Source organism: Cyclopterus lumpus, chromosome 3 (genome assembly GCF_009769545.1).
Source record: "Cyclopterus lumpus isolate fCycLum1 chromosome 3, fCycLum1.pri, whole genome shotgun sequence".
Classification (NCBI taxonomy): Eukaryota; Metazoa; Chordata; class Actinopteri; order Perciformes; family Cyclopteridae; genus Cyclopterus; species Cyclopterus lumpus.
Genome location: NC_046968.1, coordinates 17,683,257 through 17,744,204, shown reverse-complemented (window position 1 = coordinate 17,744,204; position 60,948 = coordinate 17,683,257). Strand labels below are relative to the sequence as shown.

General features: G+C 38.1%; 4 protein-coding genes across 7 annotated transcripts; 1 reads left to right on the top strand and 3 right to left on the bottom strand.

Moving 5' to 3' along the window:
- Nucleotides 1–1,111: 1,111 nt before the first annotated feature.
- On the bottom strand, nt 1,112–8,182 carry kifbp (kinesin family binding protein). Its single transcript, XM_034560231.1, has 13 exons — nt 7,683–8,182; nt 7,197–7,295; nt 6,517–6,596; nt 6,241–6,299; nt 5,785–5,909; nt 5,496–5,589; nt 5,147–5,259; nt 4,709–4,858; nt 4,360–4,434; nt 4,052–4,214; nt 3,680–3,854; nt 3,410–3,595; nt 1,112–2,776 (listed from the first exon to the last, which is right to left on the bottom strand). Exons 1-13 carry the CDS (start codon nt 8,136–8,138, stop codon nt 2,638–2,640), a joined length of 1,914 nt encoding a protein of 637 aa, XP_034416122.1. The 5' UTR covers nt 8,139–8,182; the 3' UTR covers nt 1,112–2,637.
- Nucleotides 8,183–9,006: 824 nt separating this feature from the next.
- Nucleotides 9,007–12,408, bottom strand: mpc1 (mitochondrial pyruvate carrier 1). The gene is made up of 5 exons (XM_034560243.1): nt 12,230–12,408; nt 11,061–11,064; nt 10,626–10,722; nt 10,217–10,349; nt 9,007–9,749 (listed from the first exon to the last, which is right to left on the bottom strand). The coding sequence occupies exons 1-5, from the start codon at nt 12,298–12,300 to the stop codon at nt 9,725–9,727; spliced, it is 330 nt and encodes a 109-aa protein (XP_034416134.1). The 5' UTR covers nt 12,301–12,408; the 3' UTR covers nt 9,007–9,724.
- A 2,101-nt stretch (nt 12,409–14,509) lies between these two features.
- Nucleotides 14,510–24,459, top strand: ddx21 (DEAD (Asp-Glu-Ala-Asp) box helicase 21). Of its 4 annotated transcripts, XM_034525731.1 has the most exons (17): nt 14,526–14,677; nt 16,238–16,298; nt 16,591–16,803; nt 17,413–17,541; nt 17,900–17,975; nt 18,490–18,668; nt 18,781–18,898; nt 19,097–19,282; nt 19,904–20,049; nt 20,347–20,496; nt 20,643–20,804; nt 21,178–21,297; nt 21,684–21,757; nt 21,971–22,130; nt 22,424–22,558; nt 23,203–23,247; nt 23,393–24,459. In XM_034525731.1, exons 3-17 carry the CDS (start codon nt 16,771–16,773, stop codon nt 23,630–23,632), a joined length of 1,953 nt encoding a protein of 650 aa, XP_034381622.1. In that variant the 5' UTR covers nt 14,526–14,677; nt 16,238–16,298; nt 16,591–16,770; the 3' UTR covers nt 23,633–24,459. The 4 variants fall into 4 exon arrangements, with proteins under 4 accessions (XP_034381620.1, XP_034381621.1, XP_034381619.1 ...); XM_034525729.1 differs by lacking the exon at nt 16,238–16,298 and having other exon boundaries at nt 14,510–14,677; nt 16,594–16,803; XM_034525730.1 differs by lacking the exon at nt 16,238–16,298 and having other exon boundaries at nt 14,510–14,677; nt 17,903–17,975.
- An 886-nt stretch (nt 24,460–25,345) lies between these two features.
- chs1 (chitin synthase 1) lies at nt 25,346–48,282 on the bottom strand. The gene is made up of 34 exons (XM_034563578.1): nt 48,236–48,282; nt 45,156–45,291; nt 43,625–43,810; nt 42,766–42,967; nt 41,655–41,815; nt 41,217–41,292; nt 40,080–40,198; nt 39,377–39,554; nt 39,026–39,122; nt 38,754–38,850; nt 37,873–37,994; nt 37,358–37,453; nt 36,963–37,127; nt 36,714–36,861; nt 36,125–36,190; nt 35,864–36,039; nt 35,723–35,781; nt 34,849–35,049; nt 34,561–34,729; nt 34,193–34,308; nt 33,403–33,582; nt 33,189–33,293; nt 32,970–33,087; nt 32,459–32,540; nt 32,141–32,379; nt 31,775–31,887; nt 31,579–31,660; nt 30,986–31,139; nt 30,650–30,754; nt 30,188–30,298; nt 28,837–28,974; nt 28,657–28,736; nt 28,197–28,263; nt 25,346–25,423 (listed from the first exon to the last, which is right to left on the bottom strand). The coding sequence occupies exons 1-34, from the start codon at nt 48,280–48,282 to the stop codon at nt 25,346–25,348; spliced, it is 4,269 nt and encodes a 1,422-aa protein (XP_034419469.1).
- Between the last annotated feature and the right edge of the window lie 12,666 nt (nt 48,283–60,948).

Sequence of the window (60,948 nt, the reverse complement as noted above, 5' to 3'; positions counted from 1 at the left end):
GGAATATATTCATCTACTGCAGGATTATTTACAATATATCCTTATTATAAACTATTTAACAAGGTAATCTCACAGAGATCAAATGTTAAATTCCCCAATGGGATCAATACATTCATGTATTAAAATTAATTTTATGAATTAACCAGAGCCAAACGCATAACTACACACACTGCAAGTAGTTTGATTATTCTGAACATCTGCAGTATTCTTGGCTATTGATAAAAATGAATCTGACAAAAAACCTTTTGTATCGGTTCACATAGTCAGACGTAGATGCCGATATGGATGTATCATGCACTATGAATCTGTACATGTATTCTCTGTAAGGGTGGATCTTCCAGTAAGCCCTCTTTCTTTGCCAAGACAACTTAGACTACTGGAAAATTATTCACAGCACATTTGTTTCAAGTGTCTTGTGCTGAGCAGGTGTCACCACACGTTTTGACAAGCATCAAAAAGGTTATTGGGATCATAAATTAAATCTGGAATTGCAGGTTCTGATATGTTGGCATGGTTTCTTTTGTTGCCACGAAGTTTAATAACAAACATATAACAAATATACATTGTAGTTACAATCAGTATGTTGACGTGCTTTCCGTGTGTCTGTGTGTGTATGGTGGTGTGGGGGTCTGTTTGTATGAATGATTTGATGAAATTAATTAAAAACTGATGTCTGTTTTCTTGAACTTTGGTCACACATTTCTGCTTCAATGAAGAAACCACTGGAATAAAAGCTGAATGTGATAATGTGTGTTATGGTTGGGAGCATCTTCTTCATGTTTCCCCATCGTTTGTTACTTTTTCTCACTACAAGGTGACATATTTAACCATAGGTCGTTTGGACTTGAATGGCTATGACAGTGATGAATCCTGTCACAATGGTGTCACCACACTTGACCAAGTATCTAACAGATCAGACACTTGTACAGCTCCACCACGAAGCCCTCAGACAAGAAGCAGCAGGGCAACGTTGCATTGCCTCATGGTTAGTTGGGACTTGGTCATGCATTAGCGCACATATCTGAATATACAAAAACCTAGAACTATATATTGAAAGTTGCACACTCAATAATATAAAACTGATAAATCAGGGACTGCCCATGGAGCGCGATTAAGTTTATTTTCTTTGGATTTTTTATTATCAATATGAAATATCCCTTTATCTCTGAGATATGTGTAAACCATTTACTCAACCTAGATAAAATGTACAAACCACTATAACAATATGGGAAACATGGAGGACATGACTGTGGGAGACAAACAAAATAAAGACATGTGACAAAAAGGTGCAAGCTGTAATACACTAACTTTTACAGAAAATCACCACAATGTCTCAGTCAGTTTAATTTGGTGTTAATAAACATCCTTATAGACATTTATCTTGATCAATAAGTTAATAGAGTGGAAAAGGGTTCTTTAGCTCATTTGGGCGCCAAACAAAGATCATTTCAATTTCAGCCTTTTACTTTGGATCCTCCAGTCATTAAATGAACGTGTTACTTCCTTTATATACCCATTTTACACCCAGCTTCTGTTTAAGTACAAACCAAATATCGTCGTTGTGAAATAAGTGTGTATTACTTCATTGTTTTATTTCTATTACATACAGTATCTGCGTTACATAAAACGGGATGACATTGTGATCCCTAAGAGACAGGAAGACAATACAGAGGTTCAACTGGACGAGGCTGGCATCATGCAGATTAGTCATAAACCAACATTGTTAAGTCCACTTAATGACTGTCACTGGGACAGTTGTTTCTGAAGATTTTTAGAACAAAAATCTCAGTTTTAAGGCGCAACAACAAATTTCAATTAAATTCTATGTATTTTGTGTAGCCCAAAATGACAAATTAGCATCAGAGGGCTTTACAATCTGTACACATTCGACATCCTCTGTCAATCTGTAGCTTAGGCTGCCTATTGTTATCGCCCTGGTTACACCATAAGTCATAACATTTGTTTTAGCATCAGAGACATAAAGTAGCTGAATAAACTGAATTTGAATGTGCTAAAGTGCTTTACACAACAACAAAAAAGCCATATTAAATGAAAACCAATATGATTAACAATAGAAAACTAGTATGAATGAGACTAGGGTCACTGAAGATAGTGACAGAAAACAAAATGAAATCTGTTATGCACATATCCACCACATAAATGTTGAGGTGACTGTCTCATTCCAAGCAGCTACTTTTTTGTTGCAAAGGGAGCGTCTGACATTTTAGTGATAGACTAGATGTCTTCACACCATTCTAGTTGAGATGAAATCGATGTGACGACAAAAACAGGTCCATGTCAATTCACTCAATTTAATGTGTTGAACCATTTTCAATTATTTCTTAGTACTATGAGAAAGATATTTTTATATACATTTTGAAGAGAGTATATTTACTGAGCTTGAAAATTAATTGACCACACATTTTACTTCACGGAGGAAAGCACATACTTGTAATGTGTGTAATGGGTTCAAAGGTCTTGTGTAAGCAGCATACCCACTGCACAAAAAAATACATAAATAAGCCAGAAACTCTGCCATCCAGTTTTTCTAATTGTGAGTGTCCACGGATTATAAAGGTGGTACATTTAGATTGACCGGCTATTAGAGAGCCGTCGTTCAGTGAACAGTGACGTCCTTCAGTTGTTTACAACCATCTTTGCTTTGAGGCGGTTCATTTTGAGAGGAAGCAGGCCCACCATCTCTGTACTCAACTCCAGCTCCGTCTCCACAGCGGCTGCTGCCTCAGGGTGGGCCTCACAGTACTGCACCACGTATCTAGACAAGTGATGGTAAACACATTATACAGATGAACAACATGGCAACTAGGAGCATGTAAACTGTAAAGCACACCTCCAGGTTGACTCATTTCAATGTCTTTCAATTCCAAATACATGTGTCTTCATTTGTCCCTGTGCTTCTACATTGAAGCTGGAGTGCAGGACTTTTACATATAAATGGACGGCTTTTACAATCAAGCTTTTGCCAAACCAGTTGACAGAATGCCGATTACTCCTATTGCCAGCAAGGAAACTTCTCTGTATTTCTCACAGCGTGTTGGAGTTGAGGTGTCTGGAGTCTGTGGCGGCTTTGCCTCGCTTGTAAATGTCTTCCCGCAGAATTTTTTTTAACTTTAAATCCTTATCCTGTACACCAACAGGATTTTTATTATATGAAGCATCCACTCCATATGCAAGTTTCTGCCATACTCCTAGCTGCTGCTCTATCGCTATGGTCTCTCCCATATGGTAATTACTCCCACCGCCAGAGACAAACGTTCCCCCCTCCAACTTTAACGGCAACATATTACTTACTTAGTCATTGCATTGACTACTCCTTGTTGAGAGCACATTTCTTAATATGCAAAGTATTTGGATATATCCCCATAAGTTAACAAATATCTCTTCTTACTTGTAGTGTTCAAGAGATTTGTCAAGGTTTTCCAGCTGAGCAGAGGGTGAAGGGCTGATCAGTCGGCTGTAGAGTCGGGCCACTCTGAAGCGGGCCACCAGAGCCGGTCTGAGCACCTCCTCCTCCAGGTGCTCTGGAATCTTCCCCTCTGGAGAACACAGAGAGTCGAGGAACATCTGGAAGTATCTGGAGAGGAGAACAGAGGACTTCAAATAGTGATTGAATAAATGTAGATGCACAGAAACACATGGATTGTCCACACACACTCACTTGGCAGAGGCAGAGCAGAGATGGTTGAATTTATTAATGGTGTGGTTATCTAGAGACTCGGTATCAGATTGTCTGTTGGCCAGTGTCAGTTTCAGGTCCATCATTTCATTGTAAATCTCAGCCAACTCAAACATCATCTGTCTGCGGATCATTAAGTAGTACTGGGCGTTCAAGTCTGTAGGGAGAAACGGAGAAAGTCAGATTTAATCAATTATGTCACCGTGCATGGACATTTGGGTTGAACACGTTGACAAGCTGTTTCCTTTTATCTTTTTCTACTGAAATAAATATATATATATATATATATTTTATTTTTTTAAATATTCAAATAGAAAAAAAGAGAGAAACTTCAGAACAAAATTAGCACAGTACCACTGCAGATTGGCTCTAGCATGTCAACTCTGCGTTTGTGCATTTTGCAGCGTCGCTCCAGATCCTCTTCATAGAAAGCAAGGGCCCGGAACAGAGCACTGTGATCCTGCAAGATCTCTATGTGGTCCGTCACATAGCCGTCCATCTGGAAATACTCCTTGGCCTGCAAGAGTGAGTGAAAGGATGGAAATCATTTACCATGTTTAGCAGTTTAAAAACTAAACAGTGTGGGTTCAGCCCCTGGAGTATTTTCTTTTTTATGGAAGCCTGTCTTGATGAAGAAAAAAAATGGTGTGTGTGTTGCATACCTGTGTGACATAATTTTGTCCCACCAGAAAAACAGCTCTGGCCTCAGTGAAGTCCAGTGGTAGCAAACAGTGCACCTGGAAAATAAAAAGCCACGAGTTTAATCTCATCTGCTACAATAGGTTGAGTATTAAATTTACAATAAACTTAAATCTGGATTTGTAGTCTGGATTATAGCTGTGATACTATCGAATACAATCTTATATTGCTAATACATGGCAGTAAATAAAAAGCTAGTTGTAACATATTAATAAATGGAAGCATTAATACCGCTTCTGACACGCGACAGTATAAAATTATCCTAATAAACAAAACAAAAAACATTACGCGTAGCACTAGCAATGTATAGACCTTCTCTTCCAGACTAGCAATGGAGTCAAAGGTGTCCTCAGAGCCAAACAGCAGAGCGCTCTTCCTGCCCTTCTCTTCCTCTTCCTCCTCACGTCTCCTTGCCATCTTCAACTCTTCTTGACGATCAGTGTCGAGCTCCCCAATGCTGTCCTGGTCACAAACACATGTGGACGCATATTCTAAAGAGACTCAATATAATTGTGTGAATCTAAACTAAGAGAAAAAAGTTTAACTGCAAATCCTTAAAATTATTTCATCTTTGATGCAAACTTGTTTTTCTGTGGGGTTGACTACAGATAAAGTTGAGGTTCTTGTGGGTGGTGCTCTTTCCTTCAGCCATGGTGGCTGTCACTGTTCATATGAGAGGTGTGGACTTGAATACAAACATTTTATTAACAGCCACACAATAGTAACTACACTCATACAATCATGCCGTACCTCTAGCAGCTTCTTAGAGTCCTGCAGGACGTTGAGACAATATTTGATCCAACATCTTGCAATCTCTGCTCTCTTCTGTCTGAGCTGCTCCCTGCGCTCACTCTCTGTCTCACCTGAGTCATACAAAAGGGAGAAAAATGTTATATATCTGGATGAAGTGTGAGGGAGTGATGGAGAAGGAGTCCGAGAGAGGAAAGGAGGCAATGACTGTACGATTGGTTTTGCTCAACAGTTTTGTTCACGCCCGCATGACTCATAGTTCATTAAAACTATAGAATACAAAGGAAATAAGAAACTAATGTGCTTATATTGATATATGTATTAATTAAAGTTTTAGAAGGACACTCACTCTCCTGTGCTGCGGCCTCAGAAGGAACCTCTCCTGCTAAATCTGATATGACAGTAGCTGCTGAGAGGCAATGTCTGCCTTCCATGTATAGGCCCTAGAAATCACACGCAAACTCTTACACAACAGATCTTACAAATACGATTTATACAAACAAAGTTATTGCAGCGTAATCAAAATCAATTGACTCCATGTCAAGTCTCAAAAATGTACCACAAAACTGTGTAAAAGCAAGGCAAAATAGATTTTTCTTCAGATAACATTTTAAAATTTAAATCACTATGGTCCCTACCTTAGTGATGTAATACTGTGATAGTGTGGCAGCGTTCAGAGCCCACTCCATTGGACTGAACTGATTTAACTGTAACTGTCTCTGCAGGGTGCTGTGGCAGTAGGTGGCAGCACGCTCAGTTTCACCTGAAATACAAAACACCACCATTAATAATACCATCAAGAAAAAGCAAAACATTAATATAACAAGAATCAGCTCCACTATCTTGACATACATTAATATGACTCAAGTTCAGAGGGATCAGAAATGCATCAAATTAATGGATATGATCCGACTTCAAAATCTACTCATTAGATAAAATGGATGACAATGGATGTCAATGGATTATAAATATATTTGAAGTTCCCTATCTATAAATATTGAGTACATTTTACATTTGCTTTTATGTATTTAATTTACACAAGACAATAAATATGTACTGTTGTGCTAATTTGATTGAAACCATGTCAGACTCACCAAGGTTTTTATAGACTTGAGCAAGGTAATACATGGTGTGCGTGTAGGCCAACTCAAACCTGAGCAAGGAAAGTGTGAAAGAAAGAATAAAAGGGAGAAATTATACATGGGACAAGGCAGAGCATAACTGACAAAGATACAAAATGTTACCCAGGGTTTGCTGAATGAATGACTCCGATCATGCAAACTTTGGGACAATAGCATTAATATAAATAGGTGTGAATCTATAAATGTATGTGGGCCTTCTGTTTGGGGATGTTGGAGTTTACAAGTTACCTCTTGGTCCTTTCCTGATGTGTCAGCATGTTCTCCTCAGTAGTGAAGTACTCTGTCATATCAGTAGGTGGACTCCCATCCTAAAAAAATACAACCATGGCTCCATAATCACGTCCTGTTGCTTTTTCAAGAAACTAAAACTCATCAGTCATCGTCAGTTATGAATGCTGGTGTCAACAGTTGTAGGAAGTGACACACATGTACGGCCAATAATAAGGCCACATACTTCATTTCTCCCTTGTTCTATCTAGTGCACTGTATTCACAAGCCATCTTAATTTGAGGGAAGAAATAAATTTCAAGCATTTTTACCATCTGCAAAAAGTCCAGAGAGAGAAAAATGCAATGTCAACAGCACACAAACAGATTAATACTCTGCCGAGACCCATGAAAGGACATGTGACACTTGTTGATGGGGAGGCAAATTGATTATGATTGATAAGAGAGCACAAATGTCAATGTACGACTCACAGCAGTGCATGTTGTCAAATGTTTGTCATGATAGTGAGATGACAGACGAGTTGTGAGACTACGAAGAAGCGGAATACTCAGCCAGACGATAAGAGGCTAACAGTTGCGTAGCAGCGATGGGTTTCTTCCTCGAGTCTCTCACGCCCTGTCATGAATCAGCCAATGCATTAGCTGCTTCAAGTAAACAGCGGCACACAACACCAACCTTACCTCCTTCAGATAACGTTGGTAGATAGATTCTGCGGTTTCAAGGAATCCCTGAGCCGTCTCGGTCTCATCCCAGCCTGCCGACAGGATACCCAACTGGTTCTGATAACACAACCAGGCAAAACATTTGCAAGTGATCAGCATCATTTGAGCATCTACTGCAGTCGATTGACTATTGAATTGTAACAATTGTTAATGAACCTGATGGACTGTGATTATTGTTATGGGGAACACATATCAATAGTAGGATAATAAAACGGTAATAGATGTATAAAGGGCAAATGATGTAAACAGATTTTCCATAGGCCTACAACGCTCCTTAAATAGCGTTATTAATAATGACATTTAACGTGGTTTATTATGGTTCATCCCTAGCAACTCGTTTACATGCCATTACATTTGTCGCACGTTGTTGCTATTAAGAAATGTTGTTTGAGCTTTAAGACTTTTGCTGTAATGTCACGCCGACTGAAGACAAGTGAACGTTACCCTGACATGGATGAACAGCGACACATTCTCCGACGACACACTGCATCTCTCAAGCAGCTTCATGCAGTTCATCAGATGCTCCTGCCCGGCGGACAGCTCCTCTGTGTCAACATGGTTGACGCCCAGATAGTACTCAACCGCCCCGAGTTTAGCGGCCCGCAGTCCGGCCGGCGAGTCCCCGCTGAAGCCCTGACCGTACCCGTCCTCCCTCTGCCCGTCCACCGGAGGCTCCGTCGGCCGCTGTTCGCTGCTCTCGGCGCCGCTTTCCTCTTCGCCTTCGCCGGCTTCGAAGCTCTTGAGCGTGCAGTATATCTCCCGGAGGAGCTCCCTGGCCTTGTATTTGGAGCGGAACGGGTCGTTTTCAGGGTCATTTCGTGATTCGACAACAGTGAGATTCTGGGCGTTGGTGAATTTGTCGCAGACAGCTCTCCACTCGTCGCTGCTCGCAGACGCCATGTTGGTCTTCTTCTTTGTCGTTTAACCACAACTCTCCCAGTCGGGTTCTTTTTGTTACATTACCGCCATCTACCGGAAGTACTTTGGTTATCTCGTTATATCCATTTATTTCAAAAATGTTTTTTCAGTGTAATTTACTTTAATATGTGTGTGTCTCCTGTTATGACCAGTTATGACCAGTGGTATAATGTAATAGTAATGTTCTACTTACTAATATATCTACTTAAGTACAATTGTGGGCTACTTACTACATTTCAGAGGAAAATGCTTTCCTTTTTAGTAAACTAAAATGTTTCTTTTAGCTACAGTGTTGTCCACTTTATACAGTATACTCCACCCTAACTTTAATTACAAAAATAAAAATGCTGCTTATCCAAGATAATTTTGCATTTGCTGATAATACCTCTGTACTTTTAGTTGAGTAAAAATGCAAGAGTTTTTTAATTATCATTGTTGGTACTTTTCATAATCCCTTTCTTCAATGATCTGCTACTTCCACAACTGGTTAAGACAATGTTGATATGAAAATGGTTTAATATATTCATGCAGCTCAAAGCTATTTTTTCACATAAAAACATAAAAGCTGAGTTGTATACATAAAACACCATTAGTTTCCTGTTCATTTGATATGTACTTTTTAACTTTGTTGATAAGATGTCTTTGATATTAATTTACAAGGGCGTTACATTACGCTGAAGAGCAAAGTGTTGAGCCTAAGCATGGAGCAGTAGTCTCCTTGACATGACCATAGTTGAATATCTGACATCGTAAGGTCCCCTGATCCCTCACAATAACTATGGACTTTAAGACAAGAATCAAATGATAACTGCAAAAGCTTCATGCAAATAAATCACTTCGCTAAATTATGTTCAAGTTGCTTATAGACAGTTTATTTGAACAAACCCATAGAATCAAATCATTAAATCAGGGGGAAATAATATGAATTATACAATGGCAATAAATTAATGTGAACTACATATGATAACAACACACAGTACGTATTATGTTTGGTCAGCACTGATAGAAGCAGCTTGTCTTATTTATTATACTTTCATAAAACCATCCTCTAGGCACACCGTTCTTATTGTACATCATAACATTTTGCACAACAAACTAAAGCTTAGCTCTCTTTATGTCCTCCTTGTTTAGGTAAAGGTTCATAATTAAATTAAATAACATTATTATTTCAATTACTAAGCAGGTAAGAAAGTAATACAAATAATAATGCTGATGACCTAAAATGAGATGATTGATGACTAAAGATGTATTTGTTGAAAATGTCCAACAGCCAGTGAACTGTCAGGCTAGTTAGCCAAGTGTACATTCACCCACATCATATGTTTGTGTGTCAATAAGTGTTAAAATTTAATGTTGCATAATCTTTTTCTGTGTAGTAAAAGTGACTTAAAAATTCATGAAGATGATCAATCACGGTGACAATAGGTTAAGAAATGGTGCAAGTGGCACAGTTGAAAAGATTAGATAAGATGTTTGTATGGATTAGTTTTGATGTCCAGGTGTACGTGGCTGTTGAAGCAGCATGGTGCCACTCTGCAGTGAATGTCGGCATCTGCTTCACTCTGACACTAAGATTGCTTCTTCTTCTCCATGCTGTAGTAATATAGAAACAGTTGTTAACAAACCTACATTGTCATCATGTCACGGAATGTCACTCTGAGTTTCACTTCGATAACATTGCTCTTCATCCTAACTCTTTCATTAATTAATTGGTCAAATAGTGATCTAGGTCAAACGCCATGGTGGCAAAATGAAGACCAGGTTGAAAATAACTGGAATGACACTACTATTATCATTTCAAATAACAGGCAAAAAAATGACTTCATGATCCTTACCTAAACACACAAACTTGAAGCTTCATGACAAAGGAAATAATATCATAGACGCTGAATTGGAATCATGACCAACAGAGGGAATTTCTCTATGGACAGGTTATTGTAGACCATGACATAAAGCCAATACGCCTGAGAAGTTGTGAAAACTTTGTTGAGAAGTGTTTTTAATGACACCTGATCCGTTTAAAATGACAACAGAAAATCCCATCATAGAATATTGCTTACTTGTATTTGATGAGACGACTTCCCTGGATTAGCTGTGCTGACTCATTGGTCAAATGGCAAGCAAACAGTAGCCAGTTGCGTGGCTGTACCTTGTAGGCGAACCTCATGAAGAGCAGTGAATAGCAAGACAAAGCTAAGAGAAAGGATAAAACACACAGGCAATAGTTTATTACAGCACTGTCTTTTTATAAACCTCTTACTTATATTATATTAAGCATCTAAACCATTACAGATAAATAGATGAAGCTTAATAATATCAATGAATATAAAGTGACTAACGAGAATTGCTTTACAGAAAAGTGGAAATGACTAACCTAACTCTAGCAAAGTTACCAGAAATGAATGGGGGTATTGTGTGAACCCTTCATGTTTACACATGGGTTAATCCGCACATGTGTCCATGTCTTACCAAAGGTCATCCTGCCACTGATAATCTCAGGGCTCTTCTTCATATCTGCGATGGCGGCTATGGGAAGACCCCAGTTTGCTACAGGACCCCAGAAATGCTGTGCAGATACACACAAGGTGACACAATACAGTTTGAAACAGATTATTTATAGTTTGGGCAGTATCTTAATACGGTTGAACAGTAAAACAGAACTATACAATTACAATCACATGAATAAATACTTAATGGTATAATCTGTAAATCTTCTGAATCCCCAAAAAATATTAATTCAAAAAAGTACTGATGTCAAAAATAGAAAAGGAGAAAAACATGTCAGTCAGTAAAGATGTAAAAATTATACACCCATATTGGGTATGAGATACACATAAAGATAGACATTAACCAACAGGCAGTCATGGATGAGAAGAGACAGATAGAAACAAATGACAAACTTACCGTGCTGTTGAACAGTTTTTTTTCCAGGGCCACATAGAAGAGAAAATAACATATAGATAAGTAATACGGATATGACCTAGACTTGCGACCAACTAAAATCGGTCACGGGTCTGTTTCAGACAATTCACGAATGAAATGAGACCTAGTACATCTTAAAGACTTAAAGACAGAAAGCCAACGAAACCCCAGTGTTGCTGCTAAAGGGTACACATAATTCCTCACCATATCTATGGTGCATTTGGTTGACTCTACTTGATTTTCAGTATGTTACAAATGTTAATAAAGATTGCTCCTTGTATCACTGTGTCATAATATAAACTTTACTCTACACTTCAAGCATGCTGGTAATCTGTGGCGCACACACCACCGTGTACACAATGACCAACGTTTTGACAACAGTAAAAAAGCAGTTATCTCTGCTTGCCTTTTTCTCTAAAGTCAGATTTGAGCCTGGCCACAACTTTAAAAGCACAACTCTGTTCAATTTAGTTGTTAGAGGCAGAGTAGTTGTTTCCTTGCCACCATTTCAGAGACGCTCACAAATTACAAACCCACTGTCAAGGTTGGCAGATTGTTTTTGGTTGTTTCAACAACTGACAGCATATGTCTCCAGTGTACTTAAAACAGACATTTTCTTTAAAAGGAGTTAATAATCTACAGTCTTCACTCCATTACACTGGACAATGCTGTACAGAAATAAAAATAAGCAATACAACGGCACTTTACCCTCTGATGCCTGTGTTTTACCTTGTTTTATGTTTATTGAATGTCTTGTTCTAAATCAGTTATGTATTTTTACTTTGTTGCTGCTCAACTGAACTGACTGAGTCGCCAAGTAAATTTCGTTGTATCTTTTTATGATGACAATAAACATAATTATCAACAACCCATCTCATAAAGTGGAGACACAAGCTAACTGAGGGTTACTTTCTAACGTTATGTGACAGAAACCGTAATCGTCCTTGAAAACTAGCAGAGAACCGAGAGAAACAAATAGTAAAAAACACACTTCTTAAAATAGTCATTGTATTGTATTGAAAAAAATTGTATTGTATTGAAAAAAAATTAGCCAGCTGTTAGGTTAACTAGTATCTAGCTAACGCTAACTAGCAATCGTCACTTTAGCATAAGTGCTACTAGAAAATCTACCAGTTTTCCTTTTTACATACCTTGTCAAATAATCCCTGAAGTCTTTGCTTTTCAGATGGTCAATAGCTTTCCGTGCAATTGTCCCTGCCATGGTTTAACGTTGAGCTGGTGTCAGTTATGGACAAGAAAAGCACTCTTTCTCCGTTGAAGGGCGACTGAAAACTCAGCTCAGAGGACGACCCCGGTTCTAATTTCCGACCATAACATTGGCGCTTTACGACAGTGTCGCAATTATGCAGCGCAACCTCAGTCGGCCCAGTCTACTGCTTCAACTCTGTAATACTCAAGCTACTAGGATACTGTAGGACAGTACAAGTTATAAAGACAAGTTGCACAAAGTTTACCATCAAAGTCCATAGTATACCTTTAACCCCCCCCCCTGGTTGGTACAAAGTGAACGCTGCAACAGATGCTTAGGTGGTCTAACGCCTCACTGACAAGGCCAGGTGAGGTGAAGAACTCCACAGCACAAAGCACATTGTAATACCTGGAGTTCAATTTACCTGGGTCAAACTGATCTGCCAACCTTATATCTGTGATAATAGGCTTTTAATACAATTTGTAAATATGATTTTAATACAATTTGTAAATACAATTAATATATCTATGAGTTCTCTTTTATTGTACACCTTAGTTGTTTGGCTTTATCCTTGAATTACTTTACTTTTATTTCATGCAGTTACCTGATGGTGATGCCAGTCCAACACTGAGCGGATTCATTTGGAAATACATTGTGTTTTCTTGAAATGTTTTGTTTTGTCTTCCATCCATTTTGCTCACATTTTCAAGCAAGTTTCAGCAGTGCTGTGCCGTTCACACCACTCTTATTCATGCGAGAAGCCTTGTGACTCTTGTGTAGTGGAGACTTGGCCAAGTATGTGATCTTGTAAAATTATATTAGGACATTATTCAATGTTATTCATACATTATTGGCTTATCTGTCCTTTCTTTACTATTTTTGGTTAAGCTGTCCACAGTGATGTTGTGCTGATTGTCTATGTGCAGCAGCGTGAAATACAGACCTTTGTTGGAGTCAAATGTACATTTGACTTCAAACATGTATTTTTGTAAATGTACAATACACTGCTGCCAAATAGGCTGTTTATCTATTGCAGAAGAGGGCAATACTAATTTATAGTTATGCCCAGAAATTGCATTGGCTGTCTTTGTTTTTATTAGTGTAATATACCTTGTTAAACTACAACTTATGAAACATGAAACATGAACAATATGAACAGTATACTTGCCTGGATTTTGCACTTTAAGGTGGAATTGACACTCAGGTCTTAAGCTTTCTCCCAGACAAATAGATTATTCCAATATATCCCAATATGATTTATCTCAGTATATATTATGATAGTGTCTCTGCTGGCACTCTATTTCTGATATATTGGCACCAATATCACACATGTTCTGTTGTAATACTAAGAAATACTACCTTAGAGAAAACATTTGTACTTAATTGTATGTTGGGTCAATTAATCCATTCACAGGTTTATAGCACTTTGATATTCAAATGATAGCCTGTGTGTCTTTTTTGTATGTTTTCAGGCAATTGCATGGAGACATCTATACACACTTGCTTCATATTGGCCATTTGTAAAACTGTTACAACAATGCTTTAAGTAATTATGCAGAACAACTTGTATTGTGATGCTATTGTTACTGTTGGCAAAACAGAGTGAACTGAATTCTAACTTACCTTGGGATCTTTAAGTATGCCCCTTTGACAGAGCAACACAAAATAAATATGAAAAAATATAATTAGTAATTAGGAAAAACACTTTGGGTAAGCCCTTAAAATGTTCCAGTGAAAATTGTTGAAGGAATTAAAATGGGAAGTAATGGATATTGCTTTTAACCATAAGATTATGTAAGCGCAACAAACTCAATTTTTTTTAACCTTTTCAGCGCCATCTGCTGGGAAGTTATCGTTACCGTTTCAACGTTGACTGCCATACATGTGTTTGAAGTGTGGTTTCTGCTACAATAAGTTTATCAAATGATCAAATGGAACTTGTGTTTATCTTGTTTGGTTGAGCTTTCATCAACACCACTCACATTTGTGCAATAAGTACTGTCATGAGAACCATATAATAATTGATTATTTCTCAAATAGCATTTAATTTGTATTTGATTCAAATGTTACACCTTATATTTTAGTTTTTTTATTGAGTGTAACATTCGCAGTAATTCATTGTGGACAGTAGCGTCTTACGTAAGCCTATTTACGGCTCATGCTTGTTGTGCCGATCTATCGCCTCTATTTCTACGTCTGGCTCGCACCCTTCCTCGAGAGTCGCAGCCTTGCGCGTTCCTTTCCATCCGCGTGCCCGTGGGTTGTCCATCGTGTCTACATTGAGGGGTTCCAACAAGGAAGAGAAATGCCGACAAAAATCATCTTTGAAACTGAAGATCAAGCCATGGATGACGGCCTGGACACGGTCGCGGAGGCTAAACCCCAAAAGGTGAGCAGCGTGAGTGGTGTCGCCCTGGACAGACTGAAATAAGCGTTTAGCTCGTGCTCCGTCTCGTCACCGGCTTCTCCATGTTTAACAACATGTGGCTCAGCGCGCTAGCCCTCGGCTAACCGTGAGGAACCCGCCGTGAGATATGTTTACGGAGCAATACTAGTCGTGAAATCTTACAAAAAAGCATAGTGTAGTGTTACAGTGCATGAATTGGGGAACATGTACGCGACCCACTGTTAAGTTAATGTTCACGGTACATTGTACATTAACTTAGCCTAGCTAAAAGATCACCCACGAGTGAGCTACGTCACACGTACGTACGCGTGGGACATCGTGTTACCCTTTAACATGCCGCCCACATCTGGGTATAACTGCGGGCGCGATCTGATGACGTTTCATACAGCTGGGCTCGTCAGCTGTGAGTCGGCATACAGAGCAACCGGCTTAAAAGATTACATATTTAACTTCCTTTTTAATTATAGCTACTAATGATAACTCAAGCTCACGTACAATATGATACACTCTAGTTGTAATTGTTTTTATCAGACTACGACAATAATGATTCATTTTTACTTATTGATCAAATGTTAGATGCTCTAAGCTTTTCCTTTGTTGTGCAAATCAAATGCTGTGTACTTAAATGTCTGACCTAATTTAGATTAATAGATAAAAGATAGTTGATATTAAATGTTTGAAACGGTCAGAAATTTAAATAGAAAATAAGTCCCTCTCTCCTTATTGTATTACAATTCAATTTTGAAAAAATAAATTGTAATAACCATTGAGTTAAAAATAATGTTTACCTAATAACCACAATTCACATCAAAGTATACCCACCCAGTTTCTGTCAATGCTTCAATTATTTACTCTTCCGGTATCATTAATTTAAAATGATCATAATACAAGCAATTAAAATAATTTTATAAACAAAAATAATTTTGATTAATTTCACACAAATGCTCTGCAGTTCTGAAGATAATTGTTACAAATAAATGTGGTGTTCTTTGATCACTTATTATATTGTACCCATGAAGCTTCAGGGGTTTCTTTCTATTGGTGCTGAAAACGTTTTGAAGCTTTATGGCAGAAAGCACAGTGACATCTGGTGGTGTACAAAGCATATAACAGCCCTTCAAAACGGGCTCATATAAGTGCAATCCAATTTGAACAAGCTGTAATCTAATACATTTTGTCAGAAGTGCTGAAATATATATGTTAGAGTAAGATAATGAATAATGCATTTCCCCAAAAGCCTACATTTTAAATATTGTTGCCAATAATAAATATGAATGTGCTTTATTGGTGTAGTGTAGGCCCAGTGTCCACCGTGGGTTAATGTGTTTTAATTTCACAGTTGAGAAATTAAAACAGTCATGTCATGAATCACAATGTGATGTGATTGGAGAATAATATTGATTAAATTACCATATTACTTTTATTACATTGGTCTGTGGTATCAGCTGGAAATGTTGACTTATGATTATGTATTTCTAGTGTGCATGGCCATATTTCTCAATTCATTTGCTCTCTTATTCCATTAATGTGCTTATTACATAGTTTAGCTGAATGAAGCCCTCTCTGAAACAACAGTGACCTTTGAAACTTCAGACGTCACATTGTATCCTTTATTTGAGACTACTACAATGCAATTAACTGAAACTGTGCGTTTTTACAGGAGTGAAACAAGCTTTGATATTAACCGCCCATCTATAATTAGACCTCACATAGCCCCAATCAAATGTTGTGATTGAAATTAGAATATGATGAAATGACTACAAACTAGATTTTTCTCAAGCAGCCAACATTTTTCTTTCTTAAAACGTAGAGTAGCTCCAGTGTATTTTCACAGGTTTAACTGAATCCTATTTGACTTTATTGTTTTTCTTAAAAAAAAAAAAAAAAAAAAAAAGAAGACCAAAGAGGGGAAGAAGCTAAAAAGCAAGAAGTTGGAGGACCAGGAAGAGCAGGAGGACCCAGACTGTGAACCTCCAGCACCAAAGAAAAAAAAGAAAAAAGACAAGCTGGCTGTGGACCTAGTGAACGACCACATAGACTTGAACGGCAGCGGTAACGGTGTTGACACACCAAAGATGATTCAGAAGATGGCTGAAGGAGACACAGAGGTCAGTGATGTGTTTTTACTAGTTTGAATATGTGGTGACCAGGCCTAGTCTTGGTACTACATAGACAACAAGCTATATTTACTATCCATCCAAGTTGTTTCATGGAGCATTAGATGATCTTTCCTGGAAAAGGGTGAACAAGCTATAACATTACATTACATGTCATTTAGCTGACGCTTTTATCCAAAGCGACTTACAATAAGTGCATTAAACCATGAGTCCAAACTCAGAACAACAAGAATCAAGCAAGTACAATTTCTTCAATAAAGTTAAACTACAAAGTGCTATCAGTAAGAGCCATTTGAGTGCTACTAAAGTGTTAAACTACAAAGTGCTATCAGTAAGAGACATTTAAGTGCTACTAAAGTGCTACTACGGCGCTGCCTTCCCTATTCAAGGTATAGTCGAAAAAGATGTGTTTTAGTTTGCGACGGAAGATGTAGAGACTTTCTGCTGTCCTGATGTCAATGGGGAGCTTGTTCCACCATTGAGGAGCCAGCACAGCAAACAGTTGTGACTTTGTTGAGTGTTTAGCTCGTAGTGACGGGCTATAAAGGTCATACTCTGCCCCTTCTATAACATCGTCTCAACTTTTATCTTTGGTCTCAGAAAAAAAATAAGAAGCAAAAGAAAGCAATGGCAGCGGCTGAAACCAACGGACATTCCACCCCAAACACCCCCGTCGAGACACCGGTCCAGTCAAGCGAAGATTCTGCCAGCGACAGCGAAAAAGAAACGGTTCGACTGATGTTTTTTTTTTTTCCTCTTAGGAGGGGTTTGTGTTCCTGAATGTATGATGACTCAGCAATGTAGTAATTAGAATAAGTGGTGAAGTTTGAGGGACCACCATGAAAGCTGTTACTAAATCCTTCTTTCTAGGTGTTTTATTATTATATTGGAAAATGCCCATTTTGTAGTCTTTTATGTGCTCCTATGACATGTCGGATACTACGAGAGGTAAAGCACTTAGTATTTGTTCTCAACAGTGGGCTGGCCTGCAATATGGGAAGCTCCTCGAAGATGTTGGACATATTATAGGATTTAAATTGCCTGTTATGTTCAGATTACAAGATTCTGACTTTGTTTATTTGTTTAGAAGGAAACACCAGAACAGAAGGAAGGGGCCTTCTCCAACTTCAGGATCTCCCAATTCACCATTGATAAACTAAAAGGTAAACATCAAGTATTTACATTTTCATACCTTAGTCAACAACACTGTGGCTTCGAGACCAGAGGTGAACTGATACATGTTCAAAAATGGACATGTTTGCTGCTCTGCCCCCCCAAAAAAGAAGCTTTGCAGACTTTGTGCTTCAACATATTAATTAATTTCATGTTATAACTTATTAATTGTGTCTAAACTACTGCTTTTTATAGAATACACATGCTTTTTAATATTGATGGACGTGTTTCAGTTTTGGAGAGGTGATCTGACCCACACAATATGTTTATGAAAATTGTTAACATTTGAATTTAATGTGTTATGCACTAAAATAAGTGATTAATTAATGTTAGAAACAACTCTTTTTGTACTGCAAATGTACTTTGGAGTGTTAACTGAGCTTTGGTGCTGCGAGGCTTTGGGTTGTGATAAATAACAGATTACATGGATCTTCTTTTTTAAACCTGTCCTGTCATCCCACTTTCTTCTCCTCACTTTCTGTCACCACTCCATCATTTTCTCAGCTCGCGGAGCCACTTACTTGTTTGACATTCAGATTAAGACATTCAATTCTGTATATGATGGCGAGGACGTCATTGCCCAAGCCCGAACAGGAACAGGAAAGACTTTCTCATTTGCTATCCCTTTGGTGGAGAAGCTCCAGACGAACGCAGGGGCGTTTACCAGAGGCCGGGCTCCCAAGGTGCACACACGTTCACCTTCTCACCGATTTAAAAAAACAAGCACCAGTCACCAATTATTTGTTCTCTAAGTATGTTTGTGTATGACTGAGCATCTTTTCTGTCTGTTTGTAGGTCTTGGTGTTAACTCCAACCAGAGAGTTGGCTATCCAGGTCGCAAAGGACTTCAAAGACATCACCAGGAAGCTGGCTCTCACCTGCTTCTATGGAGGCAGCTCATACAACCCACAGCGTAAGTACTTTAAGAGTCTTTATGGCTGATGTTATTAAAATCTACGAAATATAATAATAATGTGTGTGTGTGTGTGTGTATATGTGTATATATATATATATATATATATATATATATATATATATAGAAAATGCATAACATGACCATGTAAATACCATCTCCTTATTATTTTTGTATGTGGTTTCCCCTTCTCTCTAGTTGATGCTATCCGTAATGGTATCGATATTTTGGTCGGTACCCCTGGTCGCATCAAAGACCACCTCCAGAACAATAAACTTGACCTCTCTAAACTGGAACATGTTGTTCTGGATGAAGTAGACCAAATGTTGGACATGGGATTTGCAGAACAGGTTGAAGAGATTTTGTCTTCATCATATGAGAAAGGTACAGTGAATCTGTGTTTTGTTTCATGAAAATCTCTTTGCTGTGTGTGTGTTTATATATTCATGGTGGAGGGTTAATATTTTGGTTTGTGTATCGTATATGTAACAGAGTTTTAGAGTAACTTTTAGTCTTTACCTACTTTACGTGTGTGTGTGTGCGTGTGCGCATGTGCGTTTGTTTGTGCATGTGAGCTGTCTCAATGCCATTTTTGGGCTCCTGAGCTTCAGTCGTAATCAACAGCAAATATTGGGGAGGAGGGGGGGCTCAATCTGTCACGGTCATCACCGACGTTACCAAAGATGTCACCCCACTGCTCTCTGTGCTTAGGGTCTCCTTATCTGTTGTGTATGCAACACATTTATGTATGTTGATGTACTGGCTCGTTTGTGGACCTGGTTCTCCCCTTAAGTGGATGTCTCCGCCATTTCGGCAGTACCCGGCTGCACGCCTGTAATTCATACTCTCATGAATGAGGCCATGTGAATTTTAAACCCACAAACAAAAAATGAAAAGGTTGCAGTCTGGATTGCTGTGTTAAAGTAGATTTAAAGATTGGTGTAAAGTGGTCATGTATGTATACATTTTTTTAAAATGTGTGTGTGTGCGTGTGCTCCTCCCCAGACTCTGAATCCAACCCACAGACTCTTCTGTTTTCGGCCACCTGCCCTCCCTGGGTTTACGAGGTTGCACGAAAATACATGAGACCAGGGTGCAAACATGTAGATCTGATCGGCAAGAAAACACAGAAAGCTGCAACAACTGTAGAAGTAAGTGTGTGTTTGTTTGTTGGCAGAGGTGAAAAGGTGATTGATGCAATTTAACAAGCGTTACAGCATTCTTAATTCGTAGGCTTAGCGCTCTCAAACTTGCCTGTTAGCAGAGACAGTTATACAGTTAATCTCCACCAGGAAAGCCCAGAAACTTAATTTGCAGTAAAAACAAAATTGCTGTATTCATCAACACCAACGTAATTGTAATCAAGTTAAAGTCTGCCAGCTGGATTAATGAAGATGTCTCTTCTCTCACTCCCTGGCTTCTCTCACCTTGTGGTTCTCTCTCTGTAGCATCTGGCCGTCGCGTGCCACTGGTCACAGCGTGCAGCTGTAATAGGGGATGTGATCCAGGTTTACAGCGGCGGCAACGGCAAGACGATCGTGTTCTGTGAGACAAAGAAAGAAGTCAACGAACTTTCCATGAATGCATCCATCAAACAGGTAGACACTCATGCAACAGTTTATGAATATCCGATTCATACAGCAGCAGGACATTACAACTTTATCAGGGGAGAAAGAAACTGTGATGAAGAAGCAGGAAATGTGCAGTGTTCAGTTCTTAATTTATTTTGTATGTATCTTATCAGAGTTCCCAGACCCTCCATGGTGATATTCCTCAGAAACAGAGAGAGATAACACTGAAGGGCTTCAGGAACGGTGGGTTTGAGGTTCTGGTCGCCACCAACGTTGCAGCACGTGGATTAGACATCCCTGAAGTCGACCTGGTGATCCAGTGTGCTCCACCCAAGGTGTGATATGTTAGAATTTCACAACACGTTTATCTTTGCATTTATGAAACATGCCATTTATTTCCTATGGAAATGTTATGAAATTTTAGATTTACAAATATGTTCTGATCTTACGGTACTGATCCCATTTACTTAAAACAAGACATTTCAAAATTGGTATTTACACATTTTGGATTGAGTTGAGTTGAAAATGAAAACCGCTGCAACAATGTATGTGCAATGGTTGATCAATAAGAAAAGAAGAATGAACTCTTCCTTGACAAATGTTAACTACAGACTTTCTCATTAACAGTCTTGCACATGGTATGGACTTATAAAGACATGTCACCTCTACTTTCTCTGAAAATGTTTCTGTCTCTGTGGTTGGTGTCAGGATGTGGAGTCATACATCCATCGTTCAGGACGTACGGGCCGAGCCGGCAGATCTGGAGTCTGCATCTGTTTCTACCAGAGGAAAGAGGAGGACCTGCTGCGCCACGTCGAATACAAAGCCGTACGTGTCTCTTTTTGCATTCAGTCCAAGTAGAAAAGGACAAAGGCTTAAAACGGCAACAAGTTGAATTGTTTGCGGAGCTATGAGAAAATACACAAAACATAGCTTCTAGTGACATCTGTGCTACAAATGGTATGGAAATGGACAAGGAAGGCGAGAATAGTACATACACAAATAGTACATTAAAGAATAGAAGAGCATTTCCTTAGATGCAAGAGTTGAGGATGATGCGGCTGCGCTACATAGCGGCCAGACTGAAATCCACCTTATCCCTGTAGTCTGAACTGATGTAAAAAGACTCAGACATTCAGTGCAGCCTGTTTGACTCTACTCCAGATGTTTCTATATTGATTATTAATCAAAAGGCATTGTATTTGGTTTTCCAGGGTATCACATTCAAACGAGTTGGCGTTCCCACTGCCAGCGATATAATCAAGTCCTCAAGCAAGGATGCTGTCAGGTAGATCAATCTGGATAATAAGAGCCGAATGTAACCATATATATTTTGTTTTGGATGTATGAAACTACAGTTATTGATTCCTGTTTGAAACGTTGGACTGTCAGCCACATCATTTGTCTAGTGAGCTTAATTAATGCTCAATGTGAAACACATTTATGACAGAAAGCAATCAAGTTTCAGATTGTTCTGATTTTCTTTCTGTATTGTGTCCAGGTTTCTGGACTCTGTTCCAGTTACAGCCATCGGGCACTTCAGAGCGTCAGCTGAGAAACTGATTGAGGAGAGAGGAGCAGTCGATGCTCTCGCTGCTGCCCTGGCACACATTTCTGGAGCCACAAATCTTGAGCAGAGGTCACTGCTCAACTCTGATGCTGTAAGTTTGGTTTTAAACTTGTCATAAACGACCTATACATAACACACAAATATATTCACAAACAAGAAAACAAAAAAAAAAATGACAAAAAGTTATATACACACCAACTCAGTTGTTATGGTAACTGGGCACACTACTGTTTAACACTAAAAACCTTGCATGGGTTTCTCAACAACTGCAGGATAATTCAAACGGCAACAGTCTTGGGGGACACACATACAAATGTGTTATTCTTTTAGATGCTGTATAAGCCTAATTCCACCTAATTCATTGTTTCTGTTTTGTTTTTGCAGGGTTTCACCACTGTGCAGATGGTGTGTTCTCAGGAGATGCATAATCTGGGTTACGCCTGGAAATCTATCAAAGAGCAGCTTGGAGAAGAGTTTGAGAGCCACATTCACAGAATGACCTTCCTCAAAGGCAAAACGGTATGTAAACACACAAATATGTACATATGGGAGGTGCTGGTGGGGTTTATATACAAGTCAAAGAAATTATATTCGTTACATTTCCAGATTTTTCAATTCCAGATTGTGATGTATTTTATTATTGAAGCCATTGTGGAACTTGACCTTGTTAGATTCTACTTTTATCAGCTTACAGTTAACATTAGGGTTTGACTGACCTCTGTACGGAAAGTGTATATTTGATTTGGTGTATACCGTTGCGCATTGATACAAAGAGGTACTCTTGTTACAACACACTTGTAATGTCTTGCCAAAAAAGGTCCCCGAAGGGCCTCGTAAATGAAAGTAATAGAATTGACAAATTAAAAAATAAATAGGAAACCAGGTGGTAAATCAAAATGCAAATTGAAGAAAAGAACCTGTGTTTTCTTGAAAGATCAACACTATTGTTTAGTTTATATGTAAATTTAGCTAGAGCCACACAAACATGTTACATGACTAATTATTCACAGCAAGTAAACAGCAAATATCTGTTGCCAGAGTAAATGTGACACCCTTTTGTAGGCGTGATCTTACCTGTTGTGGCTCTTACTCTGATAGCACAGCAGCTACATAGACTTACCCCAGAAACACTCACCATCTCACTTGTATTGTGTTTCTAACAGGGAGTTTGTTTTGATGTCCCATGTGCCAAAGTCAAGGAGGTTCAGGTGAGAACAAGTGCAAAAACTCCCCTCTATTCAAGATGTTGTATGGACTGTTTATAGTGTCTTCAAGATTAAATTGCTCAAGATAAATAATATGACGTAAAATCTGCTAACATCTGAACAACCTGTTCACTCAATCCTTCAACAGGATGCCTGGAAGGACGGTCGCCGGTGGCAACTGAGTGTAGCCACAGAGCTCCCAGAGCTGGAGGAGAAGCAGTTCAGTGACCGAGGTGGCGGGAACAGAGGAGGAGGCTTCAGGGGTGGAAGAGGGCGTGGTTTTGGGGGAGGTGGTGGCCGTAGTAATGGGTTTCGGAGTGGTGGCGGTGGCTTTAGCAACAAAAGAGGAGTACACAAACGCAGCTTCGGTGAAGCTTTTGATTATTGAAGCGCCAATATGCAGGACCGATAAGACCGTCACTCATCTGGGCTGGCAGGGGTTATTGGCTGAGTGGAATCAATGGATTTCATTTCCATCATCAGCATTCAGATATTCTGCAGCTTCATATAGAGCACATTAAATGACCAATATCCCCCCTCTTTCAAAATATGGTGAAAATTCTATCGTATCTGATAATTAGATTAGCATTTCCTGCTGGTTTAAGATCAGACTTTCTGTGTGCAGTTCAAAACAAGACCACTGGCAGCCATTTTGTAAAGATGGTGTGTGCTTTTTTTGGGTGACAAATTAGTTGAAACTCGTGAAAAGAAATTTGTGCATAATTCAGTTGCTATTTTTTTGAATGGCATAGGATCAAAACAATTGGGTAAAGAGTTTAACATTATATGATGACTTTTGAAAGTGTCATTCATTGAGTTGTATGTAAAGTGTTACTCTTTTGTTTGTACTGGGTGTTTGGGGAACGGTGGCAGTAATCAGACTTGAGCCTTTGTCCAAAATTGAAGGTACCTCATCCTGACCTAACAACATGAAACATCCTACTTGTTGCATGACACTAGATAACTGTGTAGCACCATGAAGCTGCACTGCAGACAGTCATATGGTAGGCAATGTGTTTCTGCTCTGCACCCACAGAGAACAGTGAGGAAGTGAGCGTTAACCTTAAAGGTTGTGCTCAGTGTCGGGTTGCTGCCTTAACTCTTCCCCAAAATATATTGGATGATTGCTCTGCAATTGCCTCTATTTAATAACTGTATCTACTGCTTACATTCATTTGAATGACATTACTTGTTCATTAAAAAAGGTCAACTCAGGTTGTGTTTATTCTTTTTAAAGGGATGTGAAATAAGCATGTATACATTTGAATGTGAACTGCTTTTCGGAGCCTGACACTAAACTATTAACTTCAACTGGCCTTTAAGAAAATGTAGGTGCAAACTGGATCGCTAAGAACTTAGTGCTATTAGGTTGAGACTGTCAGGAGAGTGCACCAGACAGCAATACTATAACGTACTTCACCTGACATTGTCTAATAAACCCATTTCTGGAACAATTACAATAGTTCTGTATTCAGTCAGAGGATATTCAATATTTTACTAATAGCAAGCATGTGATGAGATGAGGTGTAATTGCTGCTGATTATTATAATAATTATTTCTGAAATATGTAGTTATATCTATTTTACAATAGAAAGAGATTGTTCAATTATTTGATTTTATCAATTCAGTAGTTTCTTAGGGAGTTTCTTTACAAGAACATGTTATCCCTTTGTAAAGTGCGTTGTTAGATTCTGTATACATAATTATAATGATACCATCTTGACGAAAAAAAAGGAAACCGTGTAGATTACACCAGACTTTAAAATACACAAGGTTCAACAATACAATGTTAAAAGTATTTCTTACAATATTTCATGTGCAAATGTTGCATTTAAAAATCTTTGAAGGCCTGTCACTGTTTCTTGGGGGCAACCCATTCAAGTATTTGATTATTTATTTTAACCTGACTTGACAAGGAGCTCATAAATACATTTACTTGGACAAATAAAAATGTTTTGCTTCCATCTACATCAAGCTCATTGTGATTGATAAAAAACAACAGATTCTGTTGTAGGCACATAATAACAAAAATAATTAACAAATTGGACTGATTTTTGCCACGGAGTTCACTGTTTCACTGGTTCCAGTTGGTTGTTATGGACTACAGGTCATCATCTGTAAACCCAAGTTCACTGGCTCTGTGGTTCTCCAGAGTCAAACCATCATCATCCTCCTCCTCCTAGGTGACAGGAAAACACGTACACAAAAAAGAAAGATTGACATGTATATGAAGATACTTATCCTAACTTTTGTTAAATTATTTTGTCTTTTGCTTTAAATGTTAAACATGTTTTGCATCTAGCTGTTGTACAATCCAAAAAGGTTTTTGGCACATTTCAAATTTGTCAGATAGGGACAGCTTTGCGGGAGAGAGAGGACGACATACAGTTAAACTCCTTAAACTGACCACTGGGTACATTGTGTAGAGTTCGCCACGTGATTGGTACTTGAGGGATTTATTACACGTATAATTGTGTATCTATTGTATTTAGTAGTCTTATGTCTACCTGCCCAGGAAGTGCAGGTGGAAAGTGGCTGACATTACATCAGTGGAATACACCACAGTATATTTAGAGTTAGATATTGTACATTCAAGTCAACCAGGCTTAAGTTATTAAAACAAATCTTTATGTCGTGATCCTTTGGGGACGGCCTAACATTGTTAAAACTCTCATTGGGATTAATTGGGATTCAATCTTTCCATTGAGTTTCTTAAAATTAGCGAAACATGACCTTGTGCGGTGACAGATGGCATTGCACTGTTGGAGGCGACCTAACGCAGGTGGAGTTGACGTCCCTTAATTAGTAACTTTACATCACTGGGAAGCTGAGTGAGCGCACGGGAAACAAATGTGAAGGGAATCCAGTGGTCCTTTTCCACCCAATTAATGTTTAGAAAGTTAGCAGTTTAATTAAAAAACTGGGTAGTTAGCACGTTTTCCATGAGACTTTATGGACACTTTTCCACCGTGGAGAACAGCGGTCTTCAAACAGCGGAAGGTGAGTCGACACTCTTCCTGCTCGCTCCGGCCTGAAGACCAGTCGCTGTCTGAATGAACATCACTTTACTGTTGTAGCTAATGGTTTACATTTGTCTCAGCATATCAGCGGTTTGTGTGGCATCATGGTCAAGGCTGCGGACGTTTGTCTAAAGTTTCACTTTGTAGGTGGAGTCCCATAATTGGCTGTGTGATTTTGTTTTTAGCCCATGCATAACGTTGGTTATTGGATTCCTAGCATTCTTCCTTTCTATTTTGGCTGTGTTAATGAGTAATGAGCTTTAATAACCCATTGCTAAGGAATACTGCATTATATGGAGCCAGCCGTTATGTGTTGGTGGGAGTCCTGTGTGGAATCTCGTGCTACTCAATTCATTTTGTAGTTGGCACAATACCAGAATTAACCAATTTATGAGATTTAAATGCTGTAAAAGTCTATCATTATTCCCTTGTTAATCAAAACTGATTTGACTTTCATTTTCAACTAGATTAAAAGCTTTTCAGTTCACCCTATATAAGTGTCATCATACATGCATTGTTTTATTTAAATTGAAACATAATTTTGTCATAATATCATCCTCCCTTTGTAAAAACTGGGGAATGTGGTTTAGTGTGGTGTGTAATAATGCTTGAGCAGTGCAGGATCTTTTGAGACTTTGTTGGGTGGCTCTCGGACTCCCTTTGGGGGTTTGGGCGCCCAGAAGAAGTTAAATGCATCAGTCTAGGCAAAATAAAGATGCTAACGTTATATTTATGATTACCCAATTAAAGTGATGAACGTATTAATACATCAACAATCCATCCATCCATCCATCCATTTTCAATACCGCTTATCCTCATTAGGGTCGCGGGGGCGCTGGAGCCTATCCCAGCTGACATAGGGCGAAGGCAGGGGACACCCTGGACAGGCCGCCATCAACAATCCAATTAATATAATCCAATTATATATATTATTCTGAAATGGCCCATTAAGTACTTTTTCTTTTCTTTTGGACCTTTATGCCATTCACTCACCAGTGTCACATAACAAATCTGTTCCATTTTATGTATCAATCCACGGTTATTATAATATTTGTGTTATTATTATTATTATGTAGACTACTTCTAACTAGAAATGCGATTCTAGGGGTAGCCAATATATAACTGTTAAATACCACCACCCCATATGTTTGGTTCTCCAAAAGACAAACAATCGATATGTAACAATATCCATAAGAATATTCATTCAATGTTAATCTGCATTCTTCCCATAAATAACCTTTTTCTGAATTAATTCTTAATTAATTTTCCATCTCGGTGGATAAATGTGGTTGGGAAAATGTACTGCTACATTTTCCCAACCCCTCTTAGACCTACTGCATTTTTTTTAATGGTTCCAAGACTATTTTTGTCACTTTAAGTGAAGTGTAATCTGCAAAGGCAGCTGTTTGAATCACACTTTAATATCCAACTGTATATGTGTTTGGAACTTATTAACCGTGTATACAGTGACTGATCAAGGCTGCCAGACCGCCTGTGAGCTTGCTTGTTTCACAACAGATCCGCTTGTGTGGTGGTGCAGTGGAGAAGAATGACTGCGAGGTTACTTTCTGATTTGTTGACTGAGTATCTTCAAGGCATAAGCTGGAAGGAATGCCAGGCTGCAGCACATGAAAAATTAACTCGCTGGACATAAGTATTTATGACACTGTCAATCAAATTTATTTACCCTCCTTAATTATTGAAGGTGACATAACACTGTTCCAGATCATTACAGCCCAAGTTAACCCCCGATTCTACTTAAGTAAACAATCTCAGTACTTTCACCACTATGCTCTATTAGGCTCAGTAATAAACACATTGTTTGTATAGATATGATGAATGGTGATGACACAACTAAAAAATCACAAACAAAAAAGTGTTTCATGACAGGCTGTCACAGTCTAATTGGTGTGTTTGAGCGTTGTTACTTACAATGTCTTTCTGTGTGTAGTCTTTCTCTGTGCTGCGATAGGAGACCACATGGATCAGAGTGTATACTCTGCAAACAGAGAGGCACAAAGATCAAACACAAGTAGAAAGTATTGGAAAATTGATTGTAGGGAATGGATGTACAATAGTTCCAAGAAAAATTATAGTTCTAAATGTCCATAAAGGCAGATATCTACAAATAAAAATGTTCCTGATATCTTCCAGGTAAGATATCTGATACCAGTAATAGCATTGGTATTTCTTTGCCACAGAATCAAACCTCCAGTATCTGAAAGTTAGAAAGTTTTCCAACTTAGTTTTCAGGCTCAGTCTGTGAGTTAGCTGTGAGGCTGCCAAATATAAGTCTGATATTACAGCTGCAAAAAAAGTAAAAACTGAATATGAATGAACATTCAGTGGGTATGTGGCACATACAGAAGTTTGTTTGTATGTGTGTGTGTACCTGTGATATAACATGGCCAGAAACTGGATAAGGAGAAGAAAAGCAAACGAAAACAGGAACATCAAACTGAGAGGCTCCACCTACAACACAAAATGACATTAATGGTGATTACTTTCAGCAGGAGTTACAGCAGTACTGACACACATTCCTTAAACTATCTTTCTGTCTGTCTGTCCCAACCATGAGGGGTTCATCAGATTCAGTTCCGTTCGGATAGTATTTAGGGATCTTGATGCTGAGGACATCACTTCCAATGGCCTGCAGGAAGAAGGTTGCAACCACCCACAGCACGTTGATGATGAAATACAGGAACACAGCCTTTGGGGAGGAAGGAGAAATTCATGATACTCTTAAGTCTTCATAGCAACTACTCACAACATGTCAGTTTTAGTAAGTATATGCTTACAACCATTTGTACCCTTAGATGCCATTAAAACCATTTGTATCCTAAAACCTTTCAATTCAGACCCGTTTCATTGTGATGAACAGAAACGCGTATCAATTTTAATCCCGTTAATACCACTTGGTTTATTTTAAACAGTCATTTATTACAAATTGCAATTTGACTCAACTTGACAGCATACTTTCCAAGCAATTGATCTTAAAAGCCTCCAGAAAATGAACAGTAGCCAGACAATTCAGATGTTAAAATGACCAGTTTAAAGCTGACTTTCAGTAAGTGTTTGAACTATAAATAATGTACTTATTGCTCTTTATTCAAATCATTGGCAGAAAGCTTGGGAAAAATCATAACAATTTATCATAGCAGATCAAAGTAATTCAATCTATTCAGAAATGTTTGATTTGAATGTTTGTATTAGAGTGCGTGAAGTGACCGATGCGTGACAGACTGGTATCAGAGCTTCTCTTGGCCCAAAGCCAACACAGGTGGGAGTAATGGCCACATTATGCTTGTTTTATGGGTGAAAATAGTCCCCATCTGTAGTTATGCACGTTTTAATTACACAGCACAATTGTATAATTCATAGAAAAGTATTTCATGGCCCCCATACCCCACTTTGAGAATCACTGGAATAAACAACCCGTGTTGAACTTGTCTCCCCAACCATTTCTTATCGCCATCTGCTTTTGTTTTTTGCAAAGTATTACAACTGCAAGTTGTTGCTCCATGAGTTTCCATTTTGTTATATCTGCTGGCTCATGAAATCGCATGGTGTATTGCTCCCTCTGGCACGTTAATCGTAACAATATCCTGTAGTGTGTGACGGGTCATGATTTTCAAATCGTGTAGTGTGTGTCTGCATGTTTGAGATTAGAGAGAAGAACAGTTGCGAAGTTTCTCCTTATTTCTGTGAATCAACCCAATATCAAAATTGGTTATGATTTTAAAACTTCTGTATTCTGAGCCCAGCATAATAAAGTTAGCAAATTAGAGCATGAGATAAATCAGAGGTGGCGCCTGAAGTACCATCGATACATATACCGTACTGTAGTTTGTCCCCAAGACCAGAATTCATGGCTGAAACAAAAAGAAGTGACACATTTGCATAGACAATTAAAGATGGCTGACCTTGTTGCGTAGTGACTTTAGTTCTCTGGTGACATCCTCCAGATGTGCTTTACTGTCAACAATAGGCTTTAAGTAGCGTTCGAGTAACTTGTTCCAGAAGTCTTGCTCACCCTAAAGACACACAAATGGACACACACAAATATTGTTTGAGGATTTATTTGAATTAAGGCAAAGGGGGTAACGAATGGATCACTTGTCCATCCTAATGGCTCCATGGATGAAAAATGACACTGAGGCCAAACATTTTCATCTACCTGACTTTGTCCCCTCACCCTTTCACACCAATTAGGTGTAAACTATTGTTATAGCAATACATTTTCTTGATTACCCACTTTACCCATAAATTACTATTGGTTTATCTTAAAAAATTTAAAGATTTAACTCTCTCCAGCTGACACTGACGTGCTATCTATTGTACAGTATTTGCTTCCCACAAAGCCAGGAGCTGAATCAGCATCTTACCTCATCAAGTTTTTTCACTTGTGGGGCGGTGAGTGTTTTCTTGATTGCTGCGGTGACTCTTTTGTCTAATTTCTCCATTTGACTGGTTCTAAGGATACGCCGAGACTGTGAGATACAGAAAGTCAATTAGTGATTCAGTGATAATCAATAATTCATCTTCTTCTTCTTTTTGTTTTTTTTAAAGTTGATATTGTTAGCATTATTATACAGTTTGAGATAGTGACAATGTAGAAGTCCTGAAATAGAAGCATTATAATGTGCTAAAATGCAATGATACATTGTAATTCATTTTTCATGTGCTATTATTATTATTATTATTATTATTATTATTATTACATGCTCTCCCAGGGCATATTCTAACTCCTCCAGCTGGCTTTCGATCAGAATATCTTCAGGCCCCACTCCACTTAGCTCTGCATTAAGAGTGTCTGTTAACATCAAGACCAACTCCTCACACACGTCATCCTCATTTTTGTTTCGGAGTGTGTATCTGTGGACAAAAAATGCACAACACAAAACTGTAATTATACAGTTGCAATAGCACAGCTTTAGCTGATACAACAGTATGTGAACGCACGCACGCACGCACGCACGCACGCACGCACGCACGCAGCCACTCATAATGTTTATGCTTGTACATTTACCTGCAAGTATACAGCATGCACGCTTGAATATACAATGAATATTATAGTGTTTCAATATCAATGGAAACTTTGTGTGCACGTTTTAAATGTGTCCATGAGCTTGTTTAATGACCATGTGATAACATAAGTAATAACAAATACAGACACATGTATATAAATGGACACAAACAAGTTTATTGATTAGTTTTTAAGTTAAATTCAATGTTCACTTCGTGCAAACATTGCCACAGTTTTTGTGGACATTGCGACGACGTTACATTTCTCTCCTTAATGTTCATTATTTACCGTATTTGTTCCTGTAGATTTCTCTTCATGTTGGCATAAGTCAGCTTCTTCAAAAATTCTGCCTTCACCGGCGTTACCCAGTCTACACAAACATGCACACACACCAATAATGTCATTATAGTATGCTATACATACTTTGTTTTGCGTAATGAATTGTATGATTTTAGCACAAATACACTGTTAAAGTGCTTCTCACCGCTGACAGGAAGCTCTGTTTCCCCTAGTTCAGCAATCATTAAGTCATCATCATCCTCTTCAACGTCGTCGTATACACTTTGTGACATGCTTTTTTTGTTGACACTGTCATCACTGCACACAGACACACACACATTTGTGTGAATGTTGACTATGGATTTCACATAACAAGTGTGTAATTGCCTTTTTAAAAGTCAGCAGTATGTAGAGGTGAGTTTGTATGCATGAAAGTGTTTATAATCTCACTAGTTTAGGTTTGTCCAAATGACAGCTGATAACTTTATGGCTGTAAAGGTTGACTGAAATATTTAGTGACAGAATAGATTATTGATAAACAGTAGAGAAGGAAGAAAAGACAAATAAATACCTTCTACTGGAAACGGTGTCGTTGCCTTTTACTGCCATCCGATTCTGTTTGTCAAATAGAGGTTTCTCTGCTTCTTCCACAGCGTTTTCTGTGTTTGTATCAACTTTGGCTTCAGGCTCCATCTTTGTTGCCGCTATTTGATTGATTGAGTCTTGGTTGACAATGGGAAGGGGAGGGGCTTGCTGTGCAGTGTGGCCTGTGATCTGTCGAAGCATCAGATTCTCTGTTTCCTGTGTTATCTGTAAAGCAACAGGATTAATAATCTGTTCATATATTCATCCCCTGAAAGTCCTGCCAGTGGCTGTTTGGCAACAGTACCTGTAACTTCATGTCCCAGCAGCAAAGTCTACAGTCTCTGTCACACAGCATATTTTGGTTTTTCTTCACTTCTCCTTCTCCCCTGACAGACAAACATAATGATGGACAGTGAGAAAAGACTTACACTCATTAGCATACAGACAGTGAGTGATTATTAGGAATGCAGATCGGCATAAATAATCTGTGTTATGGATATGTGAATCGTTGGCCAACTATAGCTTGCTTCCACTATGACTCAAACTGGATAAGCAGCGAAAAATGAGTGGATGACTGGATGGATTTCATCATATTAAATTCTACATAATTGTACATCACATCTTATTATATACCCTCAATCCACCTTTTTGTTTGTTTTAATTGGATTGCAATATATTTAATTTACTGGACTTTTTATTTTATGTCTTGCTTTTTAAATTTTATATTTTACTTTGATCGCACATGTCAAGGTTAAATATCTTTTACGTAAACCCATATTTCCTATTATATAATTATTAAAAGATTGGTACATTACTTGTTGGATTCCCTTGTGCCCCATGTAACAATGTGCATGTTAACCAGAGAGTAGATGGTTAGTAGGAGGTATCCACTGGGGATACAGATGAAATACATCAGACCATAAATAATCATTCCTGGAAGAGAAAATTACATAACATAAAGCTGTTAACATGACATAAAACTGTTAACAGGAAAATAATACATATCTATATATCTGTAAAATATATAAGCATACCCCATTCCTCTGGGTGTAGTATTGCTGTCACTGAATACATGATTGCCATTGAAACCAAAAACAAGCCTGTGGGGGTCAGGAAGGTGCCCTGAATCACCATGTCACCTAAAAGCAGAATGAGGTGTGAATTTAAGGGTTTTAAATAATTTACTAAATCATAATTTTACAAAAAGTCACTAATAGAAATATGAGGTCACAAAGAGTTTTTACCCACCAATGATGGAAAATAAGGATGCAGTCATGAGGAATGCATACATAATACTCATAATGGCAGCAATGGTAATCTGGTTATTCGGCTTGGCTACAAAACAGACGATGATGTAGAACGTAGGAGGAATGCATGCGATGATGATGGAAGTTGTACCAGCGATTTTGAAGACAAATTGGAAAGCACCTGGCAGGAAAAGATGGACAGAGAGAGAGAGAGAGAGAGAGGGGAGAGGGGAGATCAGATCAGAAATGTAAGACCCAAATCCTACAATGTTACTGCTCCCAAGTTTCATATTGCAAATGAACTAATCAGAATGACAAGTAATGACACGCAATACAGTAGTAAGATAGCTTAACTCGTAACTTGTTGTAGGGCTGGGCAATATTTTTAAAATATTGCAATGTCGTCTTAGATTTTGAATATCGTAATATAGCACACGTGTTTCCTGGTTTTAAAACCATCATTTGCCTTTGCCCACTTAGTCATTGTATCCACATTTTCGGTGATTAACAAAAACATTTTGTGAAAGCACCAGAAATCAACTCCACAATATTGTAATGTCGCAATCAAGGTATTTCGTCAAAAATATTGTAATATTTGACTTTCTCCATATCGCCCAGCCCCAACATATTATTTTCAGTCTTTAATTTCATATAAATGCAGAAAGACTCTAATTGATGCATTCAGCACTAACTGACTCATAACAAAGTATAAGGGTGAAGAAATGGAGATTAAAGATGCAGGGACACAGTGGTAGGAGAGAAGAACATGTTTGTTCCTCTCCTGAACCTACCTGCTATCATGAGAGTCACAGAGGCTGGACCAAGGATAGAGGAACTAACGGTGAACATCTGGTAGAAGATGTAAAGCCTTGAGATGGACGAGTTTCTCTTAACTGTTTCTGCACCACTGTAATTTAAGTCGCAACAACAGAAAATGTAATATTGATATAATGCACATGTCATAGTAAACAGCTGATTGAAGATCTATAGCCTGTAGATATCACTCGGAAACATGGGAACTAAATATAATCAAATCTTAGCATTTTAATTCAGATGCTTTTCTAAATAATATAAGTGAGAAAGTACAATGCTAAGGATATAAACTCCACTTTTAATATTGATTATAATCATAATAGAAATATGAATAATGAACCCTAACCTGGACAGAAGGTCCAGTGTATTAGCCAGTGTAGATGGTCCCCATCGTCTCCTCTGGTTATAAAACTCTTTAAACTCTTGTGGTGAGTTGGTGTATGCATCCGATGCCGCATTGTATTCGACGCGCCACCCTTGTTGCAGTAACAAAGTACACAACCAACGATCCTCCCCTAGAAACATACATGCACACACGAGACACAATTGAGAGATGGACGTGAACAGTCAAAAAAGAAGGGCAAAGAGACGAAACTAGGCGAGGTGAAAATGGTTGGTGCACTTTCCAACCGACCTTGGTCATATTGCACATATTCCGAAGCTCTGGTTGCAGTAGTTGTGTATCTCTTCATTACATTATCATCCATTAAGGCTGATCCTCTGAACAGACTGAAACATCCTGGACTGCACAGCACGGAGCCAAACACATGCTCTGCTGTCTTCTGAAGCCAATGGCCGACTGCATACTCAAACTTCTGGTACCACACCATGGGACCTGCAATGACAGGAACGCAAGGGGATGAGCAGAGAGGTTCACAGAGACACATTTATAATTGAAAAGAAGGAATTTGGATTATATATATATATATATATATTCCCACCATATGTTGTGCATACACTTTATAGCCCCACTCCTACCTTTTAGACAAATTAGCTTCATAAAACCCATCTTACTTTATGCGCAGGAAATTACACCCAGAAAGCACCAGTGCTGGAATATGAACCAGGACCCTTTTTTTCAGGTAATACATTTTTGATTACTGCAACCAAAAAAGGAATAAGTTCCAACTTGAACAACCAAGTCATGAATACTATTTGCAAGATACGAATGAAAAATATGGTGTTGAAATAGTTCATCCCATGACATTATGTTAGATTTACTATTTTTAAAAGGCATGGATTTGGGTGGCTTTCCCCCTGCACAATTGTTTCAAATCCTGGCCAGCAGACACTTTGCTTTGCCCCACTGTGTTAAATGGATCCCGCTTAAGCTCCTACATAACCCCAGCTTGTGCTATCGTGATTACTCAGCACTCGCTGCACGTTCCAGATGCTCCGGGCAAGAAGTTGAAAGTAAAATCAAGTTTTAGGTCTTGAAGTAAAATGTAAACACGTTTGATCAAACTACTTTACCTTCTGCTAAAACGGCCAAACCAATGTGTACTTACCCATACCAGTTGGATGGATTCTACCACATGCTGCACCTACGTTTGTATACATCCTCAACCTGTCAATGAAAATAATATTTTTATTTACTATGTTTAAAAAGGGTTTATATACAGTAATAACTGAGAAAAACAATTGTTGACCTGTCTAAAAGCAGAATCACAGCTTTAGGTTGGAAGTCTGTGTCTCCGTCCAGAGCCAGGATGTAAGTGTTGTCATCTGAGATAAATTTTCTCTTGTAGTCATTGTCATGCTGAGGCAACAGAAAAATCTCTCCATACATAGAGATCATGCTCTCTCTGCATGGGTTATTCTGGCGCTGGACAAACCGGATAGATATTTTACACATTGAAATATTTTATACGCATACTGTAAAAATAGTACACTAAATAGAAAAGTCTTACTGTGATCTTCTGAGGGTTCTTGACAATGTATCCCTTCCAGCCGAGTAGATAGTACAAATACATAATCTGAAAGTCAAAGACATCAATGTGTTGTGGGGAAATCTGAGACCGCCTCTTAAAGACATAGGTGCAAGTTAAATAGTGTATTTGTTCCGCAAAAACTTTAACAGAGAGACATGATAAAACATGATAAAATGGTGTTGAAAGGAGCCATAATACAAATGGAAAAGACAGTATAGCTAATTATATGTACATTGTTATAAAAGAACAACTGTTCAATGAGTCAATGATTTTGCTGATGTAAATTTAGGGTATGTCCTACAGCGTGTATCAGGAGTGAGTAATGGGTCCATTCTGTTTGGACAACCCAATACAAATATTCTTCAATTTTGGCTGTTTGTCAGAGATTACTGGGCAAGCCTCGCACTTACATTAGAAGGCTCAGACAATTCTTTTAGTAATGCTGTCAGTCCTTCCCATGCAGTTTTAACTGGGAACTACCTGGTGCAAGTCTTTTTTTCTGTTGGCCACCAAATAGCGTGTTGTACAATGACACCTTTAGGACAAAAACACCACTACTCCACCTTACCTGGGACCATCTTTTCTTGTTCTTGATGAGAGTTTTGTCTTTTAGATGAACATAAAGCATGTTGCCATCTGGCATAACAAACATCAGCCTGCCACCGTAGGGGGTCTCAATGATTGACACATCATCTGGTTCTTTGTTGGTAAACACCCTGAATGAATGAATAGATTGATAGATAGAAGATTGGTTAGATAGAAGGATGGATAGCTCGATACATTTAAAGATAGATAGTAGATCAATGGATAATCTCACCTATAAACCTCGATGACAACATGGATCAAGTCGGTAACGTAGGTGTTGACCAGCCTCTTTCCTGTGGCCTTTTCAGTCATGTAAGCATCATCTACATAGATGTGAGACTCAAAGTCAAAACAGTCCGCGTGGTTCTCCTTTGGATCACCTCGGTAGCGGTCCAGCCTGACACCACAACAAACAACTGTGTCAATACTGTAAAACGCCTTTTTACTCAAGTACTTGTCTTTTGTACAAAAAGTGTGACATGAAATAAATAGGAGAAAACTATTTAAAATGCTAAACAGCACAAATGTTTTTTAAGTCCTTGAATTTTTTTAGTTGCAAATGAAGTGGATACAGTTAATTCATAATTCATATTGAAAAGAGCAATGTCTGCAGTGACAGTGTCTAACCTGAACATGGAGGTAAGAATTTTAAGCATTTCATCATAGGTCTCATGCCACATGGTGGCACAAAGATAGATCACACAGTTCTGTATGTCTTCGTGGCTGTGATGGAGAGAAGAGGGGAGAAGGGAAGGCAGAGGTTTTCAACAGCAGCTTTAAACATTTCATGTTGTGACCATGCAAATCTCTCAAAAGTCTTTTAAGGTGGATGGGGACTGTCAAAGACCCATGGTGGCAATGATTTGATTCAATAACCAAATGTGCAGATACAGAAATTTGTAATACAACAAAAGTAGTTTTTCCATGTTTTTTATTTATTGTAAATCATCCAATTTCTTTTATTTTCAATTCATTATGCCTTGTATCTGTACCTCCTCATAGAATGGATATCTGTGCTTCTACTGCAACCACACATAATTATCACCCTAATATGATTTTCCATTGACCTTAAAATATGACCACAATAAAATAAAATGCACAATAAAATAATCTGAGAAATTCTCTTTTTAGACCCATCTCACCTCTCTTGGTTTCGGGCTCGTGGCACCTTCATCTTGGTGTTGAGTAGCAGAGACAGGTCAATAAAAGCAGATTCGTAGAGTCGACGAACAAAGAGCTGGGAGGTTCTCTCTATACGCTGGACCTAAGACATGGAGAACCATAGAGGCATTTAGGTGTTTGTCTTTCTGCCTAATGTTAATATAAGAAGTACATTGTGCCATGTACTGTTTAGATTTAAAATTGAAATCTCTGGTAGTGGAATGTAGTTTTCGATTACATTTTGAACTACATTTACTGTTATCTAGCCAACCAGATAGTTTTGAGATGCCCACATGTCTTGCTGCTAAAAAATAGGAAAACAGTAGTTCCAATGAAAACATTTTTGTCTGGAGAGAGACATTGCTGTAAGCAACACAAAGGAAATTCTATCCACCTCCATCATATAGAGGTGGCAGGTGAAATCTGACAAAGACTGATAGCTCTTTTCCTAATTTGGGTTAACTGAATCTTTAAGGAGCTTTTTGTAAATGAAGGGCGTGTGTGTGTGTGTGTGTGTGTGTGTGTGTGTGTGTGTCAATTTACCATGCATGTGATATTAGTATGCCAGGCAGAGAGAGACAGACAGCTAGTCCCAATATCTTGTTGTTTGGCATTGATTCAATGTCAGCTAATTGTGCGTGCGTGTGCATGTGAGTGCGTGCATGCGTGACTGCGTGTGTTCACGGTTTTAATGTCCTTATAAGGTTAAAACATTAAAATGTCTCAGTACTGACATGTCCTATGTGTCTGTGAGTGCATATTTATGTCTCTAAGTGAACAAGTGAGTCCTGGTCCCAGTGGGGGTCTAAAATTAATTTCTCAGACATGTCATTCTCAAATGTGTGTGTGTGTGTATCAATACCTTGATCTTCCATACATAGTAGGTACATGTGACGAACCCTGACCACATACACACTCCCTCCAGTGCCAGCATTGAAAAAGGCCATTGCAGGTAATAGCTGTCAATCAAATAGTCCATAATCATTTTGGGAAAAATATACATGGATTGAATGTGTGTATAGATTCCTGTACATATGCATGCCATGTAAATCCAGGACATTTGACTCACATTAAGCACATTTATAAACCAGAGGCTGCATCTTTTAAACCTGATACAAACACACACACACGTACCTGTTGAGGGAAGTTCGACAAATGCTCCTTGTGATTTCCAGTAAAACCACAGGGGTTGTGTTCTTATGGCTCAAGTAGAATAAGCTTTCACAAAACTCTGAAATGGAAACAAAGTTGGTAATAAGTGACATTATGTTTCTTTCTCTTATCACACAGAGATTTCAGGGAAGTATGCCTTCCAAAGTATATCTGACTAATTTGTAAGATTTCTCACAATTCACCACATGACTAGGTAGGCATTTGTTTCAACTTTTTGATGCATGACTAAAACAACAATTAAACTAAGTTCAAACAAAAGTATATTTAAGTGGAGCACAATCAATTATCAACATGTTAAAAGGATAAACTCACCTGTGATGCTCCCGTGCTTTGCTCCGTCCAAAGTTTGTGCCTGGGTTATGAAAAGTATCAGTCCCAGCAGTAGCACTGCAGGCCCTGTGCAACATAATGGCAGCGCAAAACTCATCCTGACTGCATGAATCTTACAGGCCACCACACCAAACCAGTGGCAGGCTGCTGAGCAGAAGGCCTGAGACAGGAGGCAAGGGAAATATAAATTACTGCCAGGGGCGCAAAATAAAATGTTTCAATTATGCCTGTTACTTTAGATTACATTTGTAAATGAGTGCCATTACGATCTGATTGAGTTAAACCTGCTGGAATTATTAAGACTCAATGGGGGACATGTTTGGTGGATCTTCAAAGTTGTGAACTCCTTTGTTTAGATTAGAACAGTTTAACTAATCTAAAGGATAGATATTATATCAGCAGGCCATTAAGTCTCGCTGAGTGCCAGTAAAACAGTGTCAGGCATTTTATCCGACGTTGAAACTTGATACGCAATTTTGTCTGCCGCAGTTTACCTCTAAATATTGCATGAGCTCAAACACTTTTTTTGTGCAAAACCTTCAGTAGATATAGAATACATTAATTTGACAATTTAGCAGCTAAAAACGAGCTGCAAATCTGCAGAGGAATATACACACCACTTGTATGCATAGTCCGTGTATACCACCTTTTTGTCTGTTTGTTTTGCTGTCTTTCTTCCACTTACCTGTAAGAAAAACAGCACCAGTCCTATTTGCAGTAATTCCCAGTCCTTATTCTGCAGGTTAAAGTCTGACCAGATGATGGATTTCTCAATTAGCACATGGTAGAATAGGTATACCGCTCCTGCAACAGAATACATGGTGTCACTGATGTAAAAGAGACAAATAAAATGTAAAAGGTACTGTTTATAAAATAACACATACAATATCTAAAGTATGTTTAATATAGCCTACATACACTACCGTTCAGAAGTTTGGGGTCACCCAGAAAATGTGGTGTTTTCTATGATAACTCACACTTTTATTTATCAAATGAGTTGTAAAATGAATAGAAAATATAGTCAAGACATTGACAAGGTTAGCAATAATGATTTATATTTGAAATATTAATTTTGTTCCTCAAACCTTGCTTTCGTCAAATAATGCTCCATTTGCAGCAGTTTTATAGCTTCTCTCACTAGCATAACTGTTTTCAGCTGTGCTAACATAATTGCACAATGGTTTTCAAGGGTGTTCTAATCATCCATTCGTCTTCTAAGAACACAATGTACCATTAGAACACTGGAGTGATAGTCGCTGGAAATGGGCCTCTATACACCTATGTAGATATTTCATTAAAAACCAGACGTTTCCACCTAGATTAGTCATTTACCACATTAACAATGTATAGAGTGTATTTCTGATTAATTTAATGTTATTTTCATTTAAAAAAACAGTGCTTTTCTTTGAAAAATAAGGACATTTCTAAGTGACCCCAAACTTTTGAACGGTAGTGTAAGTACAATATAAAAAAGAGCACAATGTGTTTTGCTATAGTAACAAACACAGTGAGATTCAAGTAAATATAAGGAAATTAGCTGATGTATAGAACGGGATAGAAGTGTTTTGTTGAAAGGAATAGACAGCATAGCACTCAAAAATTGAAAACTAAAACTAAAGACTTCATCACAGCTGGAGAAATTCCTCTGCAAACCATCTGCATCTCAAACAGAAATGTGTTTGTTCTCCAGTGTGAATGTTGGTAATGAGGAGAATACTTGGCAAAGCACAGTGTTGTTGTTATTCATAATACAATTCAAGAGCCTGTGCTATTTTATCTGCATGTTTTTTTTTGGTGTTGTCTGTTGATGGCAGATAATTACCTATCACTATGATCCTCAGAATACTGCTGATGACAAACACAAAGTCCCTGAAACCTTCCAATTCTGACAGTTTTTCCTGCAGGGAGAAAGAAAGAGATGAGAAAAGTCTCCCTGATCCTGTCAAGTCAATAACACTATTTATCAATAAACACTACAAATGGCCCAAAACACATGGAATAATACCTGCCACAATTGACCAGGTGGACAGTACAATTACATAAAATGACAAAGTTACAACAATTAAAATAACATTTTATGTTTAAGGCTAGGTGTCGGTGGGGAATTCTAGCTCAAATCTAAATGGCAGTCTGCACTGGAGTGAATGTAAGGGACACATTCCAGTTTGTTAGCTAATATATAAAAAAGCAAAACAAAAAAGCAGTTTAGTGGTTGGTGCAGTGAAGACCAATAGAAACACATTATAGAAAAACAATATACCTGCATGCTATTAGTAGCTTGCAGTGGATTTTCCCACCAGCAGAGGGAGACGAGGACTGAAGAGAAAATTCCAATTCCAACGTAGATGAAGCAGTCAGCGTTCTGTCGATCCACGTATGATGATACGCGGACATAGAAGTCAACCCCCAGGAGGCAGTAACCTGTTCGTTAGTTAGTTAGTTAGTTAGTGAAGTAATTAAGCTGTTAGTTTGTAGCTCACACTACAATATCTACTCGTGGAGATTAATTATTACACTTTTTTATGGTTATGTTTAGGCAGTGGCAGCACTTGGTTACGGTTCGTTTGTATGCTCATCACCCACCCTGACCACCTCCCTGCGACTCTGGTGCTTAATTAACACAAAAAGTTGCTCACTATCAACATAATGCAGTCAGTGATTGTTTGCTAGCAAAACATAAGGGTTGTCAGGGTTGCAGTCGTATACACACTAGTTTAACTTGTTACTTAGTCATTTATGAAACTGGGACTTAAATGCTTCATTAATTTTGCAGCTAAAGGTTTGTTCATATTAAAATATGTTTTTGAAAAGATGTGAGCTGCTAATAACCTACATGCAACTTATATTTAAATGCTCAAACCAGAAGAGGTCAGTGTTGTCGTGTCTTGATTAAATCTTACATAATTCATCTGAGACATAATGAGGGTGGCCGGTTTACTGAACCAGACATTTTATGGAAAACTCAACAATGGGGAAAAAGAAAAAGAGCTGATTTGATGAATAATTAGAGATGCATCAGCTCAGTCCAACCTTTATGGACACACTATGATTGAAATATGTTCAAAACAAGCCGGAGAAACTGAGCAAAACAATCAGTATGACATCTATTATTGCACGTTCTGTAGGAGGAAGAGGATAACACATTTTCCTCATATTCCTTTTTTTGCTTTACCCCCTTTCTAGTTCTAATGTAGATGGAAAGACATGTCAGCTCTTGTAAATAAACTAATTACCTCCCATGATTTGGCAGAGTTTCAAAGGTAAATATTCTGTTGATTGTTGAGCAATACTAGTAGTACAAATATCATGTTAAAAAAAAGAGACATACAGACAGACAGGGTTGCATCTAGAAAGTAAATTTAAGGAGTTACCAGCAACTGTAAGAATGAGGGAGCAGATTGGGAACAGGATTTTCCATGTTTCTTTCTGTAGTCTGTATACTATCTGCAGAATGGCAGAAATAATACAGACTCCTCCGCTGATGAAGAGATTAGTCAACACATCAAACTGAGGCATTACAACGAGCACCAGGATTGAAGTACCAAGAGACACCAGACACTCAATGGCACACATCTGGAAACGACATAAAAACACACATTATTATGTTTACATATTTAAAGTATTTTTAGGGGGTACGTGGGGGTGACGATGTCAAATTTAAGCATTGCAAGATATCGATTGACATTCATAATTCTTTTAAAATCATGCTGCTGACTGGTTTAGCTTAATCAAGAAATCAAACTCTCTATCTGTTAGCTAGATTTACTGAATGTACTCATAGTGGCAGTGAGGGACTTGTTGGTTTCCAGTGTGCAACCACACGAAGCGTCAATCTCAATTTGTTTGTGTTGCGAAACATGACAATATAACCCAGTGGCACACTTTGGTCAAGATCCTCTAATTGCACGTGCACTTGTAAGATAACAAAATGGACTTTAAGTTTTCAAAAGTTGTGTATTGCTGTGTTTAAGATTAAATTAAGTTTAATATTAGACCGCATGGACCCATTTTAACGTATTCCCTGAATTGTCTTCCTCATGAAGATGAATAATCTACAGTACAGCCATAAATAATGAATGCAAAAAAATATTGCTGCAATATACTTGTAATATTGCTCAGGCTTCCTATGTAAACAAATATTTATGATATAGATTGTTCCACTATCTCATTCATTTTAATTAAAATCAAAGCAGATGATATAATAAAAGAATATTCTTTAGAAAGACGTACAAAGGCCATAGTCTTCATGTTGGGATGTACAAAGCTCTTGAAGGCACATCTCCACAGTGATTTCAGAAACACCAGGAAGTTGGGGCAGATCAGGCAGAAAACCAACATCAGCATGTAGAACTGTTTTTCCTTTGGGCTTCGCAGGGAGGTTGGACTGGACATGGTTGACAACACCAAGAGAGAGCCCTGATTGGGCACAGATCAAGTGTATGTTAAAGAAAAGTTTGGACAGCATACCAAAACTGAAGTAACCATTTGTTGTGTCGTATCAATTTACATTTATCTTTTTATTTAGAGTGAGATCGTAGAGAGACCCTAAAAACTACATTTCATTTTGTCACTGCCCTTTGTTTTGAGTGCACTTACAGTAAAGTGCCTTGTGTAGCAGTATTTCCGTACGGTAAATATAAAGAAGATAAACCAGTAACCTCTTCCTGATTACCTTCTAAGGACACCTCCTTGATTTATTGCTCTCACACCAATAAGGAAGTTCATCATGATGAACAATTTTCTTTCAATAAAGACAAGGCCAAATGAGGAAGATGAGAAATTGAACAGGGAATAGAGGCATAAACTGACGGCCAGACAATGTCAACGCATGCACATACTGCAGAGTTAAATATTGATAGAGAGCAAATGAAGATGATGCCACAAAGAGGGAGACGAAGATTCAGAGAGACGCTGACAACAGAGTTCAGTACAAAAGGATTCTCTAGTGCTCGAGGCCCTCCGTCGCATACAATACCATACCAATAGCATTAATGTTGTAAATGTTACTTTGTTTCCATTTTACCAAAGGTTTGTTGGATATTTCCCATAATAACAACTCGAAGATGTAAGCTACAGGAAATGATACCGTTGAAGATGGGCATCATTTAGATCAAGAGCATATATTAGAATTAAGTATTATGTGCAACTTCAAGAAATACCAAATAAAAATGTCATATGTGTGTATATATATATATATATATATATATATATATATATATATATATATATATATATATATATGTATGTGTGTAATATAAGTATTTCTTAATAATCGCATGATGCATTTGCAACAGTAGACATCATGACGGAACAAAAATAAGCAGCACCTACAGATAATACTCAAGCCTCAAAGAAAACTCAAAGATTTGATGAGCAAGTGATCAAATCCAATCGAAACAATTCAAAGCCCTTTCATGCTTATTTTCAGTATGCAAAATAAATGCTTCATGTAAAACATCAAATTGCAGATAGACGTCACAATTCAAATAGAATAATTAATTTGAAAGCCTTTCTTGCTTAGGCCAGAAAAGAAAAGACAGTAATTGAACCTAATAGTGAAAAGGCATACATATACATCTTTCAGAGTCTGCTTGCGAGAGAATAAATCTTTTTAGACTTTTATCAAAGAAGATTGTAAAGGTGTTTAGCTTGAGGCTTCACATTTAGTGAAAGGAACTCTATGGGGATGCTTCTTTCTCTGTGCCTTAACCCAAATGATGAAAAGAGGAATAACCTTCGACAGACAGACCGATGATCCTACCTTAGAAATAATGGCGCTGGTCAAGACAGCTAACCCAACGATAGCAGCCACAAGGTACTGGGCAAGTTCAAAACATCTTCTCTTAGTTTCCTTCTCAGCTCCAATTGGGTTGAGCTGGAATGGATCCCACGTATCCCTGAGATGCATGAAAACACAAACATTGATTGACTTCAGCTTTAAACACAGCTGTCTTCTGAATTAAGGCCATAAATCCCAACTCACTTGACCAAGGTCGTAGAACATCAGTGGTAACCATTGGATTATTAACTGATGTTGGACTTTGAAACATGTTTTAATCACAAGATGGAATTTGTATCTCTGTGAAACGAAAGTTTCCTGAATGTAAGAGGTCAGAATGTCAGTAAGAAAGCGACTGCAAAGATGTGGCAATGGAGAAGGGATTGACATGTGGGAAAAGCCATTAACAAGAGGACTATTTAGACAAAATGAAGATGTTTATTATTATATGATGATCCATCCATCCATTTTCAATAGCGCTTATCCTCATTAGGGTCGCGGGGGCGCTGGAGCCTATCCCAGCTAACATAGGGCGAAGGCAGGGGACACCCTGGACAGGCCGCCAGTCCATCGAGGGCACATGTAGGGACATTCAACCATTCACTCTCACATTCACACCTATGGGCAATTTAGAGATCAATTAACCTGCAGCATGTCTTTGGACTGTGGGAGGAAGCCGGAGAGCCCGGAGAGAACCCACGCTGCCACGGGGAGAACATGCAAACTCCACACAGAAGGACCGCTCCGACCGGGAATTGAACCCGCGGCCCTCTTGCTGTGAGGCGACAGTGCTAGCCACTACACCACCGTTCATACAATTGTCTCACGCAAGTCATGATCAGGGTTGTAAGCTTGTCATGTCTTCAGATAGAGCTGGACCTTCAACAGTTAATTATGTCTAAATTACATTGGACATTGGTACAATTTGTTGTTGACATTTGAGTTTTATCATTCTTTGTGTCATCCCTCACTGCTGTCTGATTAGCGTATATTACAGCATATAATCCAGGTGTGGTTTGGCTTCTTTGAATTGATAACACTTTGTTTGGGAGATGAGGGTGACGCACTCTCTTCTTTAATGCGGTATATACATAAGTAGTCATTTCAAGAATAGCCATGAATAGCTGTTGATTGTAGAAGAGTAAATATGCTTTCAAAAAACAAACGTTCAGCTGTTGGAAAATTATAATTAAGGTTCTAGGTCAATACACATCTGAGAACATAGCATATTAGTTCAACAATATTTTAATTGTTAACCCTCTGGTGATCTTGCAACACACTTATACAACTCATCACAGTTGCATACCACTGAATGTAGTTATCTACTAGTATTCTCAGACTTGGGATACTTTTTGACACATAGTATTTGCTTTTTGAAGTTTGTTGTTGAAAATATGTGCGTTAAGTGGTTTTCCTATAAAACTTTCTACTAATCATGTAGAGGGTAGTAGAATATAAATTAAGTATATTAAAAAAAATATATATAATTCGAAACTCAGAAACAACACTGATTGTTTTGACCTCAGAGATACCAACATGCAGAATGTGATTAAAAGTGTTCTGCGTATTTAACATTTTAAATGGAGCAGCATTCCCCCTAACAGCAGTCGGTATCTGCAGGGATGATATCAGCCACAGCAATAAAGAGAAGCACAGCAGTGCACAAGGGAAATTAACTGTTTCCTCAAACTGTAATTAATACCAAATGGAAACCTGGTAATACAATACATTATGATATATCAATGGGCATTGCAATTTAATGATAGTATTTATTACCAATATCTCGCTAACAATTAACCTCCTGACAATGATTAAGATGTCAATAGATTTTGATTGTGTGCCGACAGAGGACGTGGATTGGCTTACTAGTTCAAAGCTGAATGGTGTGTTGAACACATTTCTCTCTAAATCGGGCGGACTAAGACAGCCAATCACACAACTTATGAACTTGATGACATGATAAACCTTTCTTCTGTAGCTTTGTTGGTGAAATAATAAGGAAATAAATTAAATTTCCCCGCTTTGACTTTTAGTAAGTTGTTGTGGTTAAGCACAAATTGAAGCTCGTAACCTTTTGCCTCTTCTTTACAACAATTGTACACGATTATGGCAGTTAAAGGCATTTCCATTTTGGACCATCTGGACAGACCAAAGGCCATTTCTGACTAATAACTAGGGATGCATACTTAACAGATTTGTATGTATTTCCTCAGTAACATTTCTAATATCATAGTTTTACTTCAATATTCAGACATTAAGTGAGTTCACCCTAAACTACTTATTATAAGTTTTTACAACATTTGATGACAGGATACAGATTATTGAATGTGGTATTTTAACCTTGTGATCCAATAATTAAAGCTTCAACAAATAATCGGTCAGTTGATCGACTTTTGCTATTTTTAATATATAACCATTTTAATAATCAATGAATAATTTAAGTCACCAAGCAAGTTTACAAAACATTGCCATGATCCTACACTTTCTTTATTTTTAGTTATAATCTATACAATGTCTAAAGCCAACACGGACAGCTGCGGACAACTCAAACACATAGTACTTCTGTTTATACTACTTTCTTACTAATTTTGTATAGGCAGTAGTTTGCTAAACTACCACTTGTAGCATAGTCTGCGCAGTTACAGGACATGTAGGTGTGAAGATGTCCGCACAGAACATACGATGGATAGAATTCACGCACACCCTCCTGAATGCAGAAGCGGTCATTTTGGTTTAACTACTTTCTTTGTGGTCCAGGTTACTTCCAGTATTAATCAGAATACAAGAAGGAATATAAATATTATTGTGGCCCCAGAAAAGAATATGGATTTCTCCTTCCTAAAAAGAAAGTGTCTGCAATTCCCAATTACACATCTTATCAGATAGGATAATTCATATTAAACTTTGGTAGCTGGGCTCAGTGGCCATATGTGGTTAACTTAAATCCATGTTGCATATTATCCCATGTCTCTGAACTGTAACAATAGGCACCACCTTTAATAGAACCGAAAGGAAACGTGATGACTTTCTAAAAGCAACACACACGGTAGATTAGTTTTTACCTGTGTCTTCCTTCTCTTTTCTTTCCTCTGTATTTTATTGCCTCCATCTTGCTTGTCTACGCCACTCCTTATGATGGACAATGGAAAGCCTGTTTCAAAGAGGAAAAATATTCAAACAAGGAGTTTTTTCTGATTGATACCTACAGTATACTATGTATTTTAAAGTGAAATATTAACACGGAAAATAACAAAAGGAATAGATTTGAAGACAATAATATAATTTCTTTAAATCATGGTCAGCATTGGTCTTAAATATAAGAAAACTGAGGAACATTTACCTTAATATAGTGAATTCTTCTGTTGATTAGACCTGTATCCTCAGATCTTCAGCAATGCACCCTTAGCAGCTTTTTTTCTCACTCACTCTCAGCTCACACAATTTCACAAAAGCAAACTTTGAACCACAGGATAGAGGTATTCAAAGAATAATGAAAATATGTGAAATCTCACATATATGTGTTTTTAAATTACATTCTTTTCGAAAAGTTTCTAATTGTCAAGTGGGCTGGAAACCAACTGTGTCAAAGTCCTTTGGTCGTGTGCATCTGTTTGCCACTAGCTTATGGAGGAGACACCCGTATAGACCGTCAGGTCCTGCCCCCAGGTGTGCGTGTGTGTGTGTGTGTGTGTGTGTGTGTATGCAGGTTTAACAGATATTGAAAGGTAATCATGAGCATAAGATACCGTAACCACCCAACATGTGTATGGTGTGTGGTTTTTGCGTGTGTGAGTCTGTATTTGTGGGTGTGTATCTGTGTGCGTGTGGTGTGACTGATCAGAGTTTATCAATGACTAACATTTCAAGTTATATATGCAGTTTTTATGAGCATCAATAAAACGGTACAAGGGTCATTTACACTGCAACACACAGACCTGGACGTCAGACTCCTCAACACGCATACTCGCTCTTTTTCTCGCTCTCTTTTGTATTACACAATAAATTAATCGGGTATTCATACAATACACAAAAACATTAATATTATAATATTAGCAATAACAGTACTATGTTAATCACATGTAATGGTGTTTTATTATGTGTTTCTCATTTCGTGACATGCAGTTCCATGTTCTTCCTCTGGGGGCCAGGTGTATTTCTGAGGTTCCATTGTTGCCAGCGGATATTCAGGAAAAATACTTTCTTTGCTGCTCCTTCTTGCCGTCCAATTAACGTGATCTTCAAGTCTGGGGTTGAGAGATGGCGTGTGCAACGGGGTTGTTTCACAAGCAGGGAGTTTAAAAGTTCATTTAAAGCCATTAAACAGTTAAGTCTTCATCAGACAATAGCTGGTAGATGCCCAAATTTTATTTTGGCCTTCCTGTTTTGCTCTCCACGTGGAACAAAAATCTGCTATCTGGACCTAAACCATGAAAATACATTTGCAATTAAGTCTATTTCCTACAAAATACTTCTTTTGGAAATTAATGTGTGGCATTTGGTTTACTCTAATTAGTGGTTGGAAAGCAGTACTGTTGAACAGTATTGGGTGTATTGGTTAGGGACTCGTTCTCTCTTTAATGAACTAAAGCCAACATTTCTCATGGTGTCTGTACTAAAGATACGTTGGGCAATGACATTGCTGTGTTTAGGGTGTACTGGGGTTGTTTTTGGAGAGTCTTACTACTATATATACGTAGCCTACTTTGAAATGAGCAAAGACTGTGTTGTTATATACAAAAAACGGTGTAATACATTACATCTTATAACTGTAAGATGTCCAATATAGTGTTTTGGATTGAGCCTTGTATACTGGTGTACATATGGAATATGTTTATTACGGGTTGAGTAGCAATGGCCCAATAGACACCCGAGAAAACAAGGTTTATCTTTTCTTTATCTCACTTTGGTTGTAAAGTGTATGACTCAGCCAGGACCATGGGAACCAATACATTGTTGTTGTTTTCGACCTAATTTCAACCCAGTGCGACATTTATATCACTTTTTGTAAAATAGTCAGGTTGATCCCTTTCTTGTAGGCTGCACACCATTCTAACATGAAAGAAATACATCATTTTGGCTGGGGCTGAATGATTTAGAAAATATAAATTATTATGGTAGAGTTTGCCCATCAGGCTAAGTACTTACTACAATGCTACAGGTTCAATACCATCCTGTGGTCTTTGCTCCATGCCTTTCCGTCTTTCCTCACTTTCCAAAAAAGGCAAAAAAGTTAATAAATCTTAACAAAATAAGATACCTGATAGTTCTATTGCAATTTCAATATGATTGATTAATTGTGCAGCACTAATTTTGGCTGTATGTCAAATGCATTAGCAATTGCTCCAGCACAAAAACAACAGTACGTTGTGTCAAGTACCTTGTTGCCCAGTGAAACAGGTGAGTGACTGTTACCACTGGGGGTCAGTACAGGGCTTTCATTTTAGCCGATGCTCATGCTTGAATGATTTTTCACAGTTTTCTGGTGTGTGTGTGTGTGTGTGAAAGGAACAGGCTATGCACAAGAGTTTTTGTTTGTGTACATACGTACTTCATTTGTGTTTTAAATAGTGTGTGTACACAGTCAGTGTGCGCATGTGTGTTTGCAGTTAAGAAGCCATGTGCCTGCATCTTAATGTGTCAGTGTGTGTGATCATTTGTGTTGGTGTGTAATGTGTGTGGTGTGGGCTCAAAAGAATGTAACTGTCAGGATGTGAACTCTCATTAAGATTCTCTGCTGGTGCATACATAATAAACTGACCATATGGTCAACATTGCGGTGGTGTATCCCCCCACCTTCAGGTAGTTGGGTTTAAGAATAGTACCACAATAATAACACACAGCAACCAGAGAGCAATGCAGGAGAGAGCAGAATGTATGGGTTTAATTTTGAAAAGCAAGATAATTAACAAGGAAACACTTTCCAAAAAAAGAGCTCTTACATTATTGCTCATAATAGGACGTGGGCTAAGAGACCACAAAAACAGATATCAAACAAGAGTGTTGATCCTTTTTCAGTAGCAGTGATCGCAGCTCAACAGTACTGTTCCATGATCTGTGAAATGTTGTCCACATCACAATGTAATGTCCCTGAAGGTATTGTTACTGATATTCACAGCTGATGCATTTCAGATCTATAGAAAGGTCAGTAGCGAGGTACTCATCCCTAGCTCTGATTTGGACACACTGAAATGTTCCACGCCAAAATATAATTAGTAGCCATATGGACTCTGTGTTGAGAAAAAACCTTCTGTACACATGGAAAGGCTCGTGTATGTCATCTCATTATTTATTGGCGGCTCATAGCCTGTAAAATGGCAAGAGAAGAATGGAGTCATGAATGAAATGAACTGAACTAAACTCCATAGATTGGCTGGGAATATTTGGTGGGAACCACTATCATCTTTATTAAAGATATAATAGTTTAGTTAATTTATCGTTTTAATTGTGAATCAAATGACGCACTGTACTGTGAAAAGGTTTCTGGTACTGCCGATGTCAGCATGCTGCAGCTCTACTACTTTCAGCTAATTGTTTCTGGTGTGAATTTGAGGCCCCTGACATAAGGATAGCTCACAAGCTCACACTAGCCGATTGTGAAATACCTGTCCACAGTAAAAGGCTGTCGAGCTGCAGTAAATGAAGGGCTGGGGAAAACAGTTACACGTCCAACAAGCCTCCGGGACTTACCGGTAGAAATTATTCTCAGCAGTCAGCCAGACAAAGGACCGCAGTGGGATGTCTGTGTTGCTCTGTTTCTGTTTGATGTGTAAATAATAACAGGCAATACTTTGGTACATTATCCATAATAACTTGATAAATAGACACACTGGGGGTACGTTTGTTTTAGACTCTACTTTCTTCCCTCTGGCAGTCAAAATGTATAGCTTTGAAACTACCACTGCTGCGTAGTGTAGAAACACATTTAGCTTTCAAATGTACAGCAGAAGATTGTAATGCTTAGTGGCGGCTTGTCAATACAGGCACTAAGGTATCGCCATTGACCTAAAAGCCTTTTTGGAAACGTATATTATTTTTAAATTGGCCAGGTTTAATATTATATAGTGAGTGCTACTAATTGCAAGCTCAAATTGAATGTCGCTCTACATCTGGTTTGAACAGAAATAGTTGCAACAGTTTGAATACAGTTTCCTCTGACATTTTAGTTGATGTACATAGGTGTCCCATTTTACTACCATCAATGGAACAGTTTCATGTCTACGTCCTGCCAAAGCAAATCACAGAGCATCTATATATAGACATATTACTATCGGACACAAAGACGCTCTCAGCTGAAACCGAAAGGAGGAACAGTGCTAATAGGGTACTTTTAGAGAAACATCAAATTCATCATTGTTTTAGATCTGCATTCTGCAAATGTGGCTGTATGTTGCCTGACACAAAATATGGATCAGGATAGTCTGCTTTTGAAAAAGAAAGGCCTTTGATCGGGCATGGTTTTACTGGACTTGAAAGGACACTTGTTAGACTTCCACATCCCAAATATAGGAGAGAAATTGGTCCAGACATTGACAGAATACAATTGAAACAATCATAATAATAGAATGGCAATGACAAGATTCTGTGAAATCTTCATTACTGAATAGTATTTTCTGTGCAATTTAAGGTTGCAGGATGGGGAGTAGAATTGGATGAATTATTTGTATACGAGGATCAGCACCACACTTATCAACCAGGTCCACAAGGTGAGTCTGGGTGGAGAAGTTTCTGTTATACACATGAATTCTGTTGAAAGTGCCTTTTCATCACAAAATAATTCCTATTACATAATACAATAAAGAAAAAGAGGAAAGATCAGTCATGGTTGGCCAACTATTGAACACAGAGCTCTACAATGAATCCTACTACTGTGAACATGGTCAAGTTCAGTCACTTATGGTGCTTTTAAAACTCTGTTAATTTTTTAGGCTGTAGTATTTTGATTGTGTTATATAGAACTGATATGTGTGCTATTCTAACATTTGGTGTGTCCATTTCTGTAACTTCTTGGATAAAATATAAGATCTGTATCTTATATTTTATCCAATTGAAACAATTATCCAGTGAAACAATTAAACACCAATACTAATTGCACCCTCAAAAATGATCTAAGGAATCCAGAAACACTTTTTTGGTTCATGCTGTAAATGTTTCATATGCTGTCTGGAACTGCAAATAGCTCTTTGTGTTCTGTCTCAAAAAAGTCTGTACTGTGAGTCTATGATTCACCTTGACCAACGCCCAAAATACACATGATTGAATTTCTCCCCTCAATGGCACACTAGACAGTGTTTTCCCTTCTATGATATGATTTCAAAGTCAAGAAATAAAAAAGGAGTCTTAATTCTTTGAGAACCATGAAGCAGGAAACGTAGCCTTTTATTCCCCAGCCACAGTGGCTGATGCCTCACGAATACAAGATACTGTCAGACAGTCGGACTGAATTTCAGAAAAGATTAACATCTGACTGTCTAGTAGAGCTAAAAAGAGTTTTCTCTCTCTGTTGCTTTTGTACATTAATTTAAAGAATTCCACAATGATTCATCCATCTGTATCTTGTAATACGGAGAAACATCGGTTGACAATACCGTGCTATTAAGACATGTTAATTGGATTTATAAGATTGTTCCCATCCTCCTTGAAATTGCCAATGTGATCTCACTTTTTTACGTAACACTAAATGATACGACAAGGTCAGGTGATACAGTGGGTAATTTATTAATTGCAGGTTTGGTAGTTTAATCTCCAGCTCCTGAGTGCATGTCGGAGTCCCCTTGAGCGAGAAACTGAAAACCCCGATCTTCTCTGAAAGAGGAGGTCAGTAGTATTACCATATTTGTGAAGGAGAACTGCACTCCTGAGGTAGTGACTTACACAGCTCACACGCAGGCTTTCGCTTTAACGTGCAACTCGTCATTATTAACGTCAGACTTGCCTCAGACATTACTAGATAGTAAATTATCAGTAAGTCCAAAGATTTCAAAGTCATTTTCAGCAACACAGAGGAAAAGTTGTTTTCATTTTCCGCACAGTCCACACAGCAATTTAACAGAGCAGGCTTTTTACACAACATAACATTCGAAAATATGGTGTAAAAGACATTATAAAACCTTTTTTAAAGGTACCAATTGATTTAATGAAACCAGTAAGATTTCTCAAACCTTTTCTGAAAAAGGTCAGGATGCGTTTGCTGTTCCTGTGTTTGCTAGGCTTACCATCTTAATTCAAACTGTGCCTCAGTGTATGTAAATGAACACATTTTTCTTCTTTAACAGATACTATTTATTTGAAGTTGTGTCTCATGTCATAATACAGGATAGCATTGCACCTGCACGCATGTACTGTTTCTACAACACACTGAAAAACTTTTTTACGATATTTGACGACTATTGTGTCCTATGTTTTACACAAGCAGAGGGCTTTAGGTAAGCTAATAACAAGTTGTTATAAACAACCTAAAACAAAAGCTGTATTTATCTGACTAACTGTTTAGCTTAGTTTGCCACATATTTTCAAACTTGGCACATTCTTGTAAATTTAAATGCCGGCTGAGACAAAGAAAGCCTGTCTTCTCCCTTCACAAAGGGGGGGAAGACTGATAGGCCGACTTTAAGGGACTTTGTTCTTTAAAACTTTCCTGTTCTTGCTCTATAAACAACATTTTGGTGTATTTAAAATATTAATCAATTATAATCCTGTTCTGAATTTTTAAAATAATGAATTAAAAATTGATTATTTAGTAATAAAGAACTGAGAAGAATATTGCAAAAAAACCAATCAATATGGATTATCGATTAGAGAAGCAGTATCAATCAAATTAGAATGAAACCCATCCCTCATTCTAGCAAGACAAATTGAAAGAAGTTTAAAGTATAAAAGATCTGTTTAGTTTTTTCTACTTTGGCACCACAGTTTCTGACTTTTTGCCACTAAAAGCGTAATATTAAAATGAATGGCATAGATTGAGTGCAAACTTTTTCCAGGTAAATTGCGGCATTTCTTTATATAAAAGATTGCCTTCTGAACATTGGACTTTTCTTTCTTGCTAATCAGATAGAAATACGAGAGAGTTTGACAGGGATTTTAATTGAATATTTTAAAGCTTTATTTAAGGGAGCAGAATGACTGGACATTTAATTTCAGAGGTACATATAAAACAAATACTTCATAATAAATGAAAGCCCTTTTCAGAATAAAAATCAGACAGGAGAAATTGAAATAAGGGAACATTGAAGGAAAGAAAAAGATGAAAACTGTGTGTCCTTTCTGAAAGGACTGTTCGCAGTAGACATTGAGATTTACTTTCTGCTACTACTTGTGTACTTTTGCTACTAAGGTACATTTTAAAAATTATGCTCCTCATACATAGTGTGTGTTAGTGTGTATCAATACTGTCAGCAGTCATTATTGTGATTGAGTTACTGATGAAAATACTGAAATTAAAGGAGCTCACGGAGAGCAACATCTCGTCTTCTCTCAGCATGAAGCGAGGTTTCACTTAATTTTTCTGTAAAGCGGCTTGGTGCTACACCATAACATTTGAAACAATGAACATGTTAAATTACCATTTTAGTTACCCATGCAGAAGTACTGCATTGCAACTGCGCAGTGGCCAACAGTAGAAGGAGGAGGAACTGTGAAGTGACAGCGCTCTGGGAAAAGGGCACAAATGGTACGTTGCCATATCTCTTGTTAATGTCACAGGTGTGTTTTTGTCAGGTATCTTACAACAGATTAGGTGTGTAAACTCGGCCACGAACATGAACTATGCTTCTTGTAACAAAGGCCCCTCAAATGTCATGGCGCTGTGTGTGTAGTCAATAACTCTACTGATCAAGTCATGAACAAGCTCTGAGCGCGGCCCCGATCTTTCTGTGTCTACTCTGACAATCATTTGCAATTCTCTCAAATCCCAAAGAGACGTATTCCACTTTCTGCTCACCTCAGGACAGAATCACATTAAAATATTGGTGTCCTGCAGAGAGAGATGCTGGAGGTGTGTGTGTGTGTGTGTGTGTGTGTGTGTGTGTGTGTGTGTGTGTGTGTGTATGTGTGTGTTAGTTACAGCTGTAATGAAAAACAACAAGCCAGATGGCGTCAGCTTCTTTGTTCTGCTTTGTTTTCTTTCTCACTCACCTGTCTGTCTTTTGTTCAGTCTTTTTATCTTTTTGGAATCATGTTTTGTTTCCAGAATACATTGAAATAAAGTTATATTTTCCTTTTGATTCATTTTGATCAAAGATATCACATGAAATGTGATATAGACAAATAGGATATTCATGTTACACACTCTAAACTCGTGAATCTTGTGCTTGCCATGTGCATATACTGTATAGCTCTTTATCTGTTTTTGGTCCTCAGAAGGGGCGAGAGAAGGACTCAATCTGTCTTTGTGACATAAAGAAACACAACAAGGGTTAGGGAGGTACATTTTGCTTAAGAAGATGAAACAAATCCTTAAATGTCATTACTTTGATTTCATGCAAGTCAGTCATAGTTATTTAGAACATTTAATTATAGGTTGTAAACATTTTTCAACAAATGATGTCTGCATCAATGTCTGCAGATTTCATCTTTGTGAGGGGATTAGAGCTTATAGTTCAGTTTTAAGTGACATTATAGAGAATGATTTACAATAAAAAGAGATGTCAGAAGTGAATCATTTTAATATGTTTACTTTCAGATGAGGTTTAATTTGAGATGAATAAAACATGTTGAACTACAGTTCATGCCCATGCATGATGAAGTGTGCTGTCTGTATAGGGAGGGAACAATGCAACATCTGTCATTTCTGGCAAAAAGTTATGGAGATGACAGGAAAATGTGATTTGTGATTAACATTTTAAAATCATATAAAGTGATTGTATCATTGTCAATCCTGAAATTGACTGATATACTGCTGTGCAGGGTCAAAGAAGACTGAAGCCAATCCAAATATGCAATGGAAAGTGACAGAACAGATCACACGTATATCTAGACAATAACCACATAGAGTGAGAGATAAACTGACAAAGAGTAGGAGAGAGAGAAAGATAATGAGGCAAAGTGAGAGAGAAGAGTTTAATCAGCAAATGAGGAAAATTAAAGACGAAGCGAGAATTGAAAGGCTGTAGGAAGAGAAGAAGGACTTAAGGGCATGATAAGAAATGAGAAAAAAAGAGGACTAATTGAAAGCAGGTAAGGGACAAAAGTATGGACTTGGGTTAGTGGAAATCATGTTTGAGAGACAAAAAGAGACTGTGAGAGGGAGATAGGGTAGCAAATTACCTAAACAAATTAAGAGAGGAGGGGGAAAGGGATGGATGGCTGAAAAGTGGCAGAACCAAAGAATGAAATCAGATGGAAAGGCCTCTTGTTCATCCAGGCTGAAAGTGGAATCACAGTTACAAGCTTCTGGCTTCAGTCAACCGTGTTTTGTATATGCATGTGTGTTTTTCATTAGGCAATGATACAGGAACACCGGCATAGTACCATATGTTCGTACTGTTCTATCTTGTACTTCTCTGGAGGGCACCTAAATATAAATATCTTCTTACCGTATACATATTCTTGAAGAACCTGGCTAGTGTGTGAAGGTTAATCTTGACTGGTAATTGTACCTAATAAACAAGTTTGGATAGAATATTTGCAAATAAATCAAGTCACACAAAATCTGTAGTACTGTCCTAGCACTGTAGTAAAACACAGTCTGCACTGCTACAGTAGTCAGGTGATGAAATGTATGTTGAAGGGCTGAATGCAGCGGAGGTTTGCAGTTTGCTCTGTTGCAGTTTCAATTATTCAAGGTCCTCTTAGTATTAACATAATTCCTTTGTGACCACTTGCAGTCACCTGATGTGGTGCTTGGATTTGCAAACGATCTCATCTGTCATAATGATTCTCACAAAAAAGCACGATGAGGTGTCAGGGAATGATATATAGGGTAGGGCACACGGCCACTATACAAAACCTTGCCCTCCTGCCAGACACAGCCACCACACACTAGGGGTTTGTAGTGGATGCTGAGGCAGGAGGCCATGCACTGTGCAAAGGCCCAGATGTCCACTCCTAAGTACTGTTTCTTGAGCGCAGCACAACATCTGTAGAGCAAGATTTATTACACGGTTTTAAAGTGATGACCAAATTGATTTAATCAATGAGAGTTCATAAAGAAACTGGATAAAAGAGATGGTAACCAGATGTTTTGTAGTTTAATATTATTCAAGTTTCTTTATTCAATTGATCTACAGTTTAAGCAGCAAAAATGACTCAACGTGGACTCTACAGTTAACCTGCAACTTTATCTCCAGTACATTTATAATTATGGCATCCCACTAGCCTCTTTCTCCTCCACAGTTACCAGGTCTACACAATCTGTGTAACAATCAGTCCCTGTTTGCGTCAAGGTCCTACATAACCAAAATCAAAGTAAAACATATTGTTGTGAGTGATACCAATAGGGGGGCAAGTATTCTATACACTAATAAAGGATTTTATTTGATGAGACCAATGCAACAGTTTGGAAATGTGACTTGCGTAGTGTATTCCACCTCTAACAGTGAGGATTCAGTGTGAAGATAAATGATGTGATGAAGACAAACAATGGATGTTAATAAAGATGACACAAGGATGAAACATGGCATGAGGGGAAGTTTGGTCAATGTCTTTTGGGATATTTTTGGGAAGCAATGTCACGGGTGTAAAGTGCAGTCAATCGCATTGATCACACAGGGTACAGCGTCTATGTCTGGTATTTCTGAGGCCAGAGGCATGTGATTCACCTGTGATGCAAGAAGAAACTAAGTGGGTTTTGAGGAATGACTTTGTCAGTGGGTGTCTTATTCTAGTCACTGGCATGAAGCCATAAAAGCAGTTTTCTGACTCCCAGCCACGAGGTAATGGTGGAGTGTCTTTTCTTTTTTAGAAAATACAATTTTTAAATGTATAACATGATGTAAATTAAATTCTGTATATTTGTTTATGTGAGAGGACAGAGAAAGGGTGAGAGTATGATGAGTGAACGTGTGAGTTGCAGCTTTATAAATGTCAGAGTCATTCCCTCCGCTGGTAGTTTTTTGTGCCACAATTGTGGCAGCTTAATGATTGGATGCAACAAAATGTTCAGGACTGGCATCTGCTAATGTCAACTTGTAAACAAGACTTGATGTGTGCAATGTTAAACAAAATGGCCTTTTAAAAAGTTTAATAAGACAAATAACTTAAATAATCCACATAATTTGTGAGCAAGTACTTCCTGATACTGATACTTCCACCCTGTAGAGGATTGTGAGGAAGCTTTCGGGGTATCTATGCTTTAATTGGGCACAGACACTTCATGCAACTGTTGCAGCTCTAGATTGTGGAGACATTTGTATATTCATGCTAATCACCTGACCTTAGAAAAGACCACTTTTTAATCCACTGATAATTAGGGTTACATGTACTATTGCACAGGTTTGATTCCCACCTACCTATATTAATTTTTTTTTATCTTGACACCTCTTTACTTGTCCCTCTTTCTAGCTCTCACTCTGTCTCTGTGCGATAGATGTGAAATAATTGAGTTGTGGTCTGCTAACTGTCTTTCACAGTGTAATTCAATCTGAGAGCCGTCCAATTACAATAATGTGTAATCTGATTTCCGTCACTGCGGGCATTATACATTTATTATTATAGTAATGCAACGCCTGGAAAGTGTGTGTGTGTGTGTGTGTGTGTGTGTGTGTGTGTTAGGGAGAGAGTGACAGGGAGAGAGTGAGAGTTTTTGTACTTGTGGAAGAGAACTTGATTAATTTCATTGGACCTGACCCCCAAACAAATCCAATATACCTGTCTGCTAGCTACTTCTACAGCAATCCCAACGGTGTTTGTGTCTATATGTGTTAGTGTGGGTGTCTTGCCTTTTTCTTTGGATGTCTGTGTTTGTGGTGTAATCAGTGTGTGTGTTTTTGTTTGTCTACCTGACAGTTTGTCTGTATTCAGCTAGTAGCCAATAGGTTAAATCGTGGGTCAAGGTGAATAAAAACAAGCTAATTAGGTTAGCAGCTAATTAGCTTGTCTAACAATGCAGGTACAAAAAAGGCAACTTTCACCCCTCCCTATGCCTCCCTCTTCCAATTCCTTAATGAAATATGTCCCTCCTCTTTCTCCTTTCTTCCCCGGAACATAATCAGTCTCTTCTGGGCATAGACTCAGAGTTTAACCTCCCCAAAGTCAATTTACCTTCCTCTCTCTCTTCTTTTCTTCTCCTGTTTCCTCTCTCTACTCCTGTCCTCAGCGCACACACATTTTTCTTCCCTGTTTCTGGTCTCCCCTGTGACTTCCCCTGCCCTCTGTCTCACTCAATGGGGGTCCAAGTGGAGGTGATACGATGCTAAATCTCTGTCCCCCTTGTGCTGCTCCTGTAGAATTGTATTAATTACCAAATACTGAGGGAACACCTAACACATGCATTACTCGTAGTCATTTAGTGGTAGTAATACTGCATTTGCACCCTTGAAACATAGAACTTTAGTTGATGGACTGTACAGCTGCTATGAAATCGTTGACACATTTAAGAGAGACTAATGCTTGGATCAGCAGTTCTAGGTGCAGTCAAGCAACTAATGGTATTATTTATTAACTAACTAATTACTATTAATAATTAATCTGCCACATATTTTGTAATTTGAAAAATGCCGAAAGATATCTGGTTCCAGCTTCTCAACTATGAATTTTCTTGATCAGTGAATCAATGGAAAATAACTTCATCAACATTTGAAAGCAAAGTTCAATATAGCACAGTAGTATCGGCAAGAGG

Bases quoted from the DNA above. Each gene is read 5' to 3' on its own strand.
- kifbp (XM_034560231.1), bottom strand. From the start codon at position 8,138: ATGGCGTCTGCGAGCAGCGACGAGTGGAGAGCTGTCTGCGACAAATTC. The intron at 7,296-7,682 runs GTAACGTTCACT...TTGTGTTATCAG, and splicing joins CGCTGTTCATCCATGTCAGG to AACCAGTTGGGTATCCTGTC. The intron at 4,859-5,146 runs GTACGGCATGAT...GTTTGTGACCAG, and splicing joins ACTCTAAGAAGCTGCTAGAG to GACAGCATTGGGGAGCTCGA.
- mpc1 (XM_034560243.1), bottom strand. From the start codon at position 12,300: ATGGCAGGGACAATTGCACGGAAAGCTATTGACCATCTGAAAAGCAAA. The intron at 10,350-10,625 runs GTAAGACATGGA...CCTTTCTCTTAG, and splicing joins CAGTGGCAGGATGACCTTTG to CTTTGTCTTGCTATTCACTG. The intron at 9,750-10,216 runs GTAAGCAATATT...ATATTACTACAG, and splicing joins AGTCGTCTCATCAAATACAA to CATGGAGAAGAAGAAGCAAT.
- ddx21 (XM_034525728.1), top strand. From the start codon at position 14,594: ATGCCGACAAAAATCATCTTTGAAACTGAAGATCAAGCCATGGATGAC. The intron at 21,758-21,970 runs GTAGATCAATCT...TATTGTGTCCAG, and splicing joins TCAAGCAAGGATGCTGTCAG to GTTTCTGGACTCTGTTCCAG. The intron at 23,248-23,392 runs GTGAGAACAAGT...ATCCTTCAACAG, and splicing joins CCAAAGTCAAGGAGGTTCAG to GATGCCTGGAAGGACGGTCG.
- chs1 (XM_034563578.1), bottom strand. From the start codon at position 48,282: ATGGAGGCAATAAAATACAGAGGAAAGAAAAGAGAAGGAAGACACAG. The intron at 41,293-41,654 runs GTATATTGTTTT...TTCTCCCTGCAG, and splicing joins AAGCTACTAATAGCATGCAG to GAAAAACTGTCAGAATTGGA. The intron at 40,199-41,216 runs GTAATTATCTGC...ATTCTGTTGCAG, and splicing joins TCTGAGGATCATAGTGATAG to GAGCGGTATACCTATTCTAC.